This window comes from Raphanus sativus, chromosome 8 (assembly GCF_000801105.2).
Source record: "Raphanus sativus cultivar WK10039 chromosome 8, ASM80110v3, whole genome shotgun sequence".
NCBI classification, from domain to species: Eukaryota; Viridiplantae; Streptophyta; class Magnoliopsida; order Brassicales; family Brassicaceae; genus Raphanus; species Raphanus sativus.
This window is the reverse complement of record NC_079518.1, coordinates 19405247-19470146: the sequence shown is the minus strand read 5'-3', so window position 1 is coordinate 19470146 and position 64900 is coordinate 19405247. Positions and strand designations below refer to the sequence as shown.

Here is a 64900-nt window from a genome sequence, read left to right as displayed (position 1 = left end):
TCGTGATTCGATCCCTAAGTACTACAGCTGTACCTCTTATTTGAGAGAGTAAGCTCTACTGGGTAATTTGAGCACTATCAGTTCTCTTCTCGGAGGACAAGATTCTCTGCCTCCATGGCGTCTAGCTTCTCGGCGCTTTGCTGTAGTTGCTTGGAGTGCTCTCCAAGTTGATCTTTTAGGGTTTTAACTTCGAAGAGAAGTTCAGGACCTCCGGGTGTTGTCTCCCGAGCTTTGTGAAGGTCGGTAACCTGACTCTGAAGAAACTCGAGCTTGTTGAGGAGCTCGATCTCTCTCGGAGTCATCTCCGTCTGGTTAGTACCGTCCTCTAGTGTCATCGTCACGTAGTTGGATCACTCCTCCTTCTAGCGCCAAACTATTAAGGTATTTTTCTGTAGGATCGTTTTAGTACTACGGAACACTAGAAGATTTGTAAGACAGAGTTGTAAATCGAGGGCAAAGAGATGTTATTGAGTATAATGGTCGGGACTACAACATATTGGTGTATAAACCCTAGTTCTAGTCGCCTAAACTCTAATCTCTCAGCCTCCGAAAGTCGATCCCTCATTCTAGGGTTTGGGCTCCCCTTTTATAGTTGTAGATGTCGGCTTGAAGTAAAAGAACTCTTCCATAATCGGAAAAATGGAAGTTTCCCCTTAGGTAGAAAACTTCTATTTTGCTCCAAGGGGTCGGTCCGACCTAGGGGTCGGACCCAAGGCAGGGGTCGATCCCTGGTATCTTCTTGAGCAAGGGTCTGGAAGTCGAGGACCTATCCGGAAGCTGGAGAAAACTTATATCTGGATATTTTTCCCCAACTATGAGATCCTCGCCTCAGTCATCAACAAGAGTCCCGGCCTAACTCGACGCAAGAAGACAAGGCATCTAAAGAGAGACTTCGACCTAAGATAAAACTACCAAGGTCCAAGAACACATGTTATCCCTTGATTCCCACGAGAAACTCAAGGAATAAGGGGCAAACTGTTGGGGAAAAATATTCAGGCATAAGTTTTTATCCAGCTTCCAGATAGGTCCTCAACTTCTTGGCCCTTGCTCAAGAAGAAACCAGGGACCAACCCCTGCCATAGGTCCGACCCCCTTGTTCGGACCGACCCTTGGAGCAAAATAGAAGTTTTCCGCCTAAGGGGAAACTTCCATTTTTCTGATTATGGAAGAGTTCGCCATACTTGAAGCCGACATCTACAACTATAACAGGGGAGCCCAAACCCTAGAATAAGGGATCGACTATAGCTAGGTTTATACACCAAACATTGTAGTCCCGAACAAAACACTCAATAAACATCTCTTCTAGCCTCAATCCTTACTTTTCATTCAAATCTTCTAGTGTTCTGTAGTACTAAAACGACCCTACACAAAAATACCATAACAGGTAGATCCGACATTCTTCAATCCAAAAGGCATGACCTTGTACCAGTAGATTCCCCTGGATGTCATGAACGAGGTCTTCTCTTGATCACCCGGATGCATTAGGATCTGGTTGTATCCGGAGAATGCAACCATGAAGCTCATCAACTGGTGGCCGGCGGTTGCACCGACTAGCCTGTCGATATGAGGTAAGGGGAATGGGTCCTTAGGACACGCCTTGTTAAGGTCCGTGAAGTCGATGCAGACTCTCCACTTCCCATTCTTCTTCCTCACGACTACCACATTAGCTAGCCACTCCAGGTATTGTACTTCACGTATGAATCCTGCGTCGAGTAGGTTCTTGACCTCCTCGTTGATGATTTCGTCCCTTTCAGGGGCGAACTTCCTCCTCTTCTGTCTGACAGGGGGATGCATAGGATCCACTTGGAACTTGTGCATGATGACAAGAAACTCACGCTAATCTTAATTGAGCATAAGGAGTTTTGTCTCGAAAGTGTTGTCTTTTCAGGTTGAGATGTAGAGTAAGGAGCCGATCTTCGAACAGCGATCATGTGGTTTCCAGTAAGTGTGTGCGGTCTTAGTCTATGGCTTGTATGGTTCAGAGATATGTGGTCAGAGTATGGTTGCTGAGAATAAGCGAGTTCCCACACTTTCAAACATTTCTCCCTGTTCTTGATACTTGCCTTGTTCGAGGACAAACAAGGATCTAAGTCTGCGGGAATTGATATATGGTGTTTTTCACATCATTGTGTATATGTTTTCATTTAATTTAAGTCTCTAATTCGTGTCAGTCTAGTTCTCTCTGATCTTTTACAGGTCTGGAGTTGGTAGAAGAGTGAAGAGAAGGTGCATGAAGAAAAGATGTCCTTTTGGAGCAATCCTGCAGAGAACACTCAAGGAGAACAGTCCCGAGACTGTTCTCAAGCGGAACAAGCAGACGGAGTGATCCCAAGGTTGTTCCCGACGAATAAGAAAACTCATAATTCGGGAATTAAAGCCATGTTACCCTAATCTCTTTTCTACCTATTGGCGCCTCCATATAAAAACGCAATCTATCTTTTTTTTATTCTTACGCTAGTTTTACAAGAGAACTCTTAGCTTTTGCGATCTGCAACTTTTAAGGGAGAAGAATCCACTCTCTCATAGAGAAGATCATCTGAACCCTTTGTTTTCTACTCCTTTTCTTATGCAATTTTATTCAGGATTTATGTCTTTGATTGCTTGCATCATGATCGAGTAGTGACCTAGCTCGCCTAGGGTTTTTAGGGTGTTGAGACATGAGCTAAACATAGATAAGCGATTCTAATTGTTCTTCATTCATACTGTTCTTAATGCTTTCATTAATCTGATCACTTAATGTTAGATCATAAGTTCAATCACCTAGCTAACCACTTAGGAGATATCTTCACATGTATTGAATGAGCTTAATATCCTTAATCAGCGAAAGTAGATATTAGAGTAGTAAGTGAACCGATCGGACCTGATCTCTAAGGCTTGCAATCGATTCTCATCTCAACGACAATTAGACGGTGAGATCGATCTGCAAAGGGATCACCACCATGACAGTGGGGTGTTCCAGCTGAGTGATCCAAGTTCTAGAAAGCACTGCATCGCGCTTGAATAATTGTTTGGCTCCAATTTAACACCCGATGAAATACCGTAGGCTAGCTTCTTGTTAATTTTAATCAATCCGTAGTTTCACTTGTTTCCTATCGTTATTCTTAAAATAAAAACCCAATCTTCTTCTTAGCTTAATTTCGAAACTCATAAGAATAAAGTGTAGACTGGTCCTCTGGATTTGAATCTATAGTACTATAATCACAACTCTTAATTTGGCAGCAACAAGGATTCATTTTTAGTGTATCAGCCATCCTCCTATTACGTCTGCTTGGTTTGGTTCTCGGGGCATGAAACATTTCTTGGGCAATCATAATGTTATCTGAGATTTGTCTTCGAGTAACAAAGGCTGACTGAGTTTCTGAAATAAAGTCTGTCAAAACTTTTTTCAATCTATGGCATAAGACCTTCGAGATTATCTTGTAATTGATGTTACATAAGCTGATGGGTCTGAACTGTGACATCTGGTTAGGTTTGGTCGTTTTTGGGATAAGGCATATATTTGTATCATTCAGTCCATTAGCCATAGTCCCCTCGAAAAATAATATTTTAATATAAGAGTTAAATCTTCCTTGACGATATCCCAAAATTTCTGGTAGAAGAGGGCTGTCATCCCATCTGGACCCGGGGCCTTCTCTGGATGCATAACAAAAATAGCTAATTTGAACTCCCACTCGGTAACCGGAGCCGTAAGATTATCATTCATTGTCCCTGTAATCTTCGTGGCCACTTCAGAAAGCACTTCCTTGATATCTTCTGGCTCCGAGGACTCGAATATTTGCCTAAAGTAGCTAGTAGCAATGGCCACCAATCCTTCTTCATCCTCAATAATCACTCCATTTTTCATCTAAAAGCGGTGTGATTTTATTCCTTGCTCTCATTTTCTTTGTTAGTGCATGGAAGAATTTTTTGTTTCTATCCCCTTCTCTTAGCCAGAAAATTCGACTTTTTCGAGAACATTTCTTCAGCCTTAAGAGCATCAGAGAGTTCCTTTAATGCTTCTGCAATTTTTTCCGTTGTAGCATCATCATTAGCATACAAACCCTCAACTTTCTCTTTAAACTCTTCCACTAATTTTGCTGAGTTCACATTGTGTTGTCTCCTCCACTCACTAAAAGCTTTTCGGCAGCTTGAGATATGTTCCATGATGTTTGCATTTGGAGGAAGATCAGGAGACTTCCATCCTTCAAGGATAACTTGGCGTAATTCGTCATTATCCAACCATCTTTTATCGAACACAAAGCTTTTTGGTTTCCTCGTTGGTCTTGTGAGAATACATGCAGGGATCGGACGATGATCCGATCCCCATAAGCTCATATATTTAAAAGCAGAGTGAACAGATTCTTCATGCAAATCCTCATTTTCAACAGCTCTATCCAGGCGACATCAAACAGTAGATCCTCGAGCTCTCTTACCTGTCCATGATAACATATCTCTAGTAAATAGAAATTCCAGCATACCACAATCGCTTATCATCTGCCTAAAAGGAAGAAACGAGCTATCATGTCGTTGACATCCACCTGTTTTTTCGTTATGATCAATGATTTCATTAAAATCTTCTATCATGAACCAGGATCTATTTCTTGTTGTTGAGAAACGCGTAAGACGCTCCCAAACCTGTTCTCTTCGTTCTAATACAGGGTCACCATAAACAAATGTCATATAAACTTTTATTCCATCAATGACTGCCTCAATATCAATCATTTTGTTATTCGAAAATAAAACATTAACTTGAAATTCATCTATAAAAAAAGAGATAAACCTCCACTGAGACCAAGTGGCTCAACGGTATACAAATGATCAAATCCTAAGTCGGCCTGAGTGTTTTGCAACAGCAGCCTTCTATTTTTTCAGTCTCAGAAAGAAACACAAGTCCTGAACGATGCTTCTGACACATCTCCGTAAGGCATCAAACTGTGAGGTCGTTTCCTATCCCTCTATAGTTCCAATTGAGCGTCTTCATGGATTTAATTTTGGGGGTTTTTTTGGACCCCTCAGAACCATTTCCATGACGAGAGCTCTTGCCACCTTTCTTCGAGCTACTGTGTTTTGGTCGACTATGATCTTCAGCTTCCCCATAAGGAGGTAAACTGGCCTGTCGTGGGCGTGGAGAACCCCTACGGAGAAACTCAGCTATTCTGCATGGTAAGCCGAGTGGAACTCTAGATCGTGAAGTACCTTTACTCGATGCTTCCTTACTTGATGCTTCCTTACTTGATGTTGCACCGTTGATTTTAACTCGTTTGGCATCAGCACTAGACCTACTCACCAGATTATGTGAAGAAGACGTCTCCTCCATTGAGTTTAGCTCGTTACCCAGTAGATCATCATTTTGACATCACAATCCATGAATGTCTCTTGTTGTGGAGCTTCCACGATAGCCAAGTCTTCAATATCCATGTCTTGTAATGCTCCAATTATTTGGCCATTTTCATGATTATGATAACCTTGTGCATAGCCAACATCGTATATCAGTAAGTATAAGTTTTTTTCAAATAACAAATTTTTTTTGTGTGATGATGTTGAAATTCATAATGGACCATTCTAGATTCCGATGATATTGAATACAACTCGAACATTTTAGAATGGTTCAATATGACTTGTAAGTTCGAGTTGTTTTATATATGATCTGTAATATATAATGGGGTAGAATTTTCTTTGAGAAAGTAGTGTAAAACATAATTAGAGTGTTCAATATTGATGAGTAAAAACTATTTTTTTAATACACATATTATATTTTGTATGGAATACACAGATTATTTCGAGTTGTTTTATATACAATGTTGTCGAATTTTCTTTGTGAAAGTTACATAATGTATATTGTAAATCACATGTTCAAAGTTGATGATAAGAATGATGTATGTGACTACAGTTCTCTAATGATGTATGTAAATTTCATTAGTGAGTTTTCGAGATTTTGATTACAGTTATAACATTCATGCTGATAAACGTAACGGCATAAATTTTGTATATAGCGAACAAATAATAGGCTTTGTACAAATGTATATGTAACAAGCCAAAGTCATAATTGAGTTATGTTGTGAGAACATCTGGAAGATTGGTTCGAGTACCAAGAATTTTACCTCCAACGTCGGGGAATGTATCGAAACCAGACAAAGGGATTACTTTTCCAGTGTTATCAACGGTGAGTGGGTACTTCAGTAGATGCCCTCGTAAAGGAACAAAACTATTTTCTGTGTATTTCTTCCAGTTATCTTCACTTATCATATTAACTCTCTTCACACATTCTAGGCTTTCAGGTTCTTTAAATATATCATCTATCTTTCCCATGTGCTCTGCCCACAATGACATCCTGTAACCATAAACCTGGCCACGAGGTTGTTTATTCCTGTGGCTCCATGTTTGGTGGTTTTGATATGCTCCCATTGCTATCTCTGTGTCTCGCGATCCTGCCATTGATCTCTGGTTGATATTTGCAGAGCCTAATAACACATACTCATCATCGACTACCATTCCCTTTGCGTGTACATATATCATAAACCGTCGCCATTTTTGAGATGCTGGGACCTGATCAATAATATACACTATGATATTCCTCATATTGAACAAAATAAGGAATTTTTTTTCCTACTAAGATGCAATGTTACCATTTCTTCGCTGCTTGATACACAATTTTTATCAGATGGCAGCTCCTCACGGTTACCTAAACAATAAAAGTTGAGATAGTCTTGAGGGTTAACATTCTCAAGGTTCATGTGCTTTATCTCCCGTGCTATGATCTCATACATCATTTGCATTGTTTGCCCCTACATGAGCGCAAGGATACGAGGTATTAAATAACCAGTACACAAATCGTTAGAACTATTATCTTTTCATGAAAGAGATTTTTAATCTTTTCAGATGATTTTTTATAGTACCTGCCAGTAGAGAATTTCTTGTACAGGCGCCGAAGAAGGATCTCCTTCAGGCCACATTGGAATCACTATGTATACTGCAAATCTTTCTCTCGCCCTTATCTTGCTGGCAATCTTCAGTGCAAGTTCTATGGGAATTAGATTATCAGCACCTACAAAGGAATATAACAGTTAATACAAAATTAAAACTAATGGTATCTGTATTATATTAAACAAGTCGAGTGTGTTCAAAGACCTGCTTCTTTGTAATTTGGCCATACAAATGATGATCCAATAAAATATTGATTCTCGATGTATATAAAGTGTTGTGAAGATCTGATAGCTTGGATGTAAGCTGTTTGTATACTCTTCTCAATCACAAGATTCTTAGCACATACTAGATTCTGTCAATAAGTATAACGCAAAACTTTTTAGTAAAATAGTTTTATTAACACATAGGCAGTCATGCAGAAAAGAAAAGGATAATAATATTAGGTTTCTCTTATGGCAGGACCTGTTCGTGAGCTTTATGAACATCCTTAGGAAATCCTTTCAGTGATCCTGAGTCAATAGACCTGAAGACCTGTAGTGAATAAAAAACAAAGCTATTCATATAAATATCGAAATCTACCTACGAGAGAGCATGTTAGTCGAATTCATAGACAATTAGTATAATGTGTTGCCACAAATTAAGACTTCAACAACAAACTGAAAATGGTATAATGTAATTACCTAAACTTACCTGAACATGCCAGTTTTGCTTATCATCGTCCTTAGAGACCCTTAAAGTATCATTTGTTGAAACTGCTGCAGACGGGCCTAAAATCCACGAGATTCGTTCCAACTTTATCAGAGAATCATCGTGCCAACGAGTCACCTTCTTGAATTTTTTTCCAATCTCAGACCATTTTGTAGCTTTTTTCCAACGTTGCTCAAAGTTTATGAGTATATCGTAAGCTGCTGGCCCTTCAATTTTGCAGTGAAGATCATGCCACGGTTGCCTAGGTGCTTTGGTTCCTCCCTTCCATCCGAATTTGTGCACATATATAAAAGGTCAAACTGTATGCTAAATTGAAAAAATTTCGGATAATCTTTTTCTTATATATCAAAAAGATATATTTGTTAAGTGTTATTGCTATTAGGGGTTTTTGGTGCTATTTGCGGTTATTATGTATTAAAATGAAATGTGTTGCTTTTCATTCCATTAAAACTTAGGAGATTAGAAGAGGAGAAACAGTTTAAAGTTAGAAACATAATATAGACTAAAGTGGAAATTTAAACGTTGTAGTTTTCTTTTTAAAACAGTTTTGTGGATATTTTATTTTAGAACAATGCCTTTAACCATTGTGGAATATGCATGTAGCATTTGGGGAAGTTCTTTTCTTAAAACATGTAGAAACTCTATAAGCGTAAGACTATTTCTAGTGTATTTGTTATTTTCATTTTTTTTTAAATAGAAGGACTCTATAATAAAGATAAGATTTATTCCAATATATTTTTAATAGCATTTTCTAAATATAGAGTAAAAATAGAAGACTTCTATTTATATTTCTATATTTAATGGAAAAATAGAGATAACATGGAACAAATTTGCCTCTAAATACTATTGTAGAAGTTAATACTGAATTAAGTTGTAGATGATCTATGCATTACTTTTAGGAGATTATCATATTTGAGCTAGAACATTAAGTAGTTTAGAAGAATGAAAATAATAAACCTACTGAAAATGTGGGATTGTGGTAATCACCCTGGAAGACCGTGTCTAAATCCTTGAAAAGTCTATGTTCAGGTGTGTCATATCTACCTTCACACAGATCAAGTCCTCCAATAAAAGCAGCTATTTTTCTGTTGTTACCGGATGCTTGTGTGTCAACAATTACACATTTCTGATGATGCGAAAAGACAGTGCCCACAACCTAGTCGATATGCCATTAAAATACTGCAGGATCATCATCATGAAATATATAACTTAGGCAAAATGCACAGTTATGCATCACTGTTATAAAAATCTTTTGAATAATGAGAAAAAAACAAGTAGTAATAGAATCATAACACAAAACATACCTGCTGCTTGAAAATACTAAGCTTACTACTAGCATAACGGGGCGATAGCACACACGAAACTGAAGAGCGCCTAAAGAATTTCCGAGTTTCTTCATCGTGCGTTTGCATTACTCCCGTCTATAACAAGAAGTAAGAAGAAAAATCTCAGAATCAAAGCCTTTAAAATTATTTATTAAACAATTTAATCTATATATCTAACCGAATTCTGAAACAGATTTGTTACCGTGTTAATGAAAAATTTGCTGTGGGAAGTTCTATCATCCCATACCAACAATAGTACCCTGACACCTTCTTGTGATTTATACTTTAGCAGATCACCTAGACTTAGATCCCCGCCATTGGGTAGTCTCGGCGAATGTTCCCTCACCAACTTCACTTTGTGGAAAATCGACCAACCAATAACGTAGACTATGTGGTGAGCCTCCAAAATCGAATGGCAAATGTCTTCCCAGCATCGCTCATGCTGGTACAGAACTCCGTCTTCTAACTCAATTTCTGGCATGTTGTTGTGCACGTGAGCGTCTTGGTACAAAGTGACGTGCCCACCAGTCCTCACTGGAAAATAACAATTAGCCACTCCTGTTGACGTAATCCCATGAGTATAAAGAGGGTTCTTTTCAAAAGGTAAAAATCTCATTTCCAACCGAACAGCAGAATCTGGTTTCGGTGAGCCAATGATGGGGAACCATCCGTTGATTGTCTCCCCCAGTTTAATTTTAGCAGCAGAGACTGTTGCGATTCCGATCAGATCTGCTCCGAATACATCGTTGTCCTTTACATAAAACTCAATTTGAGAGACTGGATGTGCCAATGGAATTTTGAAATGCTCGCTCCAGATAGGATTTTGGGAATTTAAAATAACACGGGTACGCGCTACCGTTGCACCGGCGAGGCAAACAGTTACGTATGGGTCACTAGTGATTATATTGTTACGTGGACGCCTATGGCTACTCTTAGGAGAAGAATAACGCTTATCAAATAAATTTAATGTGTTGAAAACACGACGAATCCTTTCAAAGTGAAGGTCCATGTTGGGCAAGTATCGTGCCTCAATGATTTGGAGTTCAAGATCTCCATGGAGGTAAACTAAACCACTTTGTTTCTCATTGGCCATTGACGAAAAATGCAGAAGCACAGAAAAAACAAAGAAAGGGAATGTAACTTTTACCGTATTGTTACAATTTGAACTTGAAACAAAAAGTTGATACAATTTAAAATTTCTCCAAAGCCGACGGCGGAAAAACCGAAGCCTTGTTAAACTGAAAAGGAGAAAAAAACAAAAAAACAAAAAAAATGTTAGTAATCATTAATCAATACTCTTATTTTATTATACTACAAGAATGAGATATGACACGTGGTAGGTAAGGGTTTGAAAGAGGTAAAACTGATAAACTTAGGCTACGTCGAAAATAGTGCGAGGTTAAAGACTTGTATTTGAATTCTTCAATTACAAACGAGAAGCACGCATGACCAATGTATTTAAAACAAAACAGAATCTAATGAATCACCTGAGTCACATATATCTGTAACTCTAAATGCAGTGGCGAATGTAGAATTGTTTTTAATGGGAGCAAATCACATATAAATTTTAAAACTTCGCTAAAATATGATACTTAATTGGGGAAAATAAATAAACCTATTATCAAATTTTGAAATTTCCATGGTGGCACTTGCCACCTTCTTGGTGTACTTAGATTTGCAAATGTCTAAATAGGTTGATATATGAGTTAATAATTTAGGTGGTTTACTGCATTGACCAGTTGGTCAAAGCCCTATTTTATCAAAAATTATGGGACATTGTGAAAGATGAATTAACTCCTATAATTAATGAATGTCTTTTCGATGAAATAATAGCTAATAGATTAATGGTGCCAATATTTGTCTTATCCTGAAAAAAGAAAAACAAAATGAAATGTTTTATTTTTGACGATCAGTCTTTACAATATGAACTACAACAAAATATCTAAAGTTCTACCCAAAGATTAAGAAAAGTGTAACTGAACCCAATATATGATATCAAGGAAGCTTTTGTTGCTGGAAGACTAGATAATTGACAATGTACTGATAGCACATGAGATGTTTGATGATCTCCATACCAATCACGGCAGAAGAAATAAGTGAATAAAAATAAAGACAGACATAAGTAAAATTTATGATCGGTTGTAATGGAAACTTAGTGCGGCCATGAAGAAAATGGGGTTTTAAGACTTGTGAATTAAGTGGATAATGTGGTGTGTATCATCGGTCAAAAACCATGTCCTCTTCAATGGTCAACAAAGAGGAAATATAGCTCCAAAAGGGAACTGCATCAAGGAGATCTTTTGTCTCCTTTCATTTTTATCCTTTGTATGGAAGGTTTGTTAGCCTTCTTAATGACACGGAATATCAAGGCAAGATAACATGGATGCTCATCTCACACGCTAGTCCTCCAGTATCACACCTTCTCTTTGCTGATGATAGCTTTTTCTTTTGTAAGGCGGAGCTCCGTGAATGCAATGAAGTCATGAAAACAGTTAAGATCTATGGGAAAGCTGCTGGACAGTGTACTGACATCAAAAAATTATCTTTACTTTTTCGTAAGAAGATACTTGGACATGTGAAAGAGGCTGTCAAAAATTCAGCCGGAATTGCAAGTGAGGGGGGGGGGATGGGATCTTATCGAAGGATACGAGAGTACATCAGTGGCTCAAAACGGAAGTTATTTGCATTCCTAAAAGAAAGATTACAAAATCAGGTCACTGGTTAGACATGACGATGGTTATCAAGGGGAGGAAAGGAAGTGCTGATAAAGGCAATCTTACTGGCTTTACCTACGTATGTAATGTCGACTCTGCTACAACCACTAGAGACTTATAAGAATTTAGATAGTGCATTGAACAGTTCTGGTGGAGCTTAAACCCACCTAAAAGAGGCATGCATTGGACAAAATGGGAAAAACTATGCAGATCAAGAGAGAGGGAGGGATAGGGTTCATGATGATCCATGAATTCAACCTTGCCCTACAAGACAAACAGTTGTGGCTATTAGTGCAGTTCTCTGATTCTTTATTAGCGAGAGTTTTAAGGGAAAAACAGTTCAGATGTAGTTCACATTTGAAACTAAACAAGATTGATAACTCCTCATATGGGTGGACAAGAATAATGACAGAGTAGCCATTATTATTGATAGGAATTAGACAAAAAGTACACTCTATGAATGAATTAGGATTTGGGAAGACTTTTGGCTACCAACGATACCAGCTAGGCCAGCTAGACCCACTGCACAGGTGGTCCATCCGATATATGATACCAGTGAGTGAACTGTTAATAGGGAACCCAAAAGATGGAACTCTGATCTACTAGAAAACTATGTCAATCCGTAGGATATCCCATAGATCCAATCTATGGCCATATATAAGTCAAGGATATCACCGCGATGAATATTGCTAGAGCTATAAAAAGAGTGGTATGTTATATGGCAAGCTATCTCATAACACTTAAATTACCCAATAAGCAACTTTATTCTCTCAAAGTAAAAGGTTGAGTTCTAGTACTTAGGGATCAAATCCATAGGGAGAGTAAGCACATAATAAACTCAATACAATTACTGATTAAGCTAGACATGTAAATATATATGAAAGCAATAAATAGAAGGCAATTGTTTGGTTTGTTGTAAGTGTTATGGTATTTTTGTGTAGGGTCGTTTTAGTACTACGGAACACTAGTAGATTTTAATGAAAAGTAAGGAATTGAGGCTAGAAGATATGTTTATTGAGTGTTTTGTTCGGGACTACAATGTTTGGTGTATAAACCTAGCTATAGTCGCCTAAACTCTAATCTCTTACTACGGAACACTCGAGTGGAACGCGCCGACGGAACACTCGAGGACCTTTCTGTTGTTAGCAGCAGATTGTAGAGCCAGACCTCAGAGGAGACGATCTCATGCATCGTCTTCTTTCGTCTCTTCGGTCGAGGACTGGATATTATGACTAGAAGGGTATTATTTCGTCTATAGCTAGCTTTTCGACAGAAAGGTCGACAGAAAGGATATTATTTCGTCTCTTCCAGAAAACTCTAATCTCTTACAACCGGTTAAACGACAGATTGGTCCTCGAGTGTTCCGTAGTACTAGTCGAGGACCTATCTAGTGTTCCTCGCCTAAACTTATGCCTGGATATTTTGGTGCTAACCGGTTAAAGACGACCGAAAGGTCCTCGGGATCTCCGCAGGTGGGTACCACATCAACGGTTAGAGAAAGACGAGCTGTGCGATTGGCGAAAGAAGTATTTTCTCCCTTCTTCCGTTGTCCTTCGCATTCCCATATCGTCGGAGCGTGCTTCCGGTGGTATGCCCAAGGAGATCGCTATTTATCAAGCTTTCTTTGAATCTGGCTTCAGGGGTGACGTGCCGTCGTTGATAGTGAGCCTCTACAACTATTTCCATATCTCTCCATCTCAACTTAATCCTCCGGCCTGGCGCATCCTTATAGCCATCCAAAATCTCGGAGACGAAGAGGGCCTGGCCTTGAGAGTTAGTGAGGTACTCTTCGCCTATCATCTGGCTCCGATTAATGGAGATGAAGGGCGTTTTCATCTTCGTCCAAGATCTGGGCTTACCATAGTTGAGGAGCTTCCCAAGACCGACCTTAAGGGATTGGCTTTTGGGAAGAAATGGCCAGAAAGATATGTCTTCATGACTCTCCCGGGATCTCACTATCGATGGAACTTCGTAGGTAGGAGGTTTTAGTAGATACTCTTTCTGTGAGTTCTGGTAATAGAGCCTATTTGACTTACACTCCTTTTCTTTTCCAGAGTGGACTCATTCTGCTCCTGTCGAAGGTGAGGGCAACGTCCTCTAGGCACGGAAGCTCCCCCTTGAGCGATGCCTTGTAACCCATCTTCTTAGTTTGGAGGTATTGCGTCGTAGCAAGCTATGGGGTAAGTTAACCCTTTGCAACTTATATGTATTCCATTTCCGTATAATTGATCACGGAATATTCCTCAGTAGAAGGCACAAGAGAAGAAGGCTTAGACGATCCGATAATAGCTTTTAAAAAGGCCACCGATGCTATATCGGGAAGGAGGGATTCGTTTAGCAGAAATGCTTCTGGCGATGGAACCACAACCGCCGGGAATAAACGTAGGATGATAAGGAGGAGTGACGATTCCTCCCCATCTCAAGGCGGCAAGCCTAGGGAAGGTGTAAGCACACGATCGCAACGGCCGTCGCTGACCGGATGCAAACGTGGTCGCACGGATGCAGGCTCTTCCTCTAGACAAGGACCCCTCAGGGATTATCCAGCAGGTTCAAGGCGAACTTCTTCAGGTGAGGTGTAATTAAGACCTTATATTATGAATCCCCGGTTTATGAGGCTTGTTTTCTCTCTCATTTGCATCACCTAAAGGACCGAATAGTGGAGGAAGATTCGTCTATGAATCGAGACGAGATTTGGAACTGTCCCGACAGTTATCCGAAGAGAAGAGTAGGCGTGTCGTGAAGGAACTGGAGCTGAGGGACCTTCAAGCTAAGATCCGGGCCATCGAGGGTCCAGTACAAACTGCTTCAGCTGAATCACTTCAATAAAGCCGAGAGAAGCAAGAGTTGGAGGAGACTATCGTTGAACTTCGAGCAGAGGCGGAGACTTTGAAAAACATGATGACTATGGCCGTGAACGGTGCGAGGATCGTCGCCCGTTAGGAAGTAATGAGAGAGTGGCTCAAAGGACAGGCTCAAAAATGGAACTTATCCAAGGAGTTTTCTCAGTATAAAACGGTGGTTCTGGCTGAGGCGGAATTCAAGGGTACCGAACCTCCCTCCTTCGAAGACGAGCTGGCTATTCCTTCATCTAGGTGTGGCAGGTCTTTTTTGAACTTTTTCTTGTAATAGTGGCCCTGCATGGTCTGTCTTTGCCAAGATAGTGTTCTTCGTACGCTTTTCTCGACGTTCCTTGGATTTCGATGGTTTTATCGCTGAATAATACTTATTGTTTTCGCCTTCTTCTTTTGTATTCATTTCTTGGATCCACACCTTCGTAGTTCTCTGACTCTATCCCTTGATCGGAATGGTTCATAAGACCTTTGAGCACGGGTCTTTTTGAAAACAACACAATCTTCTAGGCAGATTCTTAGAATCTAGGACTGGGATCCTGTTGCTGCGTTGACAGCCTAGGGGTTTAGACCTCATTGAGCAAACTTCGTATCTCCGGAATGCAAAGACGTCTAGGTGGACGTATGTTAGGGTCAAAAACGGTTATCTCGAAATTAACGGCTAAAAATATTTATCGTGTGCGGACTTTCCATAAAACAAGCATCGAAAGCAAAACAAGTCGAATAGCTTAAAAACCTATGTTAAAGTCGATCGTTCTTGTTTTACACGATAAACTTTACGAGAAAACCAACTCAGATTTAGTCGTTAAACTTCGATGATACAATCAAGAAGAACCGAGAGACATTAGGTCCTTAGCTGATATGACACGACCATACGAAAGTATACGGAAGAAACGAGAAGTAATCTAAGTTTGGACAGGGCCGAACGACAAGGAATCCGCCTTGAAACTTCAAAGAGCCCGTTCTCTCAAACCGTGAGGACCCAGAAAACGAGAAAGATATCAAATCGAAGCCCTTGCCGAGGTCCTGGCCGCCGGGCGGCTAGCCCCCGTGCTGGCCATGGCCGCCGGGCGGCTAGCCCCGTGCTGGCTCGGGTCGTCGGGCGACAAGATTCCGTGCATAAGTTCTAGGCCCCGGCCGTCAGGAGTCTGTACTTTGCGTCTTTCCCAAGTTTTCGCGGAACGAATCGTTGAGATTCCGCGTACAAAACTCCGTTCTTACTCCAAATAAAGATCGTCGGAAACACTTCGGAAACTCGTAAGATATCAACGGGAAGGAAGATCTTAAATTCTTCGTGCAAAACAGTGATGGTTATCTTAAGACACCACTCATCTCAACTCTACGATGGATTGAAGATCTTCCGAAGAAATCGTAGAAAACAACGGAAGTCCTAGAGACGGCCCGAAAGGGACCAAACGCGATCGGACAGTCCGCTTACGATTATCTGAGATAGATACGGCGATTTACGTTTATCTTTACATAACAAGATAAATGCTAAATTTCCAGAAGGATAAATGTCAAGTTTCTCGAAGATAAATGTCAAGTTTCCCGATAAACATGAAGGCCGACGAAAATGGAAAAAGCCCGCTTCGCGGCCCAAAAGGAGAATAGACCGTCATAAGGAGGAGTATATAAAGCAGCTTGAGGAGAGAAGCAAAGACGAGAAGAAAATTGAGAGGCTTAGAGAGCAGATCCGAGATTTTAGAGCGATGGAACTTAGAACTTAGGTGGTTAGACTAGCAAGGCATGACCTAGGACGTCTGGCCGCCTCTCGTTCTACCTTCATCTTGTCCGCAGACTTCTGTTCCTTCGGAAGAATCTAACAATCATTTTACTCAGAGTTCCGCACATAGAAACCCTAGGCGTTATTCTCGACACGCCCGTTTCTATGACAAACGCTCGTACTAGACGAACTCCGCCAGGCAGTTCGATCTCTTGTTCAAACCCTTCCAACTGAACTACGTCCGACTTGATCCTCGAAAGGGGTACGTAGGCAGCCTTCCTTAAGGTCCAGTCTCAAATCTTAATAAAACCTTTCCGCATTTATTTGATCACTTGTCGTTGGTTGTCGCAGAGAATCCGGACCTTCAGGGAAAGTCGGGTTAACTTGGCTTTCCTCCGTTTTTATTCATTAAAATCGACAGTGCGAATTTCGGTTCCCACAGTTTGGCGCTAGAAGGAGGGGGAGACGGATTACTCTTACTCTTACGGCCGCAAAACGCTTGATCAAATTAATGTCTGGAAATATGAAAGACAAACTCGCAGCTCACATCGACGCTGGTAAAACAACTTCAGCAGTGACTGCTCCTACGACCAACGCTTATGCAAACGGTTATATAAGACAAACGTCCCGAGAACGGACCATCCCAACCAAGTTCGGGTCCTATCAACCATGCACCCCCGTCCAAGTTCCTGCAACACGGTCCTCAGGTCCATGGACACAACCCCCCTCGTTTGGGATTATCGAAGAAAGACTTCGGGAAAATTCATAAAAAGACTTGGTAGTGGAGACGGATTCCTGCCTGCCGTATAAAACGGCTATGGTTAGCTTGAACACCAGTTGCCTTAACTATATGGGGAATTGAAATCCTTTCGGAAAAACCAGCGTCACATCAACGGCTTTTTCTAAAGAAAAATCGTAAAAACGTCTAAGTCCCAAGACAGCCCAAAAGGGGCCCGAATCACGGCTAAACGTACCACATACGATTTTAGGTAGGATCGAGCCCAAGGCTGATCAGTCGTGCTTTCTGTTTCATGAGTAATCTTGGGTTTCTCCGGGTTACCAATCAGCGTTTCTAATGCTAAAATTCGATAACATTTTACGGGACACCTTTCGTAAAATAAATTCTCGAAAATATTTCACGAGACAGCTTTTGCATGATTAAACTCGACAACATTTTACAAAACAGTTCCCGTAAAATTAATTCGACAACATTTTGTGAAATAACTCTCGCAAAATAAAAGGTCAACAACGTTCTAAGAAACAATTCCTTGCTTGAATCAATGTCCAAAAGTCTCGGAAAAAACAATTAAAGAAACCTCGAGAGACTAAGTGTCGATCGAGAAACCTTAAAAAAAACGAGAAAAACAGGCAGGTCCCGCGAGGAAGCACAGTCCCGGGCGGCTAGCACGCCCGTGCTGTCCCTAGGCGCCGGGCGGCTAGCACGCCCGTGCTGTCCCTAGGCGCCGGGCGGCTAGCACGCCCGTGCTGTCCCTAGGCGCCGGGCGGCTAGCACGCCCGTGCTGCCTATAGGCGCCGGGCGGCTAACGCGCCCGTGCTGTGCTGGTCGCCGGGCAACAAAACATTCGTCAAGCACGGCCAATCCTCGTAAAGATTGACCCAAATATTATCCAAACTAATTTTACGAAACAATTTCCGTAAAATTGACTCGATAACATTTTGTTGAATAACTCTCGTTAAATAAAAGCTCAGCAATATTTTACGAAACATCATTCGTGAAGTATAACAAGATCGTAAGCTTCTTGACCTGACCAGTTCACTCATAGCTTGACGAAACAAGAAGCCCCACTCAAGTGACATCTTGCCATTCGTTTTCAGTTGTCTACCCACCTTAGCCTTCTTCGAGTTTCGCCTACTTCTCCTCCCTTTTCTTCAACGATTCTGCAACGATTCTGCACTGTTCCTTCAAGTTTTATCAAAAATCGATTCCCGATTCAGTATCAGACTTATTGAAGACCTTTGACAATGAAACGGTAGAAGACAAAGAGGAACAGACATGAGGCAATCTCGAGTAATCAATGAGACTAAGGTACGTCCGACTTAGAAAATTTTATCAAGGTTTTAATTTTTTCGTAGGAAAGGAATGGGAACGTCTTGTTAACTGCCGTAAAATTTAGGGAACTTAGAACCTAGGTGGATAGTCTAGCAAGCTAAGTCTTAGGCATTTTCTTCCAGTTTCGTTCTATTGTTCCTTGACTGTCTAGGCAGAACGCGCAAACCGATCTAATCTCTCGAAAAACCGAGAAACGATCGCCGCGCATCCTTGGCATACTCTTTCCGCTTCCGTGAGACTAATGGCACGACGGTGAGCTACAAAATTAACGAAATAACCTTCGGTAAGACTTCATGAGTAACACGAAGCAACTTTCGCCAAAAAACGAAATCAAAGTGGAAACATTTCCCGTGTAAACCACGGAAACAAGACTACTTTGACTATCTGCGATTTTCTATCTTCATGAAATCGGTCATCCATTACTTTCGTATAAACATGTTACACAAAAACAGCATAAGGAAAACCAAGATCGGTCTCATGCAAAATGACATCGCAATACGGAAAATTACGTCCAAACAGGAAATAACCCAAAACTGAATCCGAACGTGCTCTTCGTCGATTCCTTAAACTTTATTTCCTCGGATAAAATGAAACAATTTTCATGCGACCAAAGGAAACTTTATACGAAGCATCTATCGTATAACTGAAACCTAAAGTGGAAAATCGTTTCGAAAAGCCATCACCCATAACTTGGAAAACTCTGCTATGATTGGCATGTCTATCTCGACGAACTCTATTCGGCCCTCGGCCAACTACGTCTTTCTATAAAGTCCGGACCTGAATTTGGCATCACCATTAAGGACAATCGTGAACCAATATGACCTTAATGCGAAAGGATCGCGGTCTGATCGTTTACCAACTCCTTGGTTAAACGGCTGAACACAGCCTTCACGCCAAGACAAAACAGCTGAACGATCGCCGCTCCAATCACTTAAGGGCCAAACGATAATCCACGATTTGTCATAAAACGCCAAGTGACCATTACGCGAACAACTCTGTCGCATAGCCCAAAAGCGGAAATCATGCGATAAATTTCTCGTAATAAAATCAGTCCTAACAGCCATACGGTTAACGGAAAAATTTGAACTTAACATCGACTGATTAAGTTCTATACGCCCCGTAAACAAAGCATGAAAAGAAACACTCGTGACAAAGCTCCAAGAGTTATACGAGTCGTCCTTAAAATCCCGGAAGGCCAACACTTCGCGAAGCAAAGCGAAGGTAGACGCTTCTCCCTGGGTCAAATATACGCGACCCCTGGTCCTAATTCCTCGATCAAATTTTATAACTTGCACGTCCAAACTGAAACAACAGTTTCTGACTACGGACATTCGCAAAACATCTCCAAGCCCACGAACATTTGAAATGCGGCACAAGGGAAAATTAACTCGTACACATTTGAAATGTGTACGCTTGTATAATCCCACGTTTTTTGAAGAAACCGGATTTTCGAAACTCTTTACAAACACAGAAACCGAATTTTCAAAACTCTTCGCAAACAAACTCGCCAATCGCTAAACGGCCTCAACAATGGATCCAGTATCCACCAAATAAATCATAAACTATCGCCCGGAAACATTCCGCGATTTCTAAAAGCCCATAGTCCTTTATGGCATAAGAAAAACAAACTTCAAAGCACTGCGAGACGTCGCTTCGTGCCTGAACATTCGTTTTTCGATTAAAACCTTCATACGCCTTCTAAACGGCATCATATCGTTGTTGTTGATCACAACAAACGAACTCTAACGTCCTAAACAAACAAGCCACCTAAGGGTAGGCTCTTTTACATCCGACAAGGATCCCATAGCGCGCTATACAAAAAATCCAAATTTGGTTCAGCACTTCGTAAAGGAAGTAGCTCGATTCGTGCCCAGACAAATCATATAAGCCGATACCACTTCGCGGATTTTAAAACGGTACGAATCAGGTTAAAATCACAAACAGGCAAAACGAAAGCCGATTTGTCATCGCACAGCCTCAGTCTGAGAGTAAACCTAGGTCTTGCCCTAAACCCAGCCTTGCTGGTATCTTAACATCTCATAGGCAAAGCGTCAACGACGCGAGATCCCAAAACTTGTCTCTTCACTCAAGTCTGTACGTTTTCACGAATTTTCGCGTAAATCGTAAACCGCAGGAAAATCTCGCTTTGTACAAACTACGGATACGGTGATCGTCAGGGAGGCAGGAATGAGACGACAACTCACACACTGCCCCTCTAACTTCGACAAACAGAAGTTCTAAACGCAAAATATTTTATAAACGCATACCGCGAGTTCAATACAACGCCCTAAAAAGGGCAGGGACTCAAAGCCACCAACGGCCAGTCCCGAAATCATACATAATGGCCAACCAACGGCCGAAATACAATCAAAATAAAAATCCCCTCAGGGATCGATCAACCTAGGCGTCCTCCGGAACACCGCCTTCATTCTCCGACTCACCCGAAGCAGGAACAGCCTCGCCATCGCCCTCGCCGACCTCTTCACCGCCTTTGTCCGCAACGATTCCAGCATCCTGAACCTCTGGAATTTCCGAACTCGGGACCAGGGTACCCGAGGATGACGGGCCGGCAAGCTCCGTCGCAGTGCAAACTCCCATCTCCTCGAATCGCTGAATCCGCCTCTTAAGATGTCGAACTTCCGAGGACTTGCTCTTCTTCTCCTCCTTCGCCTTGAGCAGCGAGCTCACAGTCTTTCCCAGATCACGCTCGAGATCGCTGATCCTAGCTTCGAGCGTTGACGTCTGGGCAGCATGAGTGCTCTCAATCGATTGAAGCACAGCCTCGGTGCGCTTCAAAGTTTCCCGCGACGAATCCAGCTCCTTGGACAAACGTGTGACCTCCAGTCCGCAATCGCAAGCATCCCGTGGATCAACGATACAAACTGATCACACGAGAGAAGGTGAGAATCAAGGAGTCAACAAAAGAAAGGGGTTTCACGAAATACCTTGGAGCGATGTTGCGATTCGCCGAAATCCTCGCCCTCCTCACTCTTAGTACACCTTTTTCTCTTCGCTGATCCGGCAACCCCAGCTCTTGAACGTCCCTTCGATGGTGGAACAGCGTTGGACGCGGGAAGTCCCAAGACGATCTCCCTCTTCTTTTCTGGAGGAGGAGGCATGACTTCCACCGCATCCTCCGAAACCGCTATCGGCGCGAAAGGGGAGCCCTCAGGGCGTTCCTGGACATCGGGTGCTTGCTCCGGAACGACAATTTCTCCAGCAGAAAGGGACATCGGATCCAAAGGCTGGAATTGTAGAGATCGGGACTGGAGTAACGTCGGGTCCAAGAGCCAGAACCGCGGGATCCGGAGTTAAAGCGACATCGGATCCGAGAGTCGGAGCCACAGAAGTCGGAACGGAAGTAGCACTAGGACCTGCCACGCTAGACTCCATCTCAGCACGGCGTCGCTCCATCTTGTCCTGAAAAGAACTGAACCCCTCGACGAATGTCTGCGTAAGGGCAGGAGCATCCTGCGCCGGCGAGCCTTGGTTAGTTTCACTCATTTTGACATCGGAATCTTTCTTTTCATTTAGAGAGAAAGCCATATTTTCTGAAATTTGAGAAGAGGAGAGTGAGTGAAAAATGAGAGGGGAATGGGGTGCTACTTATAAGAAATCAAAGGTGGTAGAGTTTTTCGGAATAAAATATTCCTAGCCGAAAATTTCGATTTTCAAATCTTCTGCACACAAAATCGCTCCCGCATCATGCATGCTGGGGGGCTAACTGTTGGGGTCAAAAACGGTTATCTCGAAATCAACGGCTAAAAAATATTTATCGTGTGCGGACTTTCCATAAAACAAGCATCGAAAGCAAAACAAGTCGAATAGCTTAAAAAACCTATGTTAAAGTCGATCGTTCTTGTTTTACACGATAAACTTTCCGAGAACACCAACTCAGATTTAGTCGTAAAACTTCGATGATACAATCAAGAAGAACCGAGAGACATTAGGTCCGTAGCTGATATGACACGACCATACGAAAGTATACGGAAGAAACGAGAAGTAATCTAAGTTTGGACAGGCCGAACGACAAGGAATCCGCCTTGAAACTTCAAAGAGCCCGTTCTCTCAAACCGTGAGGACCCAGAAAACGAGCAAGATATCAAATCGAAGCCCTCGCCGAGGTCCTGGCCGCCGGGCGGCTAGCCCCCGTGCTGGCCGTGGCCTCCGGCGGCTAGCGTCCTTGCTGGCCGTGGCCGCCGGGCGGCTAGCGCCCGTGCTGGCCGTGGCCGCCGGCGGCTAGCGCCCGTGCTGGCCATGGCCGCCGGGCGGCTAGCCCCTGCTGGCTCGGGTCGTCGGGCGACAAGCTTCCGTGCATAAGTTCTAGGCCCCGGCCGTCAGGAGTCTGTACTTTGCGTCTTTCCCAAGTTTTCGCGAAACGAATCATTGAATTCCGCGTACAAAACTTATGTTCTTACTCCAAACAAAGATCATCGGAAACACTTCGGAAACTCGTAAGATATCAACGGGAAGGAAGATCTTAAATTCTTCGTGCAAAACAGTGATGTTTATCTTAAGACACCACTCATCTCAACTCTACGAAGGATTGAAGATCTTCCGAAGAAATCGTAGAAAACAACGGAAGTCCTAGAGACGGCCCGAAAGGGACCAAACGCGATCGGACAGTCCGCTTACGATTATCTGAGATAGATACGACGATTTACGTTTATCTTTACATAACAAGATAAATGCTAAATTTCAAGAAGGATAAATGTCAAGTTTCCAGAAGATAAATGTCAAGTTCCCGATAAACATGAAGGCCGACGAAAATGGAAAAAGCCCGCTTCGCGGCCCAAAGGAGAATAGACCGTCATAAGGAGGAGTATATAAATCAGCTTGAGGAGAGAAACAAAGACGAGAAGAAAATTGAGAGTCTTAGAGATCAGATCCGAGATTTTAGACCGATGGAACTTAGAACTTAGGTGGTTAGACTAGCAAGGCATGACCTAGGCGTCTGGCCGCGTCTCGTTCTACCTTCATCTTGTCCGCAGACTTCTGTTCCTTCGGAAGAATCTAACAATCATTTTACTCAGAGTTCCGCACATAGAAACCCTAGGCGTTATTCTCGACACGCCCGTTTCTATGACAAACGCTCGTACTAGACGAACTCCGCCAGGCAGTTCGATCTCTTGTTCAAACCCTTCCAACTGAACTACGTCCGACTTGATCCTCGAAAGGGGTACGTAGGTAGCCTTCCTTAAGGTCCAGTCTCAAATCTTAATAAAACCTTTCCGCATTTATTTGATCACTTGTCGTTGGTTGTCGCAGAGAATCCGGACCTTTAGGGAAAGTCGGGTTAACTTGGCTTTCCTCTGTTTTTTATTCATTAAAATCGACAGTGCGAATTTCGGTTCCCACAACGTGTAGGTTTGTAGGAAGGGTTGGCCCCCTTGGAAAGATATCAGAGTCTAGGACATGGATCCTGTTAGTAAACTGACTGAGCCCTGAAATAATTAGAGAAGCATTAGATCTTGTAATCCAATATTAAAAAACCTGAGTTTTAGTTTTGGAATAAAACATCCTTGCTTAGAACCCTAGAGTTCTAACTCGGTTTGAATCCTGGGGTTCTTGAGCCATAGAACCCGGAGGTTCTTAAGGCCATGAACCCTGAGGTCCCTTACCTAGGCCCGAAGGCCGTTTTATTGAACCCGAAGGTTTTCTCATTGAACCCTGAGGTTTCTGAGTAGTGGGGTTTAATCTTTAGGTCCTAGGACCGGAGGTTGATGCCTTTGAGCCCTGAGGTCCTTGGCAAACCCGAAGGTTGGTATTTGGATTCAAATATCCTTGAACCCTGAGGTTCTTATTAGATCCAAAGATCATTTAGACCCGAAAGTCCTTGATCAACCCTTAGATGATCTTGAATCCGGAGATTCTTTACAGACCTGGAGGCTGTATTGAACCCGAAGGTTCTTTATAGACCCTGAGGCCGTGTTGAATCCGGAGGTTCTTTTATAGACCCTGAGGCCGTACTGAACCCGGAGGTTCTTCATAGACACTGAGGCCGTATGCATTATGGGAGGTTTGTGATCGTATTCTGCTCCCCATGGGAGAACCACTACCGATCTTGTTATTGAGAAACCGCACTCTGCCACCCGGAGGTATAGGCCACTCTCATGAATCTCAATGCTGCACTCTACCTTTCTGTAGAAAAGGTCACGCTCAGACTTACGGTGCTAGTGTGGGCCTGCCCCGCGGAGCGACTTCACACCAACACACTACTTTCCACGTCTGGGTTAATAAGACCTGTTCCTTATATGTCGTACACCCATGAGAGTAATCTCCCTAGTATATGGGGTTTGCTAAGATATATGGTCCTTTAGGGCCTGACCTAATGATAGTGCTCAAATTACCCAGTAGAGCTTACGCTCTCAAATAAGAGGTACATCTGTAGTACTTAGGGATCGAATCACGAGGAACTAGGGAACCAATTAAATAAAAGTAACAATTCCTAAAATGAGCAAGGCAGTTGCTCTAACTAACAATATGATGGGTTGTTTAAATGTGATAAAGAGTGCTAGACATAGGGTTTCAATTCAGGAATGGAGATTATAATCTCTATAAATGCTTTAACAAGTTGCTTGCATGATACTATAGATCTCAGCCGCTTAACTCAAGTGAAGTATCACTGGTTAAATAATCTAGATCTCTGGCCTCAACTGTCGTAATGTTGGCGCAGAAAAAGAGTCGGTCGATATCATTTTGAGATATCGAGCGATACACCTTTCGCAGCACCGATCGATTCACCTGTCGGGATATCGATCGACGGCTTCTAGATCTGCCTAGGCGCGAGCCGAGTATGAACACAAGGTCTCAAGGAGGAGCTGTCGCTCTTCTCAACGGGAGACAGGCAAGCTCAAATGGATAATTCAAGATAATCAAAGATCCTAGTGATCTATGTTCTAGTTAGCTAATCTAAAACAAGCATAGGGTGCAATCCATTTGATGAGTATCACAACTTAGCAATTATAGTTTGGGGCTAATCCCACAAACCTATTTGAACCCTAGATCTAACAAGTAGACTACTCAGACATAGCTAAGCAATTCATAACAATAGATAGATAAAAGAATTGCATAGATAGAATAAAGTAGAAATACAAAAGGAGATGAGAAATCTTTCCAATCTCTCAAAACAAATAAAACTCTAGTCTCTCTCTCACACTCTCTGCTTTTCTCTTGAGGGTTGTCAAAAGCTTGCTTCTTTCGAAGGTTGCCGTAAAAAAACACTTAATAGGAATATTTGAGCATTTCCATTAGGTTAAAAACTCGTCAGGGGCAATCTCGTAATTTGGTGAAGTCTTGGTGAAGTAGTCGGCTAAACCATTTCGTCTTCGATATCGATCGACAACACTGGATGTGTATCGATCGATTATAATCTTCTAGTACGCGGATCTTCTCAGCTACATCGATCGACAACTCAGGATGAGTATCGATCGATTATAATAGCAATGTTGACTTCCGACTTAGTCTTGAATGGTCAACTGGATATACCATCTCTTGTACTCCAAAATGCTCCAAAAACATCAATTTCTCACAAAATGTTCCTGAACCTGAAAACATACCTAACAGGCTAGAAAACAGATTAAATATATAATAAAATACTAGTATACCATGGTTAAAAACGGGTAAAATCCATGGTATATCAACTCCCCCAGACTTAAAAACGGGTAAAATCCAGTAGTCTTTGGAAAAGGTTTGAAAACAACAGGAACTCAAAGATTCAAAATATTGAAGTCATCACTCTATGGGGTTGCAATTCATGTCTAAACATCCTAATCACAAAAGTTCATTATGCCTTATCCTAGCTTAGCAACCAAACTCATCTAGTCAACAACTTAGCAAATCTCATCTGACATTCCCCTCTACTAACCTCATTTCTTAACATAAAATAAAAGTGCAGACTTTACCTTGGGAGTATCGATCAAAGGACACATGGGTTCAACTCAAACAAGTATCTGAACACACATGTAGTCTTCTCTGGTCCCTTTCTCCCCTCTTCTCTCTTCTCTGAATCTCTTATTAGTTTCAATTTCAACAGGTTTCGATGCCACATAGGTCATCTAGTCCATTTCATTGACATTTGCATTGTAACTCATACATTTTTGGCAAAGTGTAGCGAATAATGGGGTTCGGTACTTAACCTATCCCTTGTTTCCACAATGTGTGATCATCCTTGAGATTTAGAATACTGGGGTCGCGGGAGACACTCCTACCCCTCTGCCTCTCATTTCAATCTTTTATAACATAAAGTTAGATCTCGAGACGCTGAAGAGAGAGAAGGAAGGGAACCAGAAACACACAGACTTTTTACCTTCCAGACTTGTAGGAGGATTCTGATCATGTGATTTCCAAGCCCCAAGACAAGCAAATAAGTCAGTATTAGTGTTGGAGGTCAGCTTTGGTTCCTTCAAACAATCTTAGCTAGTGAATATAGATGGCAGGTTGATCCACTTTAGCATCTTTAGTACTATCTGTAATCAGTAATCTAGAATGGTCCTAAAGAGTGGCCAGACAATCAAATATAAATCTATATCAATGTTCCTATTTAATACTTATGCGAAAAATAATTTTGAAAAACAATTTATAAAAACCATAATAAAAACACATATTAGTAAACTCCCCCCAGACTTAAATTACACTGTCCCAGTGTAACACAGCCGGTGGTGAGGTAAATAAAATAAATCATAATTAATAAATATAACAAGTTAGAATGAATAAACTTGATGGACAAGGTGTCGATCGATTGGTGTACGTCGATCGTTAGTAATGGTCGTGTGGTGTCGAGCGATATGAATGGTGAGTGTCGGTCGATGGAATCATCATTCTACTTGGATCAAATAGTGGGTTGCCTCCCACTCAGCGCTTTGTTATAGTCATCTAGCTTGACTGTGGTAGGTGAGTGACTCATGGGGTGCAGTGGGGGTTGTTGTTTGCTGTTGGGCAAACATTTCCCTCATCTTTGGACTTAGCACCAGTGAAGCTTCTTGTGACATCATCTGAGCCTGTCCTTGTAGGATATATCTTTGCTAAATCTGCTTTGATGACTAGCAACCTTCTGACCAAATCTTCAGTGTCTACCTGATGCTGATAGAAATCAAATCTTGAATCCTCAGGTAGTTCTTCATGTTGTTCGTTTTCGTGCTGGTCTTGAATCTGTTGATCCTGATCTGCCAAGGATTCTGTATCGATCGATGCTACAACTTGTGCGTCGGTCGTTTCGCTGGGATCTCTGTCGGTCGACTCAGTATCATCTGTGTCGATTGATTCTGAGCGGTCGCCTTGGTACGCAAGAATTCTCTGCATATTGCTTATCTCATTCTTCAATAGAACAGTAGCTCTACAGAGGTTGGTCACTCTTTCGTTGAGGGTGTTGTCAATGTCATCACTTTGTTCTATGAGTCTCTCCTCCATAGAATTCAGGGCTTCGTACAGCTTATGTTTGATCTCATAAACTTCTGCTGTGGAGCATGCTCTCTTTGCTGGTGGTGGCTCGATGTCGATCGATATTAGTCTAGGCCTGTCGATCGATGTCGCGGTTCTGTCATGACGACCAAGATGATCGTGAACTATGCTCATGTCTCTTTGTAGCTCGTTCAGCTGTCGTGACAGTGTATCCAGGTATCGCATGATAGGTGAACTTAAAAGATCATGCTTCTCTTTGTATGCTTTCATCCTATCTTCCAGTTCTGTGATCCTTGTGTCGATCGACGGTGAATTCAGTGTGTCGATCGATGAAAAAGTAGCATTCTTAGCTTGTTCTTTCTTGCGAATTGATGCTAGCTCTTTCTGTAGAAGATCGATCCTCTTGCTGAACCATTCGACATTGTTGTTGAGAGGGCTGTACACGTCTCCAATCCGTGTATTGATGTAAGCAACCTCCCATTCATCTCTCTTAGGTGATGAACATTCTGGTCGGTCCATGGATGTAGTCTTGACGATGTCGATTGATGGTACACGTACTTTGTCGGTCGATACTGGTGGCGTAACCTCTTTCTCAAGCATGGTTAATATGTTTCCAAGCTCCACTCTTACCTCAGCAATATCACTCTGGAAGTCCTTGTAACTGACATCCAAAGGCTGGAAAGTGTCTTCCACCAATGTGTGCATGTTTGCCTCAAGGTGTGCCTGCGCTCTCCATACATCAGTCACCATATCATCTATCTCCTCTCTACTATAGGGTACTGCTGGTGGTATGTATGCATGGTAAGGGCGTGTGTGTACTGGAAGGCGTAAGCAACCTCTGTGAAAAAGGGAGGCTCTATCCAGAATTCTCTTTACTTGCTCCTTGGTAACATGGATGATCTCACCATCAACTCCTCTAGCATAGTCAAACTCATCTCTGTAGACACCATATTCATCCTTAGCTTCCCATTTGAATCTCCTCGATCCATCAGTATTGAAGGCACGTTGTCCAAACTCCAATCGTCTGTCGGGCGATCTGACTCTTGGTCTGTCGATCGATCCGGGATATCCGCCGTCGATCGATGGTGTTGAAACGATGTCGATCGATGGTGAATTCCTAGGTTGACCGAAGTGTTGAGGAACTGTATCCTCCCTTGTGTTGGTGTTGTGGTTGTCCTGGACGTGAGTGATATACCATGAATTTCACCCGTTTTAAGCCATGGTATATAAGAGTTTTCTATCATATTTACTTCGTTTTCAAAGTATTTTAGAGTATTTTCAGGCACATGTACCTAATTGAAGAAAGCAATATTTTTGAGGCATTTTTAGAGTATTCTCACGAATGAAGAATCGACCGATAGGAAACATGCGAGATCGGACGATTAGAGTCAATTACAATCGATCGACAGAAATCGAAGAGTGTCGATCGACATTAAGCCATTCGATGGATTACGATTAAGAAGATTTTCAAGCATCATAAGTGTGCTATTTTTACACAATTAGTCCCTGGCCGCCTGTTAGGCTTTATATACTAGGGTTTTGTATCATTTTAGAAGCAGACTTGCCTAGAGACCTATTGGAGAAGAGAAGCAATTTGGATACCTTAGGAGAAGATTTAGAGTTGGAGAGATAGATCTGAGACTGCAAAACAGAGAAGAGCTTGAACTCCCTTTTTATCTTACTCATTACTCTTTGTGTTCCTTATTTCATATTAAGTTTTATTCAAATCATCATGATCTTGTCTCTCATGAATATGTCTGAGTAAACCTAATTGTTAGATTTAGGCTCTCATAAGGGTGAATCATGTGATGAGATTGTGATATCTTTTAGGGTTGTTAAATTAGTTCTTTCACTTAGACAAAAGTCATATCGATCGACTCTTTTCCGAGATCAACAAACGACAGTTGAGATCCGGGATCTAGTAAAGGAGACCCTACTGGTCGTACCAATTGATTGAGTTCAAAGGACTAAAGCCCTAATGTCGCTTTCAAACTGCATAAATTCATACCTGAGAAATACCTGAATCTAGCTATTCTCCTCATTTAGAAACAACCTTCACTTCAGTTACTGAACAACTCCCTTGTCACATTAATATTTACTGCTTTAAACATATAAAACCTTAAGTCTATCTTTATTTCTATCTAATTAAGCCTTCAAGTAATCCTAGAGTCCTTGTGGATTCGATCCCTAAGTACTACATCTGAACCTCTTATTTGAGAGAGTAATTCACTTTTTAGGGTAATTTGAGTGATATCAAATTTGGCGCCGTTGCCGGGGACTCTTTCTTATTACTTTTAGATTTAATTTAGAATTTAGCATAGACTTTGTTACTTTTGCTAATTTTTCTATTCTTTTGTTTTACAACACAAAGGATGGAGAACACAGATGTCGGCCAAGCATCGATCGTTTCATCCGGAACGGTATTGATCGATACCACTCAGCCGGAAGCAGGTAAGTACCTTCTTACCGATGCTAATAATGAGAAAGTAGTCCAAACTGAACCAATAGGTCAATCAAGCAACATTTCTAGCCAAACTAATGAAAAACAGGGGACTGAAATCCCTGTTAAGTCAAACTCTACCTTGAACATAGGTAAAGAAATTAAATTGCCCTTGCAAGACTACTTAAACCCCGATAGGACCTATTCCAATAGGTCCGCTATCAGAATACCTGACGACGTCACCTCGAAAACCAAGTTTGATGTTGATTATTATAATATGATGCATCGAAACCCTTTTAAAGGATCTTCTCTAGAACATCCACAAGACCACATCGAGGGTCTAGAGGAATTAATTCCGGACGAGTATATTCGTTGCAGACTTTTTCCATTTTCATTAGAAGGAGGAGCCTTGAGATGGCTAAACTGTCTACCAAGAGGATCCCTGACTAGCTGGAAAGAGATCATAAATGCTTTCCTTAAGCAATTCTTCGATGATACTCGTTATTGGGATGTGAGGAGGTGAATCTCTACCTTCCGTCAAGATCCTCAGGAATCATTCAAAAATGCATGGGAAAGATTCAAGAGTTACGAACTCGAATGCCCCCACCATGGTTATCCAGAACCACAATTTCTTAAGATCTTTTACAAAGGTGTTATTCTGAGCTATAAGACAACGCTTGATACAACAAGCGAAGGGAATTTCGTTACTAGAAATCCTATGGAATCAAGACGCTTAATCGAAAACATGGCAACAGGAAGATCTTATGAAGAGATGAATGAAGAAAAAGAAAAAGAAAAAGTTATAATCTCAATAGAAAATACTGAGTTAGCCGAGATTAAAAATTCTATAAATTCGCTTCATTCCCTTCTAACAGATCGAAACCCACCTAACCTGTGCCAGTACTACAATAAAACTCCTCCTATATCAGACAATGAGCTCGACTTTATAGAAGAACTAGATAATACTGGTCCTCATTCTGTGTTTAACGTTGACAGCTTTACACGAGACTATGAAATCTGTATACAGTCTCATACTGGAAGAGAAAAGTACAATCTAAAACATGCTCTTACAGAAAACCGTAAAATGAAATCCGAATTCAACAGGAAAGTAAATAGTGTTTACGATGAGCTAAATCAGAAGATGGATTCTCTAATTGAACACCTACGGGGAATGGAAGACAAAATTGCTAACCTTGCAACTACTCTAAAAAGAGAGACAGGTCGTCTTCCTGGAAGGACCGATGCTAACCCTGGAGCAAAATGCCAGGCATATGCCGTGATGTTACGAAGCGGAAAACACCTTGAAACGAATCCCAGAGAAGATGCCAGCAATAAAAAATTCATCGATAACGCGGGAAAAAGCAATTCCAACCCCATAGAACTTCTCGACAATGACTCCGACTCAGGAACATCAGAACAAAGGAAAAAATCTTCAAATAAAAAGAATCAAGGGAAAACTATAGATTTAGACAAAGAGAATCCCGATGCCGAAGTCGAAATCGACCATCTGGACGAACCAAATGTCGATCGATCCTCTGGGAAAGAAAACGATCGACCGTCTAGCGGCACCAGCAATAGCAATACACAATCTACCGAAACTGAAAGAGTCTATAGAACTCCTCCCCCATTTCCTCCAAACAAACCACAAACTAAGAAAGCATTGGAACATGCAATCTGCAAAAAGGCTTTCGACAAAATCACTCTCGAGATGTCCCTCAGTGACGCTCTTAAGATAGCCCCCTCGGTGAAAAAGTACGTAAAAGATATGATATCCTCGAGTGGAGAACAAAGCGTCATGCTGGTGTCAGAGGAAGTAAGTGCGATGATACAAGGAGAAACTTCAATCAAAAGGTCTGACCCTGGTAGTTTTGTCCTAGATTGTAAGATACAAAACGCATGTTTTCCTCGATCTCTATGTGATCTTGGTTCTAGTGTAAACCTCATGCCATACTCTGTGGCAGTTTCACTAAGATATAATAAATTCGTTCCATCGCCTATTACGCTAGTCTTAGCTGATCGTTCTATTAGGGTACCTGAGGGAATCCTCGTAGATGTACCAGTCAAAATTGATGATTGCTTCATACCAGCAGATTTTGTCGTACTCAAGTATAAACAATTGCCGCAAGACCCCCTTATATTAGGTCGGCTCTTTTTGGCTACAGCAGGAGCAATAATAGATTGTAAAGGAGGAAAGATTAACTTAAATGTCGGAGATATATCAATGAACTTCGACATGGAAAAACTAGTAAAACGTCCTCTGATAGACGATCACGCTTTTTACACATAAGAAGTTTCTGAGCTGGAGAAAGAATACCTTACGGATATATGTGCTACCAATTCATCATAAGACACATTCACTCCTGATGAACAAGAAATTCTGAACGTAGATAGTAGAACAGAAGATTATGCAAACCTTATGGACGCAAGTATCGGAGATGCAAATGAAGAAAATGATGATTCTGAAATCATTACGGATCAATTCCTTAGGGAAACTTTTAATCGTTCATTCTCTTCATCGACCAAATGGACTAAAGAAAAAGCACCCAAGGTGGAACTGAAACCACTTCCAGCTGGCCTGAAATATACATTCCTTTGCGATAAATCATACCCTGTCATTGTTAACGCTAATCTCACGAATGGAGAGCTTGCGCTTCTTTTAAACAAGCTGCGTAAGTATCGGAAAGCGATCGGGTATTCTCTCGATGATATTCCCAGAATAGCTCCTGACCTTTGCATGCACCGCATCCACCTCGAAGAAGGTGCAAAAACATCTATAGAGCAGCAAAGGAGACGCAACCCAAACCTAAAAGAGGTAGTGAAAAAGGAAATAATTAAACTTCTGGATGCTGGAGTTATACATCCTATCTCAGATAGTAAAAGGGTAAGCCCTGTGCATGTTGTACCAAAGAAAGGTGGGATCACAATGGTTAAAAATAATAAAGATGAACTTATTCCTACACGCACTGTCACTGGACATCGAATGTGTATTGATTACATGAAACTAAATGCTGCTACTAGGAAAGACCATTTTCCCTTACCTTTCATCGATCAAATGTTGGAAAGACTGGCCAACCATAAATATTACTGTTTTCTTAACGGATATTCGGGATTTTTCCAGATACCGATACATCCTGAAGATCAAGAAAAGACAACTTTTACTTGTCCTTACGGAACATTTGCATATCGCAGAATGCCATTTGGACTATTTAACGCACCAGCCACTTTCCAACGTTGCATGATGTCGATATTCACAGATATGATCGAGGATTTCATGGAGGTATTTATGGACGATTTTTCGGTTTACGGATCAAGTTTTAAGGATTGCCTGGACAACTTGTGCAAGATATTGGAAAGATGCGAAGAAAAGAATCTTGTCCTCAACTGGGAAAAATGCCATTTCATGGTAAACGATGGTATAGTCCTTGGACATAAAGTCTCCGCAGCTGGAATAGAAGTAGACAGAGCTAAAATTGAAGTAATGACTGGTCTACCGGCACCCACAAATGTTAGAGACATAAGGAGTTTCCTCGGACATGCCGGATTTTACAGACGATTTAAAACAAGATTTCAGTAAAATTGCTAGACCTCTGAATTATCTTTTATGCAAAGAAGTTAAATTCGATTTTATACCAGAAAGCGAGGAAGCTTTCGAAGCACTAAAGAAATCTCTTATAACTGCCCCAGTCGTACAACCCCCGGATTGGAATCTCCCTTTCGAGATTGTGTGCGATGCGAGTGATTTCGCAGTTGGAGCGGTTCTAGGACAACGAAAAGATAAGAAGCTGCACGCTATATACTATGCGAGTCACACACTCGACGAAGCGCAACGAAATTACTCTACCACAGAAAAAGAGTTACTAGCAGTTGTTTATGCTTTCGAAAAATTCCGCCAATACTTAGTTGGAGCACATGTTATAGTCCACACTGATCATGCTGCCATCAAATATTTAATGTAGAAGAAAGATGCTAAACCAAGACTAATAAGATGGATTTTACTACTCCAAGAGTTCGATATCGAGATCAAAGATAAAAGAGGAGTAGACAACGGTGTCGCTGATCATCTTTCCAGGATTCGAATTGAGGATAAAGTTCCTATAGACGATTTCTTTCCTACAGAGAATATAGCTCTTTTGGAGACGCCATTCATAGGTCACATATCGCTCATATCTGACGGATTGCTGGACGAATCAAATGGCAAATTGACAACCGACACTACTGATGTAAGATCAATCATATCCATCAGCGACAGAACATCAACAGAACTTATTGACATACCAGTTAAGGTAGCTTGTAATGCTTTGAATCGTAACATATCTGATGTCTCTCTACAAGAAGCAAACGCGATTGGACGGAACATCAAAGATCGCCCTTGGTATGCCGATATAGTCAACTATTTAGCCGCTGATTTTGAACCAGAAAATTTAAAAGGTTATGAAAGAAAGAAATTCTTTCGTGAAGTTCAGAGATACCATTGGGATGAGCCCTATCTCTACAAGCACTGTTCTGATGGCATATATAGAAGATGCGTCTCTGAAGCTGAAATTCCGAACATTATTTACCAATGTCACAACTCTGATTACGCAGGACATTTCGCCACTTTTAAAACAGTTTCCAAAATTCTCCAAGCAGGATTTTGGTGGCCAACAACATTTCGCGATGTTCATGCTCATATAGCACAATGCGACAGATGTCAGCGGAGAGGAAAAATAAGCAAGAGACATGAGATGGAACAAAAATTTATCTTGGAAGTAGAAGTCTTCGACTGTTGGGGAATAGATTTTATGAGTCCTTTCCCATCTTCTTATGGCAACAAATATATCCTGGTCGCTGTAGACTACGTCTCAAAATGGGTTGAGGCAGTTGCTTTGCCAACTAATGATGCATCTGTAGTTATCAAACTTTTCAAGAGCATTATCTTCCCAAGATTTGGAGTTCCCAGAATAGTCATTAGTGACGGTGGTCACACTTCATCAACAAGGTTTTCGACCGATTGCTTGAGAAGAATGGTGTCCACCATCGAGTAGCTACACCCTATCACCCACAAACCAATGGACAAGTGGAAGTTTCGAACCGACAAATCAAGGAAATCTTGGAGAAGACTGTCCGAATAGACAGGAAAGATTGGTCTCGCAAACTAGACAATGCCTTATGGGCATATCGGACCGCCTATAAAACACCACTGGGAACGACACCCTTTCACTTGCTGTACGGAAAATCATGCCATTTACCAGTTGAACTGGAGCACAAGGCAGCCTGGGCAACCAAATTATTAAATTTTAATATTAAGCCAGCTGCCGAGAGATGACTAATTCAGCTCAACGAGCTCGATGAAATACGACATTTGGCATATGAAAATTCGAAGTTATATAAGGAACGAACAAAAGCATATCACGATAAGAAAATCATATCTAGACACTTTGAACCGAATGACCAAGTTCTCCTATATAACTCCAGATTAAACCTTTTCCCTGGAAAACTAAAATCTAGTTGGTTAGGACCTTTTACCATCAAGGAAGTAAAACCTTCCGGAGCACTAACGATCGTTAGTGAAGAAGGCGACGAGTTCACAGTAAACGGGCAGCGAGTAAAACATTATTGGGCCAAACCACCAGATATAAAGCCCCTTTCGCTGCTACCACCCGATGATAACTAAAAACAGTTATCCTAAGTCAAGCTAAAGACTTTAAACTAAGCGCTGAATGGGAGGCAACCTATTTTTATTTTTATTTTTAATTCATTTTTCATTTAATTTTTTCATCCTTAGGTTTAATTTTTTTCTCATTTTAATTTTTATTTATATTCATATTTATTTTTACTTAATTCATTTAGTTAGAAATTTTAATCACTAGTTAGTGCCATTTTCATTATTTTCAAAGCATTCACTTCCACATATGCATAAAAATCGATCGATATCAACAAGTTCGTATCGATCGACACGGGGATGTCGAGGCAACTTCTCATTTAACTCGACATCCGCCTCTTCTTTCCTTATTTCACAAACCCTAGCCGAATCCTAAAACTCCCTTTCTCTCTCGATTCTTGACGATTTCCGTTGAATCTTTGCCCAAAACCACTCGATTTCAAGCCCTCCATCTGTTTTCATTTGCATTTCTCTCATTATCCAAGGTATTGGTCCGAAATTCTCTTTGGATTGAAACACTAAGGTTTGGGTTTTGAATTGAGAAAATCGGGTCGATTTTGTGCAATTCTAGGGTGTTTTAGATGTTTAAACTGGTTATCTAGGTGCTAGGATAGTTTGTTATGCTCCAATCCTCTCTTTCGATTTGTTTTCGTATGAACTGTTGAATTGCAGGTTTCGCGAGTCGCTATCGATCGACACAGACTTTGTCCTGTCGATCGATTTCCGATTTTCTGATGAACACTGATTTGATCTGTCGATCGACACACACGAGTGTGCATCAGTCGATATTACTCTTTTTCGCGAACCAATGCTAACTTACTCATTTTACTTTTCTTTTCAGATGAGCACATAATTGGACACTGAGAGAGAGAGGAGGACGAAGAGGAGGAGTGATCCCGCTGGCCCTTCAAACCGCCGGCAACCTCGAGTCCCGAGGGATGACGAGAGGCCTCCATGGCCACATGAGGATAAGACCCCCATCGCTTACAGGGAGGGTCGCGACTTCTCGGATCCGAGGGCAGTCATCTCCAGCAGAGAGTGTCTCGATAGAGAGCTCACAGAGTAGTGGGACGACTACTACAGCCTGCACTACAACGCCTGGATCGATGTCGACATCGAGCCTACACGCTTCATTGACCCGGAGGTCACACACAAGATGCGGATCCAGGATGATCTGTACGCGATGATTGCTCAGCTCGGGTTGGGCACCATAGCCACGCACGCCTACGACCTACACGTTCCGTTGGTGCGCCAGTTCATGGCCTCTGTCCGTCTCACCTACCGCCATGACGGTCCTAAAGTCGTGGGCGACGGCGTTCTATCTTTCTTTGCTCGAGGGAAGAGATACTCGATCACCATCCCCCAGATCTGCAGCATCTTCGGTTTTGAGGAGGATGCGACATCTTGCAGGTTCTCGCCTCTCCCTGGTGCGAGCGACTTCTGGAAGATCATAGGCACAGTCAGAGCGGCTCAGCGACTCAGTCTGACGTTCGTCACCCGACTCTCCACTACTTCCTACGGGCCATTGCCAACACTCTGTTGTGCAAGATGGAGCCCAACAAGGTGCGCCTACATGATCTCTCACTGCTCTTCCCAGCGGTGAACAGACTGGTTGATCTCTCTCACCTCGACACTGCCGGACTGGTTGTCCCCAACCTTGGAGCTCTCTTCGCCGAGCATCTTATCTCACTGAAGAAGAAACCCTTCTCAGGCTCGGGTAGGAAGAAGGAGAGTGTGGGTAGTCTTTTCACACCGATCTTTGAGTTCTGTGGTGTCCGTCTGGAGAGGAGTACCGCAGACCGCCACCATCTCTTCATGGACGAGCAGCATCTGATGAACTGCGGTTGGCTCAAGGAGAGCCTTCTCTGGTTCTTCAGGATTGACCGTCGCTTCCGTATGTTTCAGCTCCCGCATGCATCACTCACTGACTTCGACCATCAGGTCGACAGGATCCGGTTCAGGCCCGACGACGAGTTCCTATTGGATCTCACCACCGAGTCTCGCCAGGAACCGATGGAGCGTGGCGTTGGAGGATCGCAGGCAGCACCCGCAGCTCCCCTTCCTGACTTCCCGGACATACCTCACGTCCCGATGCCTGAGGCAGACTTTCAGAGGACGGTCGTGAGTGCTCTTCGAGCCATCTGGGCTAGAGTCACGCGACCACCATGTGCGAGCAGGAGGAGTGTCAGAGCAGCAGACCCATGACTATCTCACCAGTACCAGCGCGAGGAGGACGAGGAGGACACCGACTAGCCTTCTTACCTTATCTCTTTATCTTTCAGACTTTATTTTTATGTTTATGTTTCGGATTTGCAGGATTTATGTCTTTAAACTTATCTATGTTTTATGTTTCTGCACTATTTCGTATGTTTAATTTTCTTTGTGTTTGGACTGACAACAGAGCTAACTTGAGCGCCAAGCTAGACGAGTTAGTGAGTTCCGTGCTAACACATTATCACACATTCTGTCTTCACCTGTCGATCGATACCATCTCCGGTACATCGATCGACAGGAAAGCAGAAAGGTACGACACTTTGCTTCAATATCTACACTTCTAATTTTTTTCTATTTATACTTCTCCTACTTATTATTACAACGAGACGGTGTAATTTAAGTCTGGGGGAGAGTGTTACTAACATTTATCTTTTATCACCTATTTTTCAAAATTAAAATTGTTTTTCGAGTCAAAAAGGAAATATAAATTTTTATTTTCTAAAACCACTCTTTGGCACTACTCTAGACTTATTAACCACAGATTGCACTAGAGATACCAAAGTGGATCAACCTGTCAGTCAGCCACACTTGCCCAGATTGTTTAAAGGAACCGAAGCTAACCTCCAACCTAATACTGACTATCTTAGCTTGTCTTGGGGCTTGGTATACATTGGATCGGAATCCACCTACAAGACTGAAAAGGTACAAGTCAATGCAATTCTGGTTTCCTTTCTTCTCTCTTCGGCATCTCAAGATCTAAGTTTATAAAGAAAAGATTGATATGATTTCTTGAGAGGCAGAGGGGTAAGAGTGTCTCCTGCGACCCCAGTATTTTAAATCTCAAGAATGATCACACATTGTGGTAACGAGGGGTAGGAGTGATTCCTAAGACCCCATTATTCGCTACACTTTGTCAAAAATGTATGAGTTACAATGCAAATGTCAATAAGATGGACTAGATGACTATGTGGCATCGAAACCTGTCGAAATTGAAACTAATAAGAGATTCAGAGAAGAGATATAAGAGGAGATAAAAATCAGAAAAAGACTACCTGCTCAGGAAACTTGTTTGAGTTGAATCAATGTGTCTTTTGATCGATACTCCCAAGGTAAAGCACACACTTTTATTTTATGTTAAGAAATGAGGTTTGTAAAGGAGAATTTTAGACGAGATCTGCAAAGTTGTTGGATAGATGAATTTGGTTGCTAAACTAGGATAAGGTATAAACGTGCATTTGTGGTTGAGACCGTTTAGATTCTTATGACGAAGACGTGAGGATTTTTAAGTTTTCAAAAATAGAGTCAAGTCATTTTCAAACCTCCTTCGGAGAGACTACCATTTGTTTTGCTTGAGGACAAGCAAAAGAGTAAGTCTGGGGGAGTTGATATACCATGAATTTCACCCGTTTTTAGCCATGATATATAAGAGTTTTCAATCATATTTACTTTGTTTTTAAATTATTTTAGAGTATTTTCAGGCACAGGTACCTAATTGAAGAAAGCAATACTTTTGAGGCATTTTTAGAGTATTCTCACGAATGAAGAATCGACCGATAGGAAACATGCAAGATTGGACGATTAGAGTCAATTACAATCGATCGACAGAAATCGAAGAGTGTCGATCGACATTAAGCCATTCGATGGATCACGATTAAGAAGATTTTCAAGTATCATAAGTGTGCTATTTTTACACAATTAGTCCCTGGCCGCCTGTTAGGCTTTATATACTAGGGTTTTGTATCATTTTAGAAGCAGACTTGCCTAGAGACCTATTGGAGAAGAGAAGCAATTTGGCTACCTTAGGAGAAGAGTTAGAGTTGGAGAGATAGATCTGAGACTGCAAAACAGAGAAGATCTTGAACTCCCTTTTTATCTTACTCATTACTCTTTGTGTTCCTTATTTCATATTAAGTTTTATTCAAATCATCATGATCTTGTCTCTCATGAATATGTCTGAGTAAACCTAATTGTTAGATTTAGGCTCTCATAAGGGTGAATCATGTGATGAGATTGTGATATCTGTTAGGGTTGTTAAATTAGTTCTTTCACTTAGTTATTCTTAATACTAGATTTAGGATTGATCACCTTTAAATCTAGATCTTAGGATTGATGAGATAACCGACTGTATACTCTCAATACCCTGAAACAAACTATAGTGATCTAACTGACTAGACTCATGCGAAAGGTGGTCTAGATCATTAGAGAACGTGTTCAACCAAATCAATAATGCTTGCTAGAATTACCATCGATCGACACAACCATCGTTGTAGCAATCGATTATATGAAAGGTGTATCGATCGATTAGACAAAAGTCATATCGATCGACTCTTATCCGAGATTAACAAACGACAGTTGAGATCCGGGATCTAGTAAAGGAGACCCTACTGGTCATACCAATTGATTGAGTTCAAAGGACTAAAGCCCTAATATCGCTTTCAAACTGCATAAATTCATATCTGAGAAATACCTGAATCTAGCTATTCTCCTCATTTAGAAACAACCTTCACTTCAGTTACTGAATAACTCCCTTGTTCACATTAATATTTACTGCTTTAAACATATAAGAGCATCATTATCCCTAAATTGCTTAGGTTGGGGTGCTTAGAAAAAAACACAATGTGATGTTTTTTTTTCCTCTTGTACAGTGCAAGCAACATCACTTTTAGTGCTTAATTAAGCACTTATGCTTCTTCTTCCTCTTCTCTTTCCTCTTTTTTATTAATAAAAAATGGCTAAGCAATCCCTAAGCATCTTGGGATAATCATGCTCTAAAACCTTAAGTCTATCTTTATTTCTATTTAATTAAGCCTTCAAGTAATTATAGAGTCCTTGTGGATTCGATTCCTAAGTACTACATCTGAACCTCTTATTTGAGAGAATAATTCACTTTTTAGGGTAATTTGAGTGATATCAGTGAGCTAGGATGTCTGGATGGCTACGTTGCTGTGTGAACAGGTTTTCTGGTCCATTAGCAACTTGGAGGATGTCTGCTATGTCTTCTCTGGTTATGTGCAAAACTCTTCCATCCATTGCTCTTGCATAGCCATCTGTGTCCCTGAAAATTCCAAATTCATCAGGTGTTAGTGAAACGTTCCTGATATCGTAAGGTTCATGAGATCGAGGTTGAGTTCTGTTGAAGTCGTTGATCGATGGTGATGTGGTGGTGGCGATCAATGGTGCACGTCTAGCTGCACGGTTGGATCGATTGTACATGTTGTTGCAGACCTCCATTGATAGGTTTCTGAATGCTGGAAGCTGCTGGGTAGAAGGTGAAAAGTTTTCAATTTTGGTGGCTTGGGTTGTCAACCTTTTATACCCATGTGTTGTCCTAATCGTTGAAATTCCGATTTTGTCCTTCAAGTCGTCCGGGTTAATATCGATCGATGTGATACTGGCGATGTCGATCGATGGACGATGTCGTTTTGCTGGATGAAGTAGATAATCGATCGATGGTGGGCGTTTGATGTCGATCTATTGTGGGAATCGAATTGCAAATCTGTCATTCTCCAAGTAATTTTCCCAAGCTCTCTCTTCCCAATAGTCTGCATCATGTTCTTCACTGTGGTCTCCACTGTGGGAAGAGGTAACTATGTCTACTGCAAAACTCTCATGAAATCCGCTATCTGCCCAACTCCTTACTGAGTAATCATCTTCCTTTCGGCTGGGTGGGATGGCGAAATTCGGGTAGCAATGATCTGGTAGATCGAGTTCATCATCTGGTGGGTCTCTGTCGATCGATGATCTATATTTGTTGTCGATCTCCTCTGACTTGCAAGTGTCGATCGATGATGTTAAAGTGCTGTCGATCGATCCCGAGTACTATGTCTCATACTCGACTTCACAATGACAAACTGCTATGATACCAGTATCATCTTCCTTTACCACTGATTTGGCTGGTGGTTTGCCAAGCTTGACAGGGTCGTAGTGGATCTCTGGATCTATCATAGTCAAGCACATCCTGTTAGTGTTCATGTCACATATGGCTCCAACTGTAGCGACAAATGCTTATCCAAGTAAGAGGGAAGAGTTCCAATTTAGGTTGATGTCTAGGACATGAAAATCCACAGGAACGATATCATTACCAATATGTACCTCCAGGTCTCTGATGAATCCTCCAGAGTTTTTCTGAGAGTAATCCACGAAGGTAAAGATCTCTGGTGAAGGCTCTACTTGTAGGCCCAGATGGTCTGCCATGACCTTTGGTAAGATGCTGACTGATGAACCAGTGTCACATAGTGCATGAGGAAATTCACTCCCTTGTACTACACAGGGTATTGCAAACTTCCCAGGATCATTCTTCTTCTGCTTGTGAAGTAAACCTCCTCAAAAGGTTTCTCTGGTGGGATTCTGATGACTCTCTTAGTGAAACCATCAATCTCCTTTCCATTAGCTTCCCTCTTAAGGTTCTTAGGAATCTTTTCCTTCCTACTCCTTAACCTTCTTCCTTCAGTTCCCTCTGATGTAGGTGTAGTGTCTGAAGGTTTACCAGTGATCTCTGTAGGGTTAGCTTGTGGTTTCGGTGTGGGTCTGAGTGCATTGATTCGGTTGCTGTCTATCCATGGTAGTTGCACTCGGTATGTGAGAGGTGCGTGTCCATCGATAGGTGGAGAAAAGGGTCGATCGATACGTTTCTCGTCTTTGTGTCAATCGATGAGTGGCTCGTCTCGTCGGTCGATATCTTCGTAGGTGTGGGTGGGTGGGTATGGATGAGAAGCCGTGAATTCAGCATGTGTCAATATCCTAACCGCGTTGCAATCTACAGTCGTATCCGGAAATGACATACTTGATGTCGATCGATGTGGACTAGTTGGTGTCGATCGACACCATTGTGATCCACCGAGACTTAGTGAACTTTCCACTTTAAAGTCTCCTTCTTGTAGATTCTCATTTTTCACCACTTGCCAAAAATCATCATCTATGATAGCATTCACGTGGTGTTTCCTATTTTCTTCCCCTACTTCCTTAGAAGTTCTAATCCTCCTGATAGAGTCTTCAGTCAGGACAATCTGTGTCTCAAGTTTCTTAACTTGAGTGCAAATGGTGTCTATCCTTGTGGTCAGATTGTTGAAGACAGAATCAATCTTCCCATTGAAGTCTACCGTAAGCTTCTGTTGACCTTCCAGAACTCTATCAATCATGGCATCAAACTTACTCTCCTGGGTGGGTGGCGGTGGGTTTTGGTAAGCTGAGTTGCCGTAGTTCCTTGTGTTGGTGAAGGGTTTCTGATACTGTGAACTCTGGTTGTAGTTACTCTTCTGACCACTGCCAAAAAAGTTTATGTTTCCACTCTGGTTTCCATATCTCTGAAATCCAGTACCTCCAATGTAGTTCACATCTTCCTCTGTATCATCTTCTCTAGCCTCTCCTTCTTCAGCTGAGCAGACTGGCTGCCCCAGAAATGCATGTAAAGCATCTATCTTGGCTCTGACTTCATTCATCTGGTCTTCCCCGATGGCTGCAACCGATTTCTTCTTGTCAGAGTCAGTGTTCTTGGTGCTGCTGTTGGCTAGGTTCTCAATAAGTCTCACAGCGTCTATCGGATTCCTAGTGTTGAAGTTCCCCTCACTAGCAGTATCAAGAGCCATCTGATACCTCAAGGTGATACCTCTGTAGAAAGTGCTTAGCAGCTGCACTTCATTGAATCCATGGTGTGGACAGTCTCGCTGGAAGAACTTAAATCTGATCCACGCGTCTTTAAAAGTCTCACTAGGCTTTTGCGCGAAAGTGGCTGATTTGCTTCTTAAGTCTTCAGCGCATGCCTCATCAAAGAAATTACGCAGGAAGGCGTTTTTGATGTCGGCCTAGGATGTCAGTGATCCTGTAGGTAACTGCTTGAGCCAGTGCGAAGCTTCTCCAATCAGTGAGTATTTGAAGAGCTTGTAGAGTAGGTAGTCCTCAGGGACTCCATCCATACGAATAGCAGCGATAAGATCCTCAAACCTCTCCAGATGGTCCATAGGATGCTCGTGTGATAGCCAGGAATAAGGTATCTGAGACACGAGGGAGTAGTACTGAGGCTTGAGCTCGAAGTTCGGCTTCTGAATCTCTGGAAGTCGAATAGCTGATCTGTTGGTGTAGTACTCGTCTGGACGGTTATAGTCTGCCAACGATCGTGTTTGAGCTTCTCCTCTAGCCTCAGCTTCAGGCTCAGGGATTATGTTTCCCTGTGCATCTAGCTTCTGACCTGTTGCATTACGCAGATGACCATCTTGGTCATACAGGTTTCCATTCTCGCCCTGCTTGAGAATAAAAATCGCGACCATGCTTCGCGGAGTAGTGGCGACCGATATACGGTTAGAAGTATCGAACGATGTGGATCGGCGAACGGTATCGGTCGACGGTATTGTTGATAGTGCTCAAATTACCCAGTAGAGCTTACTCTCTCAAATAAGAGGTACAGCTGTAGTACTTAGGGATCGAATCACGAGGAGCTGGGGAACCAATTAAATAAAATCTACTAATCAATCCTAGGCAAGGTTGGTTTATATGATAGAAATGAAAATAACAATTCCTAAAATGAGCAAGGTAGTTGCTCTAACTAACAATATGATGGGTTGTTTAAATGTGATAAAGAGTGCTAGACATAGGATTTCTATTCAGGAATGGAGATTATAATCTCTATAAATGCTTTAACAAGTTGCTTGCATGATACTATAGATCTCAGCCGCTTAACATATGTGATGAATCACTGGTTAAAATATCTAGATCTCTAGCCACACCTTTCGCATGATGACACAGAAAAATAGTCGGTCGATATCCTTTTGAGATATCGAGCGATACACCTTTCGCGGCGCCGATCGATTCACCTGTCGGCATATCGATAGACGGCTTCTAGATCTGCCTAGGCGCGAACCATATATGACCACAAGGTCTCAAGGAGGAATTGTCGTTCTTCTCAACGGGAAACAGGCATCGCTCAAATGGATAATTCAAGATAATATAAGATCCTAGTGATCTATGTTCTAGTTAGCTAATCTAAAACAAGCATAGGATACAATCCATTTGATGAGTATCACAACTTAGCAATTATAGTTTGGGGCTAATCCCACAAACCTATTTAAACCCTAGATCTAACAAGTAGACTACTCAGACATAGTTAAGCAATTCATAACAATAGATAGATGAAAGAATTTCATAGATAGAATAAAGTAGAAATACAAAAGGAGATGAGAAATCTCTCCAATCTCTCAAAACAAATAAAACTCTAGTCTCTCTCTCACACTCTCTGCTTCTCTCTTGAGGGTTGTTAAAAGCTTGCTTCTTTCGAAGGTTGCCGTCAAAAAACACTTAGCAGGAATATTTAAGCATTTCCATTAGGTTAAAAACTCGTCAGGGGCAATCTCGTAATTTGGTGAAGTCTTGGTGAAGTAGTCGGCTAAACCATTTCGTCTTGGATATTGATCGACAACACTGGATGTGTATCGATCGATTATAATCTTCTATTACGCGGATCTTCTCAGCTACATCGATCGACAACTCAGGATGAGTATCGATCGATTATAATAGCAATGTTGACTTCCGACTTAGTCTTGAATGGTCAACTCGGGTATATCATCTCATGTACTCCAAAATGCTCCAAAAACATCACTTTCTTTCAAAATGCTCCTGAACCTGAAAACATACCTAACAGGCTAGAAAACAGATTAAATATATAATAAAATACTAGTATACCATGGTTAAAAACGAGTAAAATCCATGGTATATCAACTCCCCCAGACTTACTCCTTTGCTTGTCTTCAAGCAAAAACAGTAGTCTTTGGAAAAGGTTTGAAAACAACAGGAACTCAAAGATTCAAAATATTGAAGTCATCACTCTATGGGGTTGCAATTCATGTCTAAACATCCTAATCACAAACGTTCATTATGCATTATCCTAGCTTAGCGGGCCGCCTCTCTCTTTTCATCGAGTAGGTCTAGACTCAGGGACATTAGCTCGTTGTTCTCTTCCTGGGAGAGGAATTCAGAGACCATGGTCTTTACGTGCACCTCCGTGGGTATTACCGCTTCAGCACCATAGACAAGTGAGAAATGAGTCTCCTGGGTGGCCGTCTTTGGAGTGGTCTGGTAGGCCCAGAGTACTCCGTGTAGCTCTTCTGCCCATCGCCCATGAGCGTCTTTTAGGCGCTTCTTGAGAATATTCACCACCGTCTTGTTAGTGGACTTGGCTTGACCGTTTGATTGGGGATGTCGTGGTGCTGAATAGGAGAGTTTGATGTTCCAGTCTTTGCAAAACCTTCAGAAGTTGTAGCTCGTGAACTGGGGTTTGTTGTCTGTGACGATTTCATGAGGGGTTCCGAAGCGTCTGATCACGTTGGTCCATAGGAACTTCCTGATCCGGAGATCCGTTATCTTGGCTAGTGCTTCAGCTTCCATCCACTTTGTGAAGTAGTCGGTCACCACTAGGAGGAAGACCTTTTGCCCCTGTGCCATGGGAAATTTCCCCACGATATCTATGCCCCCATTTGAGGTTCTCCGGTGGAAGATTGGAGACTGGCGCGTGCTTCTGGCATTGGCTACAGAGTTTAGCTTGTTTGAGGGAGTCCCTTGCCATGGTTGGCCAGTAGTACCCAGCTCTTCTGGCTCTGAGCACTAAGCTTCGACCACTGGAATGAGAACCATACTCTCCCTCGTGAAGTTCCTCTAATATTCTGGCGGCTTCTCTATAGCAGTTTGTCATTGTGAAGTCGAGTATGAGATAGAGTACTCGGGATCGATCGACAGCACTTTAACATCATCGATCGACACTTGCAAGTCAGAGGAGATCGACAACAAATATAGATCATCGATTGACAGAGACCCACCAGATGATGAACTCGATTTACCAGATCATTGCTACCCGAATTTCGCCATCCCACCCAGCCGAAAGGAAGATGATTACTCAGTAAGGAGTTGGGCAGATAGCAGATTTCATGAGAGTTTTGCAGTAGACATAGCCACCTCTTCCCACAGTGGAGACCACAGTGAAGAACATGATGCAGACTATTGGGAAGAGAGAGCTTGGGAAAATTACTTGGAGAATGACAGATTTGCAATTCGATTTCCACAATCGATCGACATCAAACGCCCACCATCGATCGATTATCTACTTCATCCAGCAAAATGACATCGTCCATCGATCGACATCGCCAGTATCACATCGATCGATATTAACCCGGATGACTTGAAGGACAAAATCGGAATTTCACCGATTAGGGCACACATGGGTATAAAAGGTTGACAACCCAAGCCACAAAAATTCAAAACTTTTCACCTTCTATCCAGCAGCTTCCAGCATTCAGAAACCTATCAATGGAGGTCTGCAACAACATGTACAATCGATCCAACCGTGCAGCTAGACGTGCACCATCGATCGCCACCACCACATCACCATCGATCGACGACTTCAACAGAGCTCAACCTTGATCTCATGAACCTTACGATATCAGGAACGTTTCACTAACACCTGATGAATTTGGAATTTTCAGGGACACAGACGGCTATGCAAGAGCAATGGATGGAAGAGTTCTGCACATAACCAGAGAAGACATAGCAGACATCCGCCAAGTTGCTAATGGACCAGAAAACCTGTTCACACAGCAACGTAACCATCCAGACATCCTAGCTCACGTCCAAAACAACCACAACACCAACACAAGGGAGGATACAGTTCCTCAACACTTCGGTCAACCTAGGAATTCACCATCGATCGACATCGTTTCAAGACCATCGATCGACGGCGGATATCCCGGATCGATCGACAGACCAAGAGTCAGATCGTCCGACAGACGATTGGAGTTTGGACGACGTGCCTTCAATACTGATGGATCCAGGAGATTAAAATGGGAAGCTAAGGATGAATATGGTGTCTACAGATATGAGTTTGACTATGCTAGAGGAGTTGATGGTGAGATCATCCATGTTACCAAGGATCAAGTAAAGAGAATTCTGGATAGAGCATCCCTTTTTCACAGAGGTTGCTTACGCCTTCCAGTACACACACGCCCTTACCATGCATACATACCACCACCAGTACCCTCCAGTAGAGAGGAGATAGATGATATGGTGACTTATGTATGGAGAGCTCAGGCACACCTTGAGGCAAACATGCACACATTGGTGGAAGACACTTTCCAGCCTTTGGATGTCAGTTACAAGGACTTCCAGAGTGATATTGCTGAGGTAAGAGTGGAGCTTGGAAACATATTAACCATGCATGAGAAAGAGGTTACGCCACCAGTATCGACCGACAAAGTACGAGTACCATCGATCGACATCGGCAAGGCTACATCCATGGACCGACCAGAATGTTCATCACCTAAGAGAGATGAATGAGAGGTTGCTTACATCAATACACGGATTGGAGACGTCTACAGCCCTCTCAACAACAATGTTGAATGGTTAAGCAAGAGGATCGATCTTCTACAGAAAGAGCTAGCATCAATTCGCAAGAAAGAACAAGCTAAGAATGCTACTTTTTCATCGATCGACACACTGAATTCACCGTCGATCGACACAAGGATCGCAGAACTGGAAGATAGGATGAAAGCATACGAAGAGAAGCATGATCTTTTAAGTTCACCTATCATGTGATACCTGGATACACTGTCACGACAGCTGAACGAGCTACAAAGAGACATGAGCATAGTTCACGATCATCTTGGTCGTCATGACAGAACCGCGACATCGATCGACAGGCCTAGACCAATATCGATCGACATCGAGCCACCACCAGCAAAGAGAGCATGCACCACAGCAGAAGTTGATGAGATCAAACATAAGCTGTACGAAGCCCTGAATTCTATGGAGGAGAGACTCATAGAACGAAGTGATGACATTGACAACACCCTCAACGAAAGAGTGACCAACCTCTGTAGAGCTACTGGTCTATTAAAGAATGAGATAAGCAATGTCATGTCCCCGTTCCTGGAAATGATTGTTAGAATCGACCATGGTGCAAGGAGACGCACCAGTCAGGTCATGTGACCTAAAAACAAGGGTATCATGGCCTGGAAGTAAGGTTAAGGGCATCAGGAAGCTAAGACATAGCTAAACCAAGAAGGAGAAAAGTATACAGGAGCTGTACAAAGTGTATGGCAGCTGGGTGATGCAGTGGGCAAGCTCGACCAGCTAGATGAATTGTAGTGCAGCATAGTGTAGCTCACTGAAGAGTGTGTCAGCTCCCTGAGCTGGATGAACTAGCTCACTCAGCTGGGTCAGCTGGGGATCAGCTCAACTCAGCTAGACTGAGTGTTCAAGTCTTGGGCAGTTGGGCCAGGTCCGGACAGTGGTCGGACCATGTGGACCAGCCGGGTGTGCCGGTGAGCCGGTGGGCACTTGGGATCAGACCAGGGGCTTGGGCAACTAGCTAGGACTTGTTTGTGACATGTCTAGAGACAGTTAGGGCTGTCAGGGACGTCTGGTAACTGCCATAGGCGAACAGGTGTGATCTGGACCATTGATTAAATCAATAGCCAGAAATGAAACCGAAGGGATGCAATGGTTGGAAAGTAACCACCACTTCTTCTATATAAGGAAGGCAAGTCCGTGCCTTTGCAGGCACGTCAGGGCTTCATTCTTCTTCCTGAAACACAAAGAAAAAACAGAGAAAAACAGAGAGATGGTCGGATTACACAATCCAAGACCAAGAGAGGCTTGAAGGCAGCAAAGAGGCAGTTTTGATGGCAATCAAGAGGGGAGTTGAGAACGACCCTCTGGTGTGTTTTGATTATGGTTTGCCACGCCATAGGCTTCCTCAACATCCTTACTACACATCCAAATAGCCAGGGAAGAAGGTAGATGACCGGATTCACTCTCAAAGTCCAAGAGCAGCCTTAAGGGCAGTGGTGTGTAGAAAGGCAGTTTCATGGGTACTGAAGTGAGAAGTGATGGACGACCCTTGGGTGGTGTTTGATCATGGATGAACACACCCTAGGCTTCCTCTGTGTCTTAGGGACACATGCAAATGACCAGAAGAGAATGGAGAAGGCCGGACTCCACTCCCAAAGGCTTTTACAGCCTTGAAGGTGGATGCAGTGCAGAAACTGGTTTCATGGAAGTTCCATGAAAGGGATGATTGGTGCGACCCATGGTTGGATCTTATCAATACTGGAAGTATATGATAAGGCATGATAGAGGCGTGCAATGGAGGAGCATGGCCAGACATGATACATGAAGCACAAGATCTAGTAAGATCAAGTCTAAGGTAACATGTACATATGATTACTTTGTGGTTTATTTTTGGTGTCTCTTGAGGTGCATATGAGGCCAAGTATGGCACGCCCTTGGAGACCATATATTGTGATGTATTATAGGGATACAGGACCCTGGAGAATATGGCGGATCATAGTTGAACTAATTCATCCATATGGAATGATAATTAGATGCTATACATCAACTAGTGATTCATGGTGGTTCATGAGTGAACCTGATCTATGGTTTTGCATTACCAATGGCTTCAGGCCGTGGCAATGAGGTAATGGAATCATATGGTATGATAGGTATCAACCTTGGGTTGGTACAGGATTGGCTGAGAGCCATGAAGAAGAGCAAGACTGACCAGGTTCATTGGGACATGGTTTCATGGCCGGTTAGGTATGTGTGAAGACTCATCAGTCCTGAGCCATGTGGGGTGGTTGGTTGATTGACTCAGGAACTGGTGGGCTTTGTTAATCTTATTTTACGATGTTCAGACATGGAGGTACTGAACCATGGAGTGGCCGGTTCAGAGAAATCTCTCCATAGCCTTGGTTGGGCAGGTAAGATGAGATCTGATAGTTCCTGAAGGAATTGTTGGGATCCGACTTCAAATATCTCTTAATGGGTATTTATCATGAATTATCATGGTGAAAGATTAGTTTTATCTCATTGATTTAGAGGTGGTCAGTTATGGCTATATGGGCTGTTCATGGGCGAGATCAGTATGATCGAGGCCAGTTCTGAGAAATCTGACTTGACCATTCTCTTAGTTATGATTTATCATGAATTATCATGAATTTTAATTAGTTTTTGGAGCATGTTTGCTTGTGGTTGGTTTTGCAGCTGAAGACTTCCCAAAGGTACTTGGTCTGTGGGGATGGTTGGTTGAATGACTAAGTACCTAAGGGGAGAGTTTATACATGTATAATGGGGAGTTGGACGAGTGGACGGGGAGCTAGGCAAAGCTACCTCGCAGCTCGATCAGCTGGAAGAGAGTTGGGAACCTCAAGTGAAGTGGTTCAGTTCAGCTAGCTGGATGAGCTAGCTAGACAGCTAAGGCAGCTGAGACAAAGAGCTATCAAGCTCCGTGGATGTGGCAAAGGTATGATCTAGCAATATTGCATAGATCTAGATAGAATGGTTAAGGAAATGGAACCTCGGTTATTGTATGACCTGGATTAGGTTCAGGATCAACCTTGGAGCTGGTAGTAGTTGTGTATACTGACCATGGCTAAGGTGATTCGATCTCACCAGTGTTAGATTGGTTTTAGACCAATGGATAAGTAGAGATATTCCGCTGTGCATAAGTTGAAAGGATCTAAGCTAGGGAATGACTAAGGTAGTCTTAAGCTAAGGTCTAAGATAGACTTCGCCCTTAGGCGAAAGTATAGATAAAGATCAAAAAATTGAGTGGTTCGGTCAGGGTATGGACCGAACGACGTGAGGCATCGACCGCGGCCTAGCCGGCCGGGTTCGGGTCTTACAAGCAATATGCAGAGAATTCTTGCGTACCAAGGCCACCGCTCAGAATCGATCGACACAGATGATACTGAGTCGACCGACAGAGATCCCAGCGAAACGACCGATGCACAAGTTGTAGCATCGATCGATACAGAATCCTTGGCAGATCAGGATCAACAGATTCAAGACCAGCACGAAAACAAACAACATGAAGAACTACCTGAGCATTCAAGATTTGATTTCTATCAGCATCAGGTAGACACGGAAGATTTGGTCAGAAGGTAGCAAGTCATCAAAGCAGATTTAGCAAAGATATATCCTACAAGGACAGGCTCAGATAATGTCACAAGAAGCTTCACTGGTGCTAAGTCCAAAGATGAGGGAAATGTTTGCCCAACAGAAAACAACAACCCCCACTGCACCCCATGAGTCACTCACATACCACAGTCAAGCTAGATGACTATTCAGATAATCAGGACTATAATGCTATAGATGACTAAAAAGTTGCATGCATAATATTAAAGAGCTTCAACTCTTAGTTGATCAATGTTTTGAAAGTGGTATCGATCGATATAGCTCAGATATAGTTGATGTGGATTCTCACCAAGATCATAGACCGGCTCTCCCGCATCCCAAGAGGATCTTAGATTATGCAAGATGATGTCAGGATAATGATTAACGAGTTAATGCATTCCAAGTTCATATTCTAGTTAGCTACTCTAGAATACGCATTAGGGTTCATCATGATAATGAATATCACAACTCTACAATCCGTAATTTGGGCTAATCCTTCATAAATATTTGAACCCTAAATCTAACAATATAATCTACTCAGACATGGCTAAGCAGTTCATGGCAACAAGGTAATAATAGAGATTCATATAGATTAGAAGACCGAACACTTAAGTTCCTCGGGATAACAAATCTCTTTGTATATTTCTTCTAGATCTAGAATTCTATAACCTTTTGCAAAATAATAGTAGAAAATAACTTTGAATTAAGAACAATGCAATAATAACTTTGAAGTGGTGAAAAGATTGTTAAAAGCTTGTTGTAAGGTGAAAGACTAGTACTTTGCCAAAACACATAGGCATAACTATAAATATGAGTTCATTAGGTTAAAAACTTGTCAGGGGTAATCTTGTAATTTGGGGATGTCTTGGGCTTAAAGTCGGTTGAGTCCAACTAGTCGGTACAAGGCGTACATCGATCGATTGGTTGTCTCGATACGTTATCTTCTTTGGATACATCGTCGATCGATAGCACAGAGTGTGCATCGATCGATTTCGATCTCTGAATATCGACTTCTTGTCTGATCTTGATAGTCATCTCGGGTGAACTCTCCTTTAGGCTCCAAAAGGGCACCTAAAACATCACTTTACTCCAAAATGCTCCTGAGCCTGAAAACATACCCAATAGACTCTAAAACATATATTTATATAGTAAAAACATCTTTATACCATGGGTAAAAGTGGGTAAAATCCATGGTATATCAGGGGACCTCGTAGATTATAAGATAGTTCAAGGATTGTGCAATCCTAGGGCATGTCTTTAGGGAGCTCGGAGTTCGTCTGTATGTTAGGATACTGTCTGGGATTCGGAAAATTTATAGGAGTTTGAAGGTCAAATGCCTGGGAACCTGGCGGTTCAATTTTTAAGGGCCCGAAGGCTTGAAGAATCCGTGGATTTGTTGAGGACTCGGAAGTCTGTTGGGTACTTGGAAATCTGATCTAGAACTTAAGAGCTCATATAGAATCCTTGAGAGATATATTTTATAATTTGGGACTTGAGCACTCAAGAGTTTATTGGGACTTTAGAAGTAAGTTTTAAGAATTTGAAAGTTTGTTTAGGAACTCGGAAGTTATCAGGACTCGGAAGTCTTTTATTTGTGACAACCCTGGGGTTCTCACTTTGGAGCCCAGAATTCCTAAGAACTTGTAGTTCATAGGAATCTGGAGTGTTTTGTTTGGCAGGGACCGTATTCCGTCCATCTAGGCATGACTACTACCGGTACCTGTTGGGACCTCGCATTCTACTGCTGGGAAGCTTGTCACTATCGAGTTCCATGCTGCATTCTGGTTCTGCCAGAAGCCTTTATTAGACTTGGGGGTGCTGGTTATGGATCCGTGGACCCAGTGTTCCAGACTTGTTCTACCGCTTTCCACGTCTAGAGAAGCAGGGGTTTATGTATTGCTCCCTGCGCGAAGCAGTACTTTGGCAATATGCAAATTCCCTGAATTAACCCGGAGGTGTCACAGTACTCTTTCTTATGGGCCCCCGATATTTCTATGGCTTTAGGCCTATACCGGGGTTATAGATAATTTTGACAAGCATACCTCAGTGTTGATCAGACCCATTCATGCCTTAAAGTCTCATATATGTTATTGTTTTCGTGTGGGCGTGCCATGTATTAGTGAGGCTGAGCCGGGATCAGCGGTCCGAGGGATCTGATCCAGCCCTATATGCCCTTTTCAGTATGATGGTTTATTGCTATCTATTATAGTCGGAACTATTTTATTAAATTAGCTTTGTCTGTGGACATTTAGCATACATAGGGGTAAAAAAACAATTATGCTTAAATATAAGTAGTATTAATCACAGTCCGGAGACCGTATTAGATGTGATGTGCTTTGAGCTACAATGGGTTCCAGCGGTTTAGTATTGTTTTTACCTCGGTTGTTTCGGTGTCGGTTGCCTTTGGGTATGAGTCTGCTGCTGTTGTAACCTGGTCATTGGAGGCCTGGGGAGGTCCTCCTGTCGTCTTTGGCTAGTGGACTTTGGGCGTGGCGACAGCAGATTCGGTGCCCCAGCCTCCGTGTACTTTGTTGGAGTCCGTTCCGGTGGGTTGGCGTATCCTGAAGTCGGTCTCTAGTTGAGCTCTACAACGGATAGTTGTCCTTGCCCCATAAGTCCTCTTGGGAGTGTTGGCTTTATTGGGTATCTCGGCTTTGACTTTTCTTAGAAAATGATGATCCTCAACAAGGGAACATGATTCCAGCCCTGGTGTGATATGGGGTCTTCTTGTGCTCCCATGATTTGGTTTCTCCTGAGGGCCCTTGCGACTTGTTGTCGCATCGTGCCTCTGGGATCTCTTAGAGAGGGATATCTTGGACTGGCTCTCCTCTTCAGGTCATGACCGAAAATTTTACGCACTCTGCTTGTGAATTTGTCTTGCTTTGTGTTGCTCTGAGCGTCCTTGGTCGTCGAGATCTTATGGGAGAGTTCCTCCCCTGCTTATTGACCTCGAGGCATATAGCCCGGTAGCTGTTTGCTGGTGAGGCGCCGGACACCTTCCTGTTTCCTGATCCTCCAGTACTTCGGGCTAGGGGATCCTTCTGTAATTCCTAGAAGGCTTCGGTCCTTCCCTTTAAGGTAGTCTGGTAGCAAGAGCGGGCGTTCTCCTGGTCTCCTTTGATTAACCTTATGCCCCAGGGAGTGGGGAACTTGACCATCTGGGTAAGAGTTGAGGGGATTGCTCCTATATCGTGGATCCAAGGTTTGTTATGTCGGATGGTCTATTCTGATATCTGCTTTGGCTCCGGCTTCCAGAATCTTTAGTTGATCTCTGAGAGGTTCCTTTGTCTCGGTCGGTCTTTCCGGGTTTCGAGGTCTTCTTATCCGCCTTGGAGCGACTGGCAACATCTTCTTCCCATTTTACCTGAGCCCCAGGCTGGGCGTAACCTCCTCCATAGTTGATATCACTCAAATTACCCTAAGGAGTGAATTACTCTCATCAAAAGAGGTCCAATCGTAGTACTTAGGGATCGAATCCACAAGGAGCTAGGGAACCTAATAGATCTAATAGTTATATGATTAAACTAGGCTAATAATTTATAAAGTAGTAAATAAATATAATAAACTAGAAAGCAGTAAACAAGCTGCTACAGTTTCCTTTCTCCCGATCATCAATCATCTTGTCTATTATGTAGTCAAACCTTTTATGTCGAGCTGCTACAGTTTCGCTGAAAAAATTACCTAGGAAAGGCACCTTTGATGTCCTCCCTGCAGGTAAGAAAACTTGTCTGCAGCTGACTGAACCAGCTAAACGCATCTCCGGATAGTGAATATGGGAAGATTTTACAGATAATGTGGTCTGCAGATATTACCTTATGTTTGGTTGATGAGGCTACCTCCTCAAGTCTCTTGATAAGATCTCTGGGATCCTCATAAGGATGACTTCAGAGGTACCTCGCTTCCCCAATCATACCATTGGCTACTTTGATCAAAGGTATCCATCTCAGGAAAAGCAATCACATCAGGAATTATTACTCCTTCAGCATTAATCAATTGTCTTTTGATGTTGTGAGGGAGACCTTCTTTGTTTCGCCAGATACTCTTCTTATCGATCTTAAGTATAATCTCGTCGATCTTCTCTGCCTTCACACAAGTTTTTTCGGTCGTCGGATGAACAGCGCTGCGATGAACAGTGTTTCTATACACATTGGCGCAGTGAACAGTGTTTCGGTGAACAGTATCAGTCGAAATGTGATGAACTGTGTCAATCGACAGGGGATGAACAGTGTCGATTGACAGGAGATGAACAGTGTCGATTTGACATAGGGTGAACAATACCTCGATAAACAGTACTCAGATGACCAGTAACGCGATGAACAGTACTGGAGTGAATAGTAGCGCAATGAACAGTAGCCGGATGGACAGTGTTCGAGTGAAAAGTGTTGCTTGTCGGTTGGTTGGCTCTATCGATCACTGCTGCTTGTTGCTTATCGTTCGATTGATGGTGTGCCTATCGATCGTTGTATGATGTATGCTGTCAATCGTTGCTGCTTGGATGGTGTTGATCGATACATCCCTCGTAGACTTACGGATCGTGCATAAACCAGCAGGCTCCTTCCTTGAAGGACCTAGAAATCATCTCTCCATTGTTTCCTGGTACTGAGATGTACTACCTGAAAAAGAAGAAAAAAATGTATGAGTTTTTTTCGAACAGTAACAAAACCTAGACTAAATCTAACTAAACAAGATCTAATGGCGATCAAAGCTCCTCGGCAACGGCACCAAATTTGATATCACTCAAATGCCCCTAAGAAGTGATTTATACTCTCTCAAATAAGAGTTCTAGTTGTATTACTTTGGGATCAAATTCACGGGGAGCTTGGGAACCTAATAGATCTAATAGTTATATGATTAAGCTAGGCTAATAGTTTATATTGTAGTAAATAAAGCAGTAAACAAATTGAACAAGATAATTGTTCAACTTAGCAATGAATTGTTTGATGGAAGGATGGTTGCTAGATCTAGGGTTTATATTCAGGTAATCAGGATAATAATGCTACAGGTTCCTAACAAGTTGTATGCATGATATTAAATAGCTCAACACTTAAATAAATCTATTAGCTCTCGCAATGTTTAGATTCATCACTTGATTAGAAGCCGACAGTATCAATCGATGATTAGATAAGAATATCGACCGATATATCTTTAGCTACGTCGATCGATTACTCTATAGGAGTATCGATCGATGTGGCTCTAATCTATTTGATATGAATGCTCACTAAGATCTTAGACCGGCTCTCGCGTGTTCCCAGAGAATGTTAGCTTGTACATGATGATATCATGATGGTGATTAATGAATTAAGCAATTCCAGTTCATGGTTCTAGTTCATGACTCTAGAAACAAGCATTAAGAACATCCTAACAATGAATATCACAACTCAGCAATCTATAGTTGGGGCTAATCCCACATAACCTATCTGAACCCTAAACCTAACATGTGAATCTATTAAGAAATGAAGTTTGTCACAGAAATCATAGATGAATAGATACGAAATTGCAATAGATATAAAAACCAAACCAATGGAGTTCGAGGAGGACTCTGATAGGAGTTCCTCCCTTCTCTCATAACTTAGAACAATATAATGAAAGCGTAGATAGCTTGTTGCCGTCAACAATGGCTTAGAAAGAACATAATCAGTTAGTCATGAAATACGGTCTGCCCACGTTCTGGCATTCATATTGATCGATGTGAAGTGTCCCTCCTCGATCGACATACACTTATCTGCTCGGCAGCTTTCTCTCACGAGGCAGACTGACCACTGTTTAGTTAAACGGACATAACTTCCGATCTAACCGTTGGATTGACCTCCGACCGGTGGCATTGGAAAGATAACTCAAAAATCTATCTTGGGTCAACAGATCAGCTCAATCGCACTTTGGGAAGGGTTTCATCCATATCTAAACATTTTACGCGTATGCGCAGCTCTCCACTTAAAAGGCTCCAAAAGATACCAAAATCACCACTTTACTCCAATTCATACATGAACCTGTAAATATTCTAAATAGACTCTATATTGTAGTAAATATATATAAAAACACATATATACCATGGTTAAAAATGGGTAAAATCTATGGTCGATCAAGAAATCTGATGTACATTCTACATTTACCCAAATAAGAAGAATCTCCCATATTTGTTTGTTTATATACCAACGAAAATTGCATCAGCTTGCCGTCTTACTGTTACAAGAGATTGGGACTCCCATGTGGCACCTATTATTAGCGTCTCTCTCTCCCGCCAACCTTTTCGAGAAGTTCTAAAATACGGTAATCACATATATTTGCCTATTTCAAATAACAACACCAAATCAATCGAACTCTGGTTACAATGCTAACTACCAATAATCACTTCCATTCCTAACTTCTAAAAATATGGAAAATGGTTAATAGTAACTTACTGATACACTAAAAATGAATCCTTGCTACTGCCAAGTTAACAGTTGCAATTGTAGTACTTGAGATTCAAATCCAGAGGACCAGTCTACACTCTATTTCTATGAGTTTCGAAATCAAGCTAAGATGAAGATAAGGTTTTGTTTGAAAGAGACGATAGTTAACAAGCAAAATAAACACGAGACTGATTCAATTAAACAAGAGCTAGCCTAGGGTATTTCATTGGGTGTTGAATTGGAGCCAAACAATTATTCAAGCGCGATGAAGTGCTTTCTAGAACTCGGATCACTCAGCTGGAACACTCCACTATCGTGGCAGTGATCGCTTTGCAGATCGATCTCACCTCCTAACTGTCGTTGGGATGAGGATCGATTGCAAGCTTTACAGAACATGTCCGATCAGTTCACTTACCACCCTAATATCTACTTTCGCTGATTAGGGATACTAAGCTCATTCAATACATGTCAAGTTATCTCCTAAGCGGTTAACTAGGCGATGAACTAGTGATCTAACATCAAGTGATCAGGTTAATGAGAGCAGTAAGAACAGTATGAATGAAGAACAGTTATGAATCGCTTATCTATGCTTAGCTCATGTCTCAACACCCTAAAAACCCTAGGCGAGCAAGGCTACTACTTGATCATGATGCAGATAAACAGAGACATAAATCCTGAATAAAATTGCATAAGAACAGAGTATGAAACAATAGGGTTCAGATGATCTTCTCTATGAGAGGATGGATTCTTCTCCCTTACAAGTTGCAGATCGCAAATACTCAGTGTTCTCTTGTAAAACTAGCGTAAGAAAAATAGTAAAAAGATAGATGGCGTTTTATATGGAGACGCCAATCAGAAGAAAAGAGATTAGGGCAACAGCGCTTTAATTCCCGAAATAAAGAGTTTCCATATTCGTCGGGAACAATCTCCGGATCACTCCGTCTGCTTGTTCCGCTTGAGAGAGAACAGTCTCGGGACTTATTCCCTTCACTGAAGTTGGTGGTTGCAGACTCATCATGACCTCGATCTTTGCCTTGTCCACCTCAATGCCTTTCTCTTATATCTTGTGTCCCAGAACAATCCCATCTCTGACCATGAAGTGGCATTTCTCCAAGTTCAGCACCAGATGCTTCTCCTCGCATCGCTTCAGCACCCTGCACAAGTTTGACAAACAGACATGAAAGGAGCTTCCATAGACGCTGAAATCGTCCATGAAAACCTCCATTATGTCTTCAATCAGATCAGTAAAAATCGACATCATGCAGCGTTGGAAGGTCGCTGGAGCATTGCACAAGCCGAAGGGCATCCTCCTGTATGCATATGTTCCATAAGGACATGTGAACGTCGTCTTATCCTGATCGTCTGGGTGGATGGGAATCTGAAAGAAATCTGAATAACCATCTAAAAAGCAATAGTAAGGGTGGTTAGCCAATCTCTCAAGCATTTGATCAATAAAAGGGAGAGGGAAGTGATCCTTACGAGTCGCAGCATTCAACTTACGAAAATCAATGCACATGCGATGACCAGTAACTGTTCTAGTGGGGATCAATTCATTCTTTTCATTGGTTATCACAGTGATCCCACCTTTCTTAGGTACTACATGCACATGACTAACCCACTTACTATCAGAGATCGCATAGATCACACCTGCTTCTAGAAGTTTCATTATCTCTTTCTTTACAACATCTTTTAGATTCGGGTTTAACCTCCTCTGATTTTCTACAGAAGTAAGCGATTAATCTTCTAGGTGTATTCTATGCATGCACAGATCAGGTGAAATGCCAGGTATGTCAACTAGAGAATAACCCAATGCCTTACGATATTTCCTAAGTTCACACAAAAGCAGAGCAGTCTCTGCATTGTTCCGGTCAGCATTCAAAATGACAGGATATGTGGAGTTGGGTCCAAGAAATGCATACCTGAGTCCCTTGGGAATGGATTTGAGCTCTACCTTTGGAGCTTTCAGCTTGCTCCATGAGTCATCGGTCTGAGCTGCCGAAACAGACGGCTTCTGAGGCGCGGTTGTTCCAGCCGATATGCTGGACTCACTGTTCTCCCCCAGACTTAGATTCGCCACCATCCTTTCAATACTCCTGGCTGAATCCAGGAATTTGGCATAGGCATCAGCATCAACACTCTCTAAGCTCTGCTCGGCTTCAGCTCTGACTAAGGCGAGTTCAAGTGGATCCTCAGTGAGAATCTCCTCGATCATTCCCTCATGCGGCTCTAGTGGATCACCATCTTTTTGGAGAGTGAAGGTTTGTCCATCGAGCATCGGTTTCTTGAGCATCTGATCCATCTCAAACTTCATCACAATATCTCCAAGGTGGAGATCAATCTTCCCCTGTCGGACATCAATGATAGCTCCAACAGTGCAGATGAATGGTCTGCCTAGGATCAGGGGATCATTGGAATCTTCCTCGACTTCCAGAACAACGAAATCGGCAGGAACAAGTGTGTTCCCAACCAGAACTTGAAGATCTTCGAGGATTCCAACTGGAGACTTCACAGATCGATCAGCAAACACTAGTGACATCCTGGTAGGCTTGAAGTCTGTGTATCCAAGGCGCTTAGCCACTGTATATGGCATGAGGTTTATGCTTGACCCTAGATCGACCAATGAGCATGAGAAAACTGTTCTCCCAATCTGAACTGAGAGGACAAATTTTCCCGGATCACCCAACTTCTTGATCCTTCTGTTCTGGAGCACCGCACTGCACTCCTTAGAGACAATCATGAACTCGCTGTCATCAGATAAATTCCCAGAGATCAGTCCCTTAACGAAGCTACGCATGGATGGTATCATCTGGATCACACTCATTAGAGGGAGCTTGACAGTTAGGTCTTCCAGCATCTTCCTGCACTTCATCTCTTCCTTATCCTTGCGTGTAGCCTTAGCTGGAACAGGGTAAGGTACTTTTGGTACATACTGACGAGCAGGAGAAGGTGCTGCAGTCGGTGGAGCAACCCCAGCGGGTCGCTCTGCTTCAGTCGGAACAGTCTCAGTAGGTTGTTTTGCCCCTTCCTCATATGTGGGTACAGCTTTAGGTGGCTGATCCGACTCCTTCTGCTTTCCTTTCTCAGCCGATGTGAATCTCCTGGGGTCTAGATCAGGCAGTTGCTTTCCACTCCTTAGATCTACTGCATTGCACTCCTTGGGGTTCTTGTCTGTTTTTCCAGGGAGAGTTCCTTGCTGTCTCTTCACACTCTCAGCGGTCTGAGCAATCTGAATATCCATCTGTCTCATATGGTTTGAGACATTGTCATACTTCACACTCAGGTCATTGAACATATGATTCATCCTGGTGTTGATGTTGTTTGTGACCTGGTTCAGTGCTTTCCCTTGGATCTGCTGTCCTTGGAGCAGTTGGCTCATCATATTGGCGAGGCTCTTCATGTCATCATGCAGAGCAGTCTGAGCCGGTTGTGCATCCTGCTGATTAACCGGCTGTTTCTGGCTGTGGAATTGGGCATTCTGAGCTGGGTTGAGGACAAAGGTTCTTCCCTGATTGCCATAAGGCCTTTGGTATCCACTGTTCTGACCCTGAATTCCTTGAGCTTTATCGTCTGGTTTAGGGGCATTGAACAGGTGGAGTTTGTTCCTCACGTTAGGGTTCGGGTGATAGTTCTTGAACTGACATCCTTGCCCATTCACATAGCTCACTTCATGCTGATCCTCAGCCGACTGATCTGCCTCTGATGTGCCTTTCGCGGTAGCTTTATCCTGAGAGGATTCTTCCATGATGAATACCTGGTTCTGATTGCTCTTAATCAGCTGATTGACCTTGGCAGAGAGCTCATCGATCTTGATGTTATCGATGCTTTTCACCTTCTGAGTGCGATCAGTCTCGCGGTTATTATCAGCTGAACTTGAGGCCATGTTCTCAATCAACTCGAAGGCACCTTAAGTGGACTGGGTCATGAAATCTCCCTTACTGGCTGAGTTCAAAGCGTTCTTGTACTCCCAGCCTACTCCATCGTAGAACACTCCCAGCAGATAGTCTTCCTCAAAACCGTGATGCGGGCACTCTCTGCGGTAGACGTTGAATCGCTCCCATGCATCGCAGAATGGCTCGTCCACCAACTGTTTGCAGGTCACGATCTTCTGTCTCAGAGCTGCCGTCTTCGATTTCGTGTTGCAGTGGCTTAAGAAGGCCTCTCGGACTTGTTCCCAAGTGGTGAGTGATCCCGTGGGTAGGGAATCTAGCCAGCGAGCAGCTTTCCCATCAAGAGAGAAAGGGAACAGAGTACATTTGATGTAATCGGGTGGTACTCCATTCGCTTTAGTGAAACCACACATCTTTTCAAAGTGCTCGATGTGGTCCATCAGTATCTCAGCAGGAAGTCCATTGAAGATCTTCCTTTGCACTAGACTTATCAAGGCTGGCTTGATCTCAAAGTCATGCCTAGTGCACGGTGGAGGGTTGATGGCAGATCGCGTAGCAGGCAGATTGCACAATAAGTTTCTCTGGCCGATCTGGACAACTTCCTCCTGTTGGTTCTGCTGGTTTGCAGCATTCAGAGCAGCTTGCTCGGCAGCGGCTTGCTGCGCTTGGATCGTTTGCTGCATCTGCTGCATCTGCTGTTGCATGAGTGCAAACGCAGCAGTGAGACCATCCTGGTGATCACCCATGTTGGTGTTCGTAGATCTCGGCTGTTGACGGTTCTGTCATCCAATCTCGCTAGTTCTTCGTTGGTAAGCTGATGCAATGGTCCTTGTGTGGTGCTCCGAATATGTCTACTGGTCATGCACCTGGATCATCAGCTGAAACAAAGAAATAAACACGAGTTAGGTATCTTAGACTAGATATGAAACCAAAAATTAGAGGTAAAAAATCTGGTCCCCGTCGCAACGGCGCCAAAACTTGATACACTAAAAATGAATCCTTGCTACTGCCAAGTTAACAGTTGCAATTGTAGTACATGAGATTCAAATCAAGAGGACCAGTCTACACTCTATTTCTATGATTTTCGAAATCAAGCTAAGATGAAGATAAGGTTTTGTTTGAAAGAGACGATAGTTAACAAGCAAAATAAACACGAGATTGATTCAATTAAACAAGAGCTAGCCTAGGGTATTTCATTGGGTGTTGAATTGGAGCCAAACAATTATTCAAGCGCGATGAAGTGCTTTCTAGAACTCGGATCACTCAGCTGGAACACTCCACTATCGTGGTAGTGATCGCTTTGCAGATCGATCTCACCTCCTAACTGTCGTTGGGATGAGGATCGATTGCAAGCTTTAGAGAACAGGTCCGATCAGTTCACTTACCACCCTAATATCTACTTTCGCTGATTTGGTATACTAAGCTCATTCAATACATGTCAAGTTATCTCCTAAGCGGTTAACTAGGCGATGAACTAGTGATCTAACATCAAGTGATCAGGTTAATGAAAGCAGTAAGAACAGTATGAATGAAGAACAGTTATAAATCGCTTATCTATGCTTATCTCATGTCTGATAACCCTAAAAACCCTAGGCGAGCAAGGCTACTACTCGATCATGATGTAGATAAATGGAGACATAAATCCTGAATAAAATTGCATAAGAACAGAGTATGAAACAATAGGGTTAAGATGATCTTCTCTATGAGAGGATGGATTCTTCTCCCTTACAAGTTGCAGATCGCAAATACTCAGTCTTCTCTTGTAAAACTAGCGTAAGAAAAATAGTAAAAAGATAGATGGCGTTTTATATGGAGGCACCAATCAGAAGAAAAGAGATTAGGACAACAGGGGTTTAATTCCCGAAATAAAGAGTTTCCATATTCGTCAGGAACAATCTCCGGATCACTCCGTCTGCTTGTTAAAGGCTCAGGTCCTTGCCGATTTTATCATTGAGCTAGCATCCGAGCAATTAGACTCGGAAATGGAATCTCCAAAAAGTGGAGCCTGTACGTAGACGGAGCCTCATCAAAACAAGGCTCCGGTGTCTGGCTAAGGCTGATTTCTTCAGCTGGAGAAACCATCGAGCAGTCCTACAGGCTCGGATTCAGCGCCTCAAACAACGAGGCCGAATATGAAGCACTAATCGCAGGGCTAAAACTCACCCTAAGCCTCGGAATCCGAGAGCTAAACGCTTATAGTGATTCATAGCTAGTAGCTAGCCAATTTCACGGAGAATACGAAACAAGGGACGGAAGAATGGGGGCATATCTCGAATTCTCCAGAACCTCACTAGGCAGTTCGACAAGTTCGAGCTAACAAAGGATCCCACGAGGAGAGAACTCCTCAGCAGATGCGTTGGCTGCTTTAGCCTCCACATCAAACCCCCTCGTAAAACGGATCATACCCGTAGAAGGAATCAAAAAAACGAGCATCGACATAGCTATTAAAGCTGAGATAGACAGCAAACCGAAGGTACCTAGCTACCCAAGTTCTCACAACATTCTGGTTCCCAAAAGCCAAAACACGTAGCCTTAAAAACCATACCTCCGGGAACACGATCCAAAACACGGTGAACAACGACAAAAATGAAGGTATTCCCCGGAATTCAGACTCACAGGAGCTAAATCCTATGAATACCGCCGGGGGCACCATCCAGACCTCGGACCCAATCGTCTGCAGAGTCAAAACTAGAAGTCGTTCAGCTCTT

At 42.4% G+C, this 64900-nt stretch overlaps 1 protein-coding gene and 1 non-coding gene across 2 annotated transcripts; both read right to left on the bottom strand.

Moving 5' to 3' along the window:
• Window positions 1-5975: 5975 nt before the first annotated feature.
• Window positions 5976-10174, bottom strand: LOC108821201 (phospholipase D delta-like). Its single transcript, XM_018594247.2, has 9 exons — window positions 9139-10174; window positions 8916-9032; window positions 8573-8767; window positions 7594-7872; window positions 7366-7434; window positions 7108-7255; window positions 6876-7024; window positions 6606-6764; window positions 5976-6525 (listed from the first exon to the last, which is right to left on the bottom strand). The coding sequence occupies exons 1-9, from the start codon at window positions 10027-10029 to the stop codon at window positions 6031-6033; spliced, it is 2502 nt and encodes an 833-aa protein (XP_018449749.1). The 5' UTR covers window positions 10030-10174; the 3' UTR covers window positions 5976-6030.
• A 20466-nt stretch (window positions 10175-30640) lies between these two features.
• LOC130499358 (small nucleolar RNA R71) lies at window positions 30641-30747 on the bottom strand. The gene has a single exon (XR_008938236.1). It is a non-coding gene; the product is annotated as a small nucleolar RNA R71 (small nucleolar RNA).
• Between the last annotated feature and the right edge of the window lie 34153 nt (window positions 30748-64900).

Bases quoted from the DNA above. Each gene is read 5' to 3' on its own strand.
- LOC108821201 (XM_018594247.2), bottom strand. From the start codon at position 10,029: ATGGCCAATGAGAAACAAAGTGGTTTAGTTTACCTCCATGGAGATCTT. The intron at 9,033-9,138 runs GTAACAAATCTG...TTCTTGTTATAG, and splicing joins GCAAATTTTTCATTAACACG to ACGGGAGTAATGCAAACGCA. The intron at 7,256-7,365 runs GTCCTGCCATAA...ACTTATTGACAG, and splicing joins TTCATAAAGCTCACGAACAG to AATCTAGTATGTGCTAAGAA.